The sequence below is a fragment of the Lithobates pipiens genome, unplaced genomic scaffold, assembly GCF_037356315.1.
Source record: "Lithobates pipiens isolate NorthernLeopardFrog02 unplaced genomic scaffold, aLitPip1_a1.2 Scaffold_18, whole genome shotgun sequence".
Classification (NCBI taxonomy): Eukaryota; Metazoa; Chordata; class Amphibia; order Anura; family Ranidae; genus Lithobates; species Lithobates pipiens.
The window spans coordinates 407,913,863-407,985,951 of NW_027507758.1; positions in this window are offsets into that span (position 1 = coordinate 407,913,863).

A 72,089-nucleotide genomic window follows, 5' to 3' on the forward strand; every position below is an offset into this window, starting at 1 on the left:
ACTATTACAGCACAAGGCACTCTGGATACATGATTTATCTGCTCTTCGGTATCCAGGTTTAAATGATGCTTTTAGTTTTAAACCCTTTCTTAAATGATTTATTCTATTATTTTTCTTTCTCTTTTTTTCTTTTCTTCTTCTTTGTCAATCTTTATTCCATTTATTTATTTATTATTTTCTGTACTCTAAATGTATTTAATTTTTGGAAATGTTAAAACGACTGATGTAAACTTTTTGGACACTTTTTGTGCCATACCTATATGTTTTCCTTTTTCATTTACCGTATATACTCGAGTATAGGCCGACCCGAATATAAGCCGAGGCCCCCAATTTACCCCAAAAAAACTGGGAAACTTATTGACTCGTGTATAAGCCGAGGGTGAGACATGCCTGTCCATCCCTGTGTGTCAGTCCATCCCTGTGTGTCAGTCCATCCCTGTGTGTCCGTCCATCCCTGTGTGTGTGTCCATCCATCCCTGTGTGTGTGTCCATCCATCCCTGTGTGTGTGTCCATCCATCCCTGTGTGTGTGTCCATCCATGCCTGTGTGTGTGTCCATCCATGCCTGTGTGTGTGTCCATCCATGCCTGTGTGTGTGTCCATCCATGCCTGTGTGTGTGTCCATCCATGCCTGTGTGTGTGTGTGTCCATCCATGCCTGTGTGTGTGTCCATCCATGCCTGTGTGTGTGTCCATCCATGCCTGTGTGTGTGTCCATCCATGCCTGTGTGTGTGTCCATCCATGCCTGTGTGTGTGTCCATCCATGCCTGTGTGTGTGTCCTTTCATGCCTGTGTGTGTGTCCATCCATGCCTGTGTGTGTGTGTGTGTGTCCATCCATGCCTGTGTGTGTGTCCATCCATGCCTGTGTGTGTGTCCATCCATGCCTGTGTGTGTGTCCATCCATGCCTGTGTGTGTGTGTATCCATCCATGCCTGTGTGTGTGTCCGTGCAGCCTTGTGTGTCCAGCCTACCTGTGTCCCGAGCCTCCGTCCCGTCCCGAGCCTCCGTCCCGTCCCGAGCCTCCGTCCTTCTGCCATGCCAGGATCGCCGCTCTTCGTCGGCGCCTCGGCGGCCATTCCACTGTTCAAAAGCCTCCGTCTGTGATAGGCGGAACACTCAATTTCCCAGCAGTCTGTGTTCCGCCTATCACGGACATCCTCTCATCCTCGTCCGTAGTATGAGGATGAGCGGATGTCCGTGATAGGCGGACCACTGACTGCTGGGAAATTGAGTGTTCCGCCTATCACAGATGGAGGCGCGGCTTTTGAATAGTAGAATGGCCGCCGTCTGTCTGCTCGACATGCTGATCGGGCAGGCAGACGGCGATGACTCGAGTATAAGCCGAGGGGGGCACTTTCAGCCTCAAAAAAGAGGCTGAAAATCTCGGCTTATACTCGAGTATATACGGTATGTGGGCATTCCTGAACCTTCTCTGGGCTGCAAACCTAATTATTTAACTATTTTCCATTATTATTGTACTTTAGACTTTATTTATATTCACAGTGTTTAAACATGTGAATAGGTCCCTTATGTATTATTTCCTTGGTTGCACCCTCCTTTTTCTTTTGGTTTTGTTTTTCTAGTGGCCATATGGACGTCCTGGGCACCAATCGAGGTGTATGTACAATTAATCATCCAGCTGATTGGAGCCCTAGAAGTGTTAGTCCCTGTGCTAGCTCATCCAGTCCAATTTTTAACAACAATATTTTTTCATACATGGCAATATGTGATCGGGGCTTTTTAGCCGCTACTCCTATTACTTGCATGATTCCACCCCCATTGGCTAATCCATCCCAGTAGGGCTTTCCATTGACTAAAATGGTGTACTTTATTTGCGATGCTGACTGCGCCACATCCTGTACGCCACCTGTGAGATCTGGCGCACGCACGCGGACACCCTCTTTGTACGTCGGCGTCCCAGTGGTGATGTCAGCCGCGATGGGAGGATTATATGAATGCGGCTATCCGCCGCAACAATCTGCCAAAGGTGCTTTGCGACTGGGAGAGCTAACATCTCTCCCACTTCTTTGTATGCACTCGAGTTTTCAAACTTAGGTAAGTTACTGCTTGGCAACAAATATCAGATTCAGATATTTATTTATCTTGATACTTAGTGTAGTCTCTTTGTCTTTATGATTTTTCAGATTCTCCCAGCTACGTACACATCTGAATAGTGTTATCTAGACCCAAGTGGGTCCAGCTGCATATGTTTTTCTCCATATTCTAGCTGGACATTCTCTCGATGTACCCTCCATGCTGGATTTGATTATTAATCAGCAGAACATTAATATTGATTCAATCCTTTCAATATTTATTTGAGGTAACTCATACGTTATTATTTTTAGTTTCATTTCTGTGTTTGTTTTTTGATACCCCTCTGAATATCAATAATCGATACTCAATTCCTTTCCCATATATCTCCCTACAAATTTTCCATTTCAAATCAAGCTTTTTATGTAGCTCTGTGCAGTCCAGGTAACGTTCATCTCTTCCCACATTAACATATTTTTTGTATCATTGTTTCATTTTGACTATTATTGTACTTCTTGATTACCTGCATACTTATGCTATGCCAATATTCATAGTATTGATGTATTTGTTTTTTTCTTCTTTTGATCAAAACAACCAACATAATGTCTCATTCCTGTCTCTTTTGTTATCCGTAGCATATTATACATTCCACTTAAATCTTTTGAAGAAGCATCAAAAAGCGAAATATGTTCAGTGGTAGTGTCTATATATGTGCTTTTCAATAGAACATACAATTTGTGATATGGTTGTTTGCCGCCCCCCCCCCCCAAATAAAACACCAGCTGCCACTATTTGTCAGGCTCTGGGGCGGTGATGGGGAGTCTGTTTAGAACAGAGTTCAAGATTCCAAATGCAGTGTCCCACAGATCAGTCCTCGATTGTGGCTTCAGGGATGCCCCAATGTTTAATATTGTTTCTACACTTGTAGTTCCCTAGGTCATCTAGATGTAGTTGCTTGACATTAACCAGTTTGGCTCTAGAGCCAAACTGTTTTTGCATACATTTAAAAATCTTAATTTTTGACAATATAACTACTTAAAGCGGTTCTTCACCCTAAAGGGGAACTTCCGCTAATCTGATCCCTCCCCCCCTCCGGTGCCACAATCGGCACCTTTCAGGGGGGAGGGGGTGCAGTTACCTGGATAATCCAGGTATCTGCACCCACTTCCGGGCAGACCGCCGCAGACGCCCCGCCCCCCCGTTGTGTTCTGGGAAACACACAGTTCCCAGAGACACAGCGGGGGACCATAAGAGACGCGCATCGCGACTCGTGCATGCGCAGTATGGAACCGGGCAGTGAAGCTGTAATGCTTCACTTCCCGATTCCGTGACAGAGGATGGCGGCGGGGGCAGCAGCGAGACGAGCGATCGCTCGTCATCTGCCGCCGACATTGCTGGACCCTGGGACAGGTAAGTGTGATTTTATTAAAAGTCAGCAGCTGCAATATTAGTAGCTGCTGGCTTTTACTATTTTTTTTTTAGGTGCAGAACCGCTTTAAAGTGGTTGTAAACCCTTATAAACCACTTTGACCTACAGGTAAGCCTAGATTAAGGCTAACCTGTAGGTCCAAGAAATATCTCCTAAACCTATGCGGTTTAGGAGATATTTACAAAAAGACAGCCACCGCTGTCTACGGCGCATGCGCGCAGGCGGCAGGCCGCAGACCGCGGCGATATGCCAGTCGTGTCGGCTCCCATGTGCATGTGAGTGCATGCGCATGGGAGTGACGTCATCGCGGCTCCAGCGAATCACAGCGCCGGAGTAGCAAGACCCGGAAGTCACTCCGGGATGCATGGCAGTGGCGAACATGAATTAAGGACAGAGCCTCGTTTTGAGATTTGGTGTTAACAAGTTTAAAACAGTTTTTTTTGCTAAAAAATTACTTAGAACCCCCAAACATTATATATATTTTTTCTAACACCCTAGAGAATAAAATGGTGGTCATTGCAATACTTTCTGTCACCCCGTATTTGAGCAGCGGTCTTACAAGCGCACTTTGTTTGGAAAAAATAAAACATTTTATTTAAAAAATAAGACAACAGTAAAGTTATCCCATTTTTTTTTATATTGTGAAAGATGATGTTATGTCAAGTAAATTGATACCCAACATGTCATGCTTCAAAATTGCACCCGCTCGTGCAATGGAGACAAACTTTTACCCTTAAAATCTCCATAGGCGATATTTAAATAATTCTAGTGGTTGCATGTTTTGAGTTATAGCGGAGGTCTAGGGCTAGAATTATTGCTCTCACTCTAATGATCATGGTGACACCTTACATGTGTGGTTTTAACGGCGTTTACATATGAGGGCACCACTCACGTATGCGTTTGCTTCTGCACGCAAGCTTGTAATAGCATGACAGGAGCTCTTAAATATGAGATCTGGGGTCAAAAAGACCTCAGATCTCATATTTACACTAAAATGCAATAAAAAATGTTGTCCTGCAATGGTATGGAGCCAGGTGGGGGCCATCTTCCTCTCACTCAGCTCCATACCATACAGGGAGAAGGAACCAATCGGCTCCGTCGATGCCGGCGGCTCTGGTAAGCGTTGAAGGGCACTGGAGAGTGCCGGGTGGGGGGCCCTCTCCCACCACCGATAAAAGTGATCTTACACCGAATCCGCCACTGAGACCACTTTTATCTGAAAGCCGACCGCCCATTGAAGAAGTGAATACCGGGGTTATGGCAGATAGCTGCTGCCATAACAACGATATTCCCCTTCAAACAGCCAACGTATAACGAACGGTTAGCAAGTGGTTAAATGCAAATTTTCAGGAAAAAATATAATAAAATAAATTTTAGTGCAAGCACACAATATAATACCTGTTTTGGTTGAAACATAAAAGATGACATTGCGTCGAGTAAATACAGTGCCTTGCGAAAGTATTCGCCCCCCTTGAACTTTTCAACCTTTTGCCACATTTCAGGCTTCAAACATAAAGATATAAAAATTTTATTTTTTGTGAAGAATTACCAACAAGTGGGACACAATTGTGAAGTGGAACGAAATCTATTGGATTTTTGAAACTTTTTTCACTAATAAAAAAATGAAAAGTGGGGCATGCAAAATTATTCGGCCCCCTTGCGTTAATACTTTGTAGAGCCACCTTTTGCTGCGATTACAGCTTCAAGTCGCTTGGCGTATGTCTCTATCAGTTTTGCACATCGAGAGACTGAAATTCTTGCCCATTCTTCCTTGCAAAACAGCTCAAGCTCAGTGAGGTTGGATGGAGAGCGTTTGTGAACAGCAGTTTTCAGCTCTTTCCACAGATTCTCGATTGGATTCATGTCTGGCCTTTGACTTGGCCATTCTAACACCTGGATACGTTTATTTGTGAACCATTCCTTTGTAGATTTTGCTGTATGTTTGGGATCATTGTCTTGTTGGAAGATAAATCTCTGTCCCAGTTTCAGGTCTTTTGCAGACTCCAACAGGTTTTCATCCAGAATGGTCCTGTATTTGGCTGCATCCATCTTCCTCTCAATTTTAACCATCTTCCCTGTCCCTGCTGAAGAAAAGCAGGCCCAAACCATGATGCTGCCACCACCATGTTTGACAGTGGGGATGGTGTGTTGAGGGTGATGAGCTGTATTGCTTTTACGCCAAACATATCGTTTTGCATTGTGGGCAAAAAGTTCGATTTTGGTTTCATCTGACCAGAGCACCTTCTTCCACATGTTTGGTGTGTCTCCCAGGTGGCTTGTGGCAAACTTTAGACAAGACTTTTTATGGATATCTTTGAGAAATGGCTTTCTTCTTGCCACTCTTCCATAAAGGCCAGATTTGTGCAGTGTACGACTGATTGTTGTCCTATGGACAGACTCTCCCACCTCAGCTGTAGTTCTCTGCAGTTCATCCAGAGTGATCATGGGCCTCTTGGCTGCATCTCTGATCAGTCTTCTCCTTGTCTGAGCTGAAAGTTTAGAGGGACGGCCAGGTCTTGGTAGATTTGCAGTGGTCTAATACTCCTTCCATTTCAAAATGATCGCTTGCACAGTGCTCCTTGGGATGTTTAAAGCTTGGGAAATCTTTTTGTATCCAAATCCGGCTTTAAACTTCTCCACAACAGTATTACGGACCTGCCTGGTGTGTTCCTTGGTCTTCATGATGCTCTCTGCGCTTTCAACAGAACCCTGAGACTATCACAGAGCAGGTGCATTTATACAGAGACTTGATTACACACAGGTGGATTCTATTTATCACCATCAGGACAACATTGGATCATTCAGAGATCCTCGCTGAACTTCTGGAGTGAGTTTGCTGCACTGAAAGTAAAGGGGCCGAATAATTTTGCACGCACCACTTTTCAGTTTTTTATTTGCTAAAAAAGTTTAAATTATCCAATAGATTTTGTTCCACTTCACAATTGTGTCCCACTTGTTGGGGATTCTTCACAAAAAATTAAAATTTTATATCTTTATGTTTGAAGCCTGAAATGTGGCAAAAGGTTGAAAAGTTCAAGGGGGCCGAATACTTTCGCAAGGCACTGTAGATATCAAACATGTGATGTCTTAAAATTGTGTGTGCCTGTGATATCGAAAAAAACAATGATGCCCAAAAATTACCATAAGTGATGCTTTAAAAGCCTTTACAGCTCATCAGATTACAGTTAATTAGTAGATCTTGTGCTAGAATTATTGTTCTCACTCTGACACACATGACACACATGTGGTGCAACCACGGTTTACATATGTGTGCGCACTCTGGGCTTGAGTTTGCACATGTGTGGGGCAAAGGGGGTAATTTTTTTTTTTCAGTTTTAGTACATTTTGCTATAATTTTATTTTTTTAATTCACGAGGGGTTAATAAACCCCCATGTGATAGCATTGGGTAGGTGATAGGTACTCTTTATGGAGATATTAGGGGTCTAATAGACCCCAATGTCTCCCCTGACATTCATAGCATCTAATCCACTGAGATCTGATCCGCTCAGTTAGATGTGTCCCCTGGCTGTACTGGCCAGTAAATGGTGGATCTGAAGCAGAAATGACTAAATCATCGTTGTTTACATGTGAGATCGAGGCGTTGATTTGCCTTCGTCTCACATTGCTCTCCCTTCTCTAGCCAGTGGTTGTGTTCACAGGCTTGCAGTAAGAGCAGGAGAGCCCAAGAACCAAGGGAGGAGGGGAGGTCGTCGGCGGGGGGGAGGGCACTACATGCCGGATCTGTGAAAGTAATCAGTAGCTATGGAGCTGCCACATAACTTTCGAGCCAGTAGATGGCTAAACAAAACCGGTACAAACTGATGGCTACTGCAGCCATCAGCTTGTGAATAAAGGTTCACTCATTGGATGTATGTAGTGCATCCATAGAGCTGAACTAGTAAAACTGGTTCGGCTAATCAGAGTTAGTGTTCTCTAGAATAGATATTATCTGCTCTAGGGCTTCATATTTTGTATCCTGGTCTGTCACTTTGTCATAAAGTTGTCAGGGCTGGCTTAGCCCTTCCTCCTCTGGGCTGGCCGCTCAGCTGTCAGCTAATTGCCAGTTCTCTTCTCTTTCCACAGTTACCAGCTGTTCCAGATTGATGCTCCTCTGAACTGCCTATTTAAAGCCTTCCAGCTCACTCTTTCCTTTGCCTTCGCGTTGGTCACATCACAAGGAACCATCTCCTGCTGTTTGTTTCAAGACTGGCTTGCTGACATCCCTCCTGGCTTCTTATCCTGCTTGCAGTTGCTCTCCTTGGATCCCTGACTTCTGGACTGGCTGATTACCCAATCTGGTTTATGAACTTTGGACTGGCTGACTACCCGATCTGGCTACTGGACTCTGGCTATGCTTGACTACGCTTTTTTCTATTTACCTTTTTATTTTTTATTAATAAACAAGTGTGATTTGATTGTACTTCTGTCTCAGTCTGTTTCATGGTTCCTGACAAAAGTGTCTGCATGTTCTGGTAAATCCCAGAGAGATCGTTCCTCCAAGCAGGTTCATTTTTTTCAGAAAGATTTGCTAAGAGCTACAAATAGGGAGGAATTGCAGGACCCTCATGGACTCCAGAGTTGTTAAGACTTGTTGGGGTCCTCAGCAATGGCGCCTTCCCATCAAAATGTTTAAGTGGAATGGTGGTAGCTATCAACCCCAGAGATTTTGTATAGAAGAATAAATACCCAGGGGTCCAGATTATGTTAGTCTGGGGGTGCCATCTGACACTGATGGGGAAGAGGTGCTATCATGTGAATTTGTAAGCACCTCATTTTTTGAGTGGGCAACATGTGTTTGGTCCCTGTCTGGAACACCTGGAGTGTTTGGGAATCTCTGTGATCAGAAATAGTGATTATTTGCAGAGCTGAAGTGGCCCTGATCATGCTTGAAGGGTGCCCTGTGTTCAGGCAAAGTGAGATAGAGGATTAGAAGTATTAAAGTTGTTTGTAAAGCCTTAAGGTTTTTTTTTACCTGTAGAGTGGTGAGCCAGTGCCACTGCTTATTTTTGCAGTTTACTCCAGATTTTTGGAGAGGCAGGCATGCTCAGGCGTGGGCTGGATTTATAATAAACCCAGGGGTTAGAGCTCAAGGCCCCTACCCAACAGACAGGAGGTCTGTGTATTGGAGTCAGGAGGACTCCCATCCTCTTTAGAAGTCAGAGAGGCTGCATGGGGCCGCCAGAGTGTGCATGTCAGCAGGAGGCATGTTTGCTCTTTGACAGAGCAGCAGGGAGCAGATCATGAATAAGCTATGAGAAAGCTTGACTTGAATGAAATCTTTGTATTGGTCAGTGGAGCAGACCTAAGGCCTAGGCTTGAGGCCTGAAGCAGCCATGTGGCAAGAAAGTAAGCCAGGAGGTAGAAGTTTTGTGCGAGTTACAGTAATGGTGAAACCCCTGCATGGGAAATTGCTGTTTTTGTGAATTTTTCCATTCTTTGAAATAAAAGTGTTCAGCCATACCCTTAAAAATTCAGTTTTGGACTGGCCCAACTTCTTGAAAACGCACGTACCCCTTGAGTTTAATCACCCCAATCTCGCATACCTTAAAGCAGAGCTCCAACCAAAAGGGGAAATTCCTCTTTAAGGCCTTGTATCCCACTCCTCTTGAACAATTGACACTTTTGAGGAGCGGGGGGGGCAGGTACCCAGATTTTGACAGGTACCTGCTTCCTACTTCCATTCTGAGCGCCGCGGCACTTGGGAAAGGAAGTTTTCCTCCCTCCCTCCCCCCCTGCAGTCTTCTGAGACACTGACTGGTCCCAGAAGACTGCATCCACCAATCATGATGTGCAAAGTGACTCGCGCATGCACAATGGGCACCCAGCTGTGAATCGGCAAGCCGTCACAGCCGGGTGCCCATGGTGAAGATGCCAGTGCCAGGGCCCGAAAACAGTGGGTAAGACCGACTGGGGTTAGCACACCGTTGGATCCTGGGATAGATGAGTGGCTGTTTTTTAAGTCAGCGGCTACAGTTTTTAAAGGTTCTGTCTTTTATTTTTAAATAGGTGACTGAAACTCCTCTTTAATGCATTCTATGCATTAAGGTAAAATGCCTTCTGTGCTGCATGTGTCCCCCCAGCCCCCGCTCCCCCCTTATACTTTCCTGAGCTCGATCCAGTGATGTGCATGAGAGCAGTGGTTCTCCCAGCTCTGCCCCTCCTCACTGCACAGATTGATAGCTGTGGGAGCCATTTGCTTTCGCTGCTATTACATTATGTGATGAGCGAGCGGGAGAGGGAGCAGGGAAAGTCGCCCTGTCTTTTCAATGGACGCAGACAAGGCAGCTCGGGAGCCAAAGAGGAGGAGCCAGGAGCACCGGCAGGGGGACCACAGAAGATGAGGATCAGTGCTGCTCTGTGCAATACCATTTCACAGAGCAGGTAAGTAATGTTTTGTTTAATGTTACTTTAAGGTAGAGTGATAGCAGTCAGGACGTACAGAGCTCACTGAGTATGCTATCACACACTGCCATTGCCAAGCTACACCCCCTTATTCATTTTTTGTTTTTACATTGTATTTATTTTAATCACATGTCAGATTTAAAAAATTATGTACTGAATGCATATCACCATCATATCTGCACCTGCATTATAGCATAGCCTATAAATGTCTGAGTTTGCATATCATTACTTCAGTGCACTGACCCTTTTTTTGCTGATAATCAGATCCTGCCACATGAATTCTTGAGATTCAGTGAATGTGGAAGGCTTAAAGCAGAACTTAAAGAGGAAGTAAACCCTGATGAGTTTACTTCCTCTTTCATTCCCTGCAAAGGCAAAGCATAATGGACTACTATGCATCTCATAGTAGCCCATTATGTGTCACTTACCTGACACAGGAGCCAGCGAAGTCGCCACTGTCCCCTGTAGTCCGCCGCATCCATCTTGTTGGTGGGGTCTCGCAGCTCCGCCGCTGTCATTCGGCGAAGCCACGATGATGTCACTCCCGCGCATGCACGGGAGCTGACACGCACGGCAGCTCCGTCGCTGAGAATGCCGCGCTCAGTGCGCCTGCGCGCCGCTGTCTACGGCGTTTTCGGGCAAATATCTCCTAAACCATATAGGTTTAGGAGATATTGCTTGGACCTACAGGTAAGCCTTAATCTAGGCTTACCTGTAGGTCAAAGTGGTTTGTAAGGGTTTACAACCACTTTAAAGGGTAACTCCACTATCGTGGGGAAAAAAATAGCAAATAAGAAAAAAGATAATATACGGCTACAATTGCAACAAAAGTCATAATGTAATTGAATGTTAATAAGATTTACCTTTCCTTTTCAATCTGTAGCTCTGTAATTTTCTGTAAATTTAATGCAATATGGCTATGTACCAAGTTCATCGATCGATCAACTTGGGTAGAACCAGCGTGCCAGATTCTCACGCATTTATCACTAGTGGCTGCTATCTTATGAAATGACATCCGCATTTGACCAACTTTAGTCATTGCGAAATAAGTGGTCTCAATAGACTTCTTCTTTTTACACCCCTTATGGGGAAAAGAGGTGAATAAAATTCCATAAACACACCCACTAAGTCGAAACAGGTTAATGAAATAAAACCTGATCTGGAGACCACAAGGATGGAATTACGTAATGTGATATTTGTGGGTCAGGACTACTAACCTTTTGTCTAGTCTTTTGTAAAACAAACAGTCTTTATTTCTCCAAGAAGGGCAAACAAAACAGCTGATCTTAAGCAAAACCAACACAATAGTCCCTGCACTTTGGTACAACACAAAGCTTTGGCTCATCAGCAGCATAAATTTGTCTCACAACAGGGTTTTGAAATTCCCGCCTGCTCCAGAGGTACAAAGGGTCACAGAGGTCTAGAATTATCTCATCAGCCCTCTCCTGCTGACCCCTTGCTGACCTTTTAGAGCTCTCTCACAGGCAGGTTAATCCTTTCAGATCCCCTTTAAATGGACCACAACCCAAATAATGGTGACATCTATCAACCATTCAGGACCCTTTCCTGGCATCCTGTAAAATAAATACACAATGGCAATGTAATTAAGATTAATATGAATCATTGATAACCAATGATAACTACATAAAAAGGTATTTACCTGTCTATAGGTGCATAAAAAAAGATAAAAAATTATTTTCTGAAGCAAAAAGCACTTTATTTAAACCATATTATATAACAAAAGCCTATATAGTATGTCCCAGTTCTCCTCTTTAATTAATAATAAATTAATAATGTAGGTTCCATCCCTGCACTGAATCATTAATTTTCTTTTTATCATGAAATTAAAAGAAATTTATATTGCCCTTATGTATATTCCAAAAACATTTAGCCTCATTAGATTGTGTAGTCATAACAGGGCTTTGACCTGCACAATAATGTTCAACTATCTTGACCCCTAACAGTCTCCTTGTGCAATCAGCATATTTCAGTTTGCATTCTAAACAAGTAATAAGATAAATTACATTTTTTGAATTACAATGTAATATTGGTGACAAATGAAAAAAAACATGTTTGTTTTTGTATGCATTTTACAATACCAACATGTATTTACACCACATGTATATCATCCTTAAAGTGGTTTTAAACCCTTACAACACACTTTGACCTACAGGTAAGTATAGATTAAGGCTTACCTGTAGGTCCAAGAAATATCTCCTAAACCTACACGGTTTAGGAGATATTTGCCGAAAGACAGACACCGCTGTCTACGGCGCATGCGCCGTAGACAGCGGCGCGCAGTCGCACTGAGTGCGACACCCATCAACGGCGATATGCTGCGCGTGGCGGCTCCCATGCACATGCACGGGAGTGACGTATTCGCGGCTTCGCCGAATGACAGCGGCGGAGCAGCGAGGCCCACCGAGAAGATGGATGTGCCGGACTACAGGGGACAGTGGTGACATCGCTGGATCCTGTGTCATGTAAGTGACACATAATGGACTACTATGCAATGCATAGTAGTCCATTATGCTTTACCTTTGCAGGGAATGAAAGAGGAAGTAAACTCATCAGGGTTTACTTCCTCTTTAAAATATTTGTGAAGAAGGCAAGATTTGAACAATAGGGCTAAAAGGGTAGGTCAGAGTGGTACTGAAAGCCATGTAAGGTTCAACTTACCAAATGAGGGGGTATAGGTAAAGAGTAAAAAGGGTTCAAGGATAGACCCTTGAGGGACCCCTATGTAAAGAGGAAGAGAAGAGGAGGAGGTAGAGTTGTAGGTGACACTGAAGGAGTGCTTAGAAATGTAGGAGAGTCTTTTAAGCCAAAATTGATATTGATATTGATATTTTTTAAGCAGGAGTCGGTGGTTAACTTTGTCAAATGTCTGAGATAACTGAGTAATGGCCATTGATTTTAGCCCTTATTAAGTCCTTATGAAGTTTTTTTGAGGGCATATTCTGTAGAGTGTTTTGGACAAAAGCCAGATGGTAAAGGGTGGAGAAGGTTGCTTTCATTCAGGTGGCAGTTCAGACTTCTAGAGGTTTGGAGGTAAATGGGAGCAAGCCAAGGAGATGTGTTGTTCAGACTGGTGAAGTCCAATGAGGGCTTTTTAGGTATGGTAGTGACCAGTGAATATTTTAGAGGGAATAAGAAATGTAGTAATTGTACAGGTGAAGAGTTGTGATAAATAATCAAAAAAACAGCTGGCAATCACAAAACAGAACATTTTGTGTAAAACATAAAAAAACAAAAGATTGCCATGCTAATAACTGTGAACAATATAATATTTAAATAATGGTGATTAGTCCATAAAGTGTCCAAACATGAAGAAGTCCTTGAAATGGTGTCTCTTGGGGTGATAGATGACAGAAATACCTGAAGGGTACCTTCCACTGTGAAAATAAAAGATGTGTCCTTACCAGATAGCTACACTCCACGTTATAGGAGCCTAGTAAGACATTTATTCACATATCATTGAAGATCTATCCATTAGAAACAAACAAAAATGGCGTCGAAGCCAACCTCGCTGGTTTCTACCTTTCCATTTAGCATCTTGTATGCTCATGCACTTGATAAAAAAGGGGAGACCTACATAAGGTTGTTTGTCCCCAGGTAAGCCAGACAGGTCAGATGGAACAGATGACTGCCCCTAAAGCAAGAGATAACCCTATGGAGGTCCATCTCAGAGAGGGCCACAGATAAGAACATCACATATAGTCTGACCTGGATCCCTGTGTATGGTCTCATGGCTTTGACCTTGGCTTGGATGAACCAATATCAGCTTCTGAAAGATTCCCTACTCGGCTTTTCCCATTCAGGTCTGTGTCTCTCTCTTAAATTGGTTCTGCACCTAAAAAAAAAATATTAAAAGCCAGTAGCTACTAATATTGCAGCTGCTGACTTTTCATAAAATCACACTTACCTGTCCCAGGGTCCAGTGATGTCGGCGGCAGATGACGAGCGATCACTCGTCTCGCTGCTGCCCCCGCCGCCATCCTCTGTCAGGGAATCGGGAAGTGAAACATTGCGGCTTCACTGCCCGGTTCCCTACTGTTTACCGCACTCAGTGCCCATCTTTGGCCCCTTTCACACGGGGCGGATCAGTAATGATCTGCCCCGTGATGATCCGCTCGCTCAGCGGGATTGCTCCGTTGTCCCCGCTGAGCCGGCTGCGGACAGGGCGGTCTCCGCACACTGTGCAGGGACCGCCCTGTCAGCTCTCCGCTCTCCTCTATGGTGATCGGACGAGCACGGACCGTCTGTCCGTGTCCATCCGATCCGCTCTGCAGACGGATAGAATAGGATTTTACTCCGTCTGCAGAATCGGACTGTTGCGGAGGGGGACGATATCGGGTGCCACCGCAATTGTCCGATTCTGTAGACGGAGGGAAATCCAATTTTTCTAGCCGTCTGCAGAGCGGATTGGATGAACACGGACAGATGGTCCGTGCTCTTCCGATCCCCATAGAAGAGAACAGAGAGCTCACAGGGCACAGTGTGCCGGGACAGCCCTGTCTGCCACCGGCTCAGTGGGGACAATGGACAATGGAACAATCCCTGCCGACCGAGCGGATCATCACGGGACGGATCATTACTGATCTGCCCTGTGTGAAAGGGGCCTTACAGCACTTCAGGAATACTGTAACCTTTTTTTTTTTTTTTTAGGGGGGTAGTGGGGGATATTTTGTGGACTCGTTATCTGTTGCACTTGAAATTCAATACTTGAAACTAAAAGGAGATTTTATATATATATATATATATTCCAAAGGAATTAAAAAACATTTTTCTATACTTGCAAGCATTCAATGTTTTTGTAAGGTTTTTCTATTTTTTATACACCCTGTGCATTGCAAAAGATAGAAATAAAAACAATTTAAATTGTTGAAAATTGTTGACTAATTTATTTAAGGCAAACGTGAAAACTGACACAAAAACTTGAAAACTGTGATGAAAAAACTTTGACATGTAAGGTCCATGCAACACCGGTTAAAAATGTACACATAGTCCAATTGCCATGGCAGCTGTCCATCTTCACTCAAAAAGTAATCAGTGAAATGTTCACGAACTTGTAGGGCCTGATTACTTGGACGAGTGCCAGTAACATGACCTATGGGTTCCTCAGAAACAGGGGTTTCGGTGGCCACGATCTCCTTACCCCTCAAAAAATTGTGGAGAACACAACATGCTAGAACCACATTGATGGCATGATCAACTTCTAGATGCATGGCTGTCATCAAAACACGCCATTTGGCAGTGCAAATGCCAAATGCGCACTCAACCATTCTTCTAGCTCTGCTGAGTCGATAGTTAAAAATTTGCCTCCTGGCAGTGAGACCATGCCTGGTATAGGGCCTTAGCAGGTGAGTAGATAAGGCAAATGCCTCATCTCCCAGCACTACAAATGGAAGATCTGGTCCAGTAGTACCAGGGAGAGGCCTTGACTGTGGCACCTGAAATTCGCCATATTGAAACCGCCGCCCCATTACGGAATTTCTGAAAATTCTAGAATCTCCAGAACTCCCATACGCTCCAACATCCACAGCGATGAACTTCATATTTGCATCGCTGAGTCCCAGAAGCACAATGGAAAAGTATTTCTTATAGTTGAAAAAGCGGGAACCGGATTTTGGAGGCTTGATGAGCCGGATGTGTTTCCCATCTAATGCCCCAATGCAGTTTGGGAAGTTGGTCTTCTCCCAAAATTCCTCCGCTATTTCCTCCCACCGACTGGATGTTGGCTCCGGCATGACTGATGTTCTCAGTTCTTCCCAGATAATATGACAGGTATCGTGCACAATGGTGGATACGGTGGAAATTCCCATCAGAAATTGATGATGGAGGGAGGTGAAACTGGCACCAGTGGCAAGGTATCTGCAATACAAAATTGATAACAATTCAGAAAATATATAGTAAAATAAATAAAATTTAAAAAAAAAATCAATATACATATGGAGTTCTACATGGTAACAAATAAACATCAGCATCTATATAAGCTGATGACTTTTAACACATTGCAGCCCAAAGATAAAACATCCCTTGGCTCTGGTAGTAGGTGCTGGCATCCAAACAGGAAGCCTGGTGGTGGGTTGGTCTAGTACAAAATATTATTTGGTGGTACCTTGCTTGTTAATGCAAAATTCTGCCTTTGTGTTCAGAGCTCACCTACATAATGAGAAACTACTGAAATTTGATGACGTTTCCTATTTGCAAAAAATAAAACTGACTGTGCAAGGCACGATAGATAGTTTTCAAGGATAAAAAATAATGGTAATGGTAGTAATGTGCGAAAAATCACTGTTGTGATATAGATTAGGTCATAGATTCATCTATATATATATATATATATATATATATATATATATATACACATACATACATACATACATACACACATACACACTATTGCCAATATTGCCTAAGCCTGCATGTACATGAATTTAAGCATTTGTTCAACATATGGAAAACCTACCTTAAAGTAAGTAACAGCCGTTCTTCTGGACTAATGCTTCTTCGCATATTGGTCGTGGTTCTGGTCAGGTGTCCTCTAACAAGTACCAACAGCTCATCGAAGCACGCCACCGACATCCTTGTGTAATTATGGAACTTGTCCCCATGAGTCCTCAGCTCACCGAACATGAGGGCAAAGTAGCCGATCGATAGGCGCTGAGACGTTAAGGGATGGACCCAGTAACGACGAGGACGTCGCCTACTCTGGATCGCTCTTCTTGTCTTCATCCTCATCATCAGCAAAATGAGCATTGCAAGCAAACTACCCATATTTGCATTCATTTTTCAAAAAACTCTGGCACAAAACTGAGCACTCCTCTCCACTCCTGCAAAACTCCAACACACACTCAGCCAGAGAACAAAGAAACAGGTTTAAATACAGAGGACCGCAATGCATCATGGGTACATTCCAGGGAACAAAAACAAAAATAAATAAAAGGGTTGCTATGGGAATAAAAACTGCAGTTAAACGCAACCGCATAAAAACGCATGTAAACGCTGGTAAGCGCACTGTGCAAACGCAGCTGATCGCTGTGCCTGGAGCCTTGAATTTTGTAGAAAAAAATAAACATGATAAACTGCGGCAGAACAGCCGCCCGTGTGAAAGGGGCCTTAATATACTGTAACTTAAAAAGTTGTAGGTTAAGTCGGTGTTACAGAGGACTGCAGGAAGAGTTTCACACAAACAGACAGTAAAGCATAGATTAATTAATTGTACTATAACTCTAAAGTAGCTGGCAAGAGACAAGAAGATGAATTCATAATCTGATGCTGTGCTAAATGCCATGACACTGGCATCAAAACAGACACTTTAACCACTTGCCTACTGGGCACTTTCACCCACTTTGAATGAATTGCGTGGTCATGCAACACTCTACCCAAACAACATTTTTATCTTTTTTTTTTGTAGTTACTAGCCACTGGGTTTTTTATTTTTTGCTAAACAAAAGAAAAAAGACAGAAATTATTGAAGAAAAAAAAAAGTTTCTCTTAGTTTCTGTAATTTTTCTCCTTGACTGATGTGCTCTGAGATGAGGCTGCACTGATAGGCTGCACTGAAGGGCACTGATGAGGTGGCACTAAAGGACACTAATGAGGAGAAGCCCAGACACAGGGCGCAACACATATAGGAGGAGGAGCCAAGTCTGTGATGTCACGCCATTCGCTGGCCAAGGTGGTGAGTTGGTGGAGGACAAGTATTATATCTCATGCTGTGTTAATTTTTGAACTCTGTGTTACCATGCGCCCGGGGGGCTAATAAAATCTATATGCAGAAGTACACTATGTTTTGGTTTTGTTTGCATGTGACTCTGCATGAGAGCGGGAGCCAGAGAGGAGGAGCTGTTTTTGGTTGACAAACAGCTGCAATTATTAACCACTTCAGCCCCGGACCAATTGTCAGCCTAAGGACCAGAGGTCTTTTTACAATTTCGCACTGCACTGATTTAACTGGTAATTGCGCGGTCATGCAATGTTGTACCAAAACTAAATTTGCGTCCTTTTATTCCCACAAATAGAGCTTTCTTTTGATGGTATTTGATTGCCTCTGTGATTTTTTTTTTTTGCAATATAAATGGAAAAAGACCGAAAATTTCGAGAAAAATATATATTTTCTACTTTTTGTTATAAGAAAAATCTAATAAACTCAATTTTAGTCATACATTTAGGGTAAAATTTATTCAGCCACGTCTTTAGTAAAAAAAATGTCAATCAGCGTATATTTATTGGTTTGCGCAAAAGTTATAGCGTCTACAAACTAGAGTACATTTTCTGGAATTTTCACAGCTTTTAATTTATTACTGCCTATCTCATTTCTTGGGGTGCTAAAATGGCAGGGCAGTACAAGACCCCCCCCAAATGACCCCATTTTGGAAAGTAGACACCCCAAGGAAATTGCTGAGGGGCATGTTGAGCCCATTGAATATTTTTTTTTGTCCCAAGTGATTGAATAATGACACAAAAAAAAAAAGTTTACAAAAAGTTGTCACTAAATGATATATTGCTCACACATGCCATAGTTATATGTGGAATTGCACCCCAAAATATATTCTGCTGCTTTTCCTGAGTACGGGGATACCACATATGTGGGCCTTTTTTGGAGTCTAGCCGCGTACAGGACCCCGAAAACCAATCACTGCCTTCAGGATTTCTAAGGGTACAAATTTTTGATTTCACTCCTCACTACCTATCAGTTTCGAAGACCATAAAATGCCAAAATAACACAAACCCCCCCCCCCCCCAAATGACCCCATTTTGGAAAGTAGACACCCCAAGCTATTTACTGATTTACTGAGAGGCATGTTGAGTCCATGAAATATTTTATATTTTGCCACAAGTTGCAGGAATATTACAATTTTTTTTTTTTTTGCACAAAGTTGTCACTAAATGATATATTGCTCACACATGCTATGGGCATAAGTGAAATTACACCCTAAAATAAATTCTGCTGCTTCTCCCAAGTACGGGGATACCACATTTTTGGGAGCCTAGCCACGTACGGGACCCCGAAAACCAAGCACTGCCTTCAGGATTTAAATATAAAACGCTACCAAAAAAAACTGTTAGCGATCACAGGGATCAGGCCTGACTCTGCGAACGCTGCAGTTATGTGTTTAGTGTTTTGTAAGTGACAGTGATCGATCGATACTGCACTTGGGTGGGCTGGGTGGAGGGGCAAAACGCAGGTGCTAGCAGGTATCTGGGCTGATCCCGCTAACAATGCGTTTTTTTGGAACCCTAAACTGCTGGGGACGCTAGTATAGATCTGATCAGATCAGATATTGATCTGTTCAGATTCTATACCACTACGGGAGGTGTATGCTTTGCGCGTGGGTGTTAGCGGTACTGGCACTAGCCTAACGCTGCCTGGGGTGACGCAGACCCTGACCCTAAAACCGAATTGATATCACCCGCCGGGTGATCAGGGGGTTAAACCTTTATTGGGTAATAAATGGTGGGTGCCCTGATGCTATAAAAAGCAAACTAACTAACCAGAGTCACCCGTAACACTTATACGGTGATCACTGGTGAAAGGGTTAACTAGGGGCAATCAGGGGGTTAAAACCTTTATTAGGTAGTATATGGGGGTCCCTGGCACTATATAAAAACCTGACGGGGAACCTAAATAACTAACTGGCTAACCAGCGTCACCAGTGGCACTTATACGGTGATCGCTGGTGAAAGGGTTAGCTAGGGGCAATCAGGGGGTTAAAACCATTATTGGGTAGTATATGGGGGTACCTAGCGCTATAAAAACCTGGCGGTGAACCTAAAAATATAACTAGCTACCCAGCTGCACTAGTGACACTAATGCAGCGATCATAAAAATGATTCCTTAGTGACACTGGCAAAAGGGGGTGAAAGGGTCAACTCTAGGGGCAATCAGGGGGTTAAACCTTTATTGGGGGGTAGGGGGCTACCCTGGACCTAACACTAACTGCCCTGACAGTTTTTACTGTCAAAACTGACACTAAATGCAGTGATCAGTAAATAAATGATCACTGCAATCAGTGCCACTGTGACTGGGAGGGGGGGGATCGGGGGCGATTGGCGGGGTGATCGGGGGGGGGGGGATTTGTGTGCCTATGTGTACCTACATGTCAGTGTAGTGTTTGGTGCACTTACTTTCTGTGTTCTCCTCGCAGTCCGGTCAAAAAGACCGCGCTGAGGAGAATGACATCACTTCCTCCCTGCCTGTGTTTACACTACACAGCAGGGGAAGCTTCTCATTCGCCAGGAGCGATCGAGAAGGGATGGCCAGAAACCAATGGCCATCCCCTCATCCCGGATCGCTCCTGCAGCGAAACGGACCGCTCATCCGCTGAAAGGCGAGCACGTACATGTACGTGCTTGTGCCGGTCGGTGCCATTGCACCGACGTACATTGCCATGCGGCGGTCCTTAAGTGGTTAAAGAGGTAAGCAAGTTACCTTTTGTTGGGAGGTGAGCATTTAATTCACCTGGTGATGGAAGAGCACTGAAGTACTTGTTTTAGACACAGTGGTACTGAAGAATTTCTGGAGAAGTTCGTTTTTTTATTTATAGTTATATATATCTTTTGGATGTAATTAGTTGTTTATGGACTTTTTTGGTTTGCACATGCTTTTTAAGATATTATAATTTAAAATATTAGTGTGTTGTGCTGTACTTTATTGTTGTATTAATGAGGAGCCATTGATGGGCACTGATGAGGATGTACTGATATGCAGCACTGATGGGCACTAATAGCTGGCACTGATGGGCACTGATAGGCTGCAATGATAGGCAGCACTGATGGGCACTGACAGGCAGCACTAATGGGTGCTGATGGGCACTGACAGGCAGCACTGATGGGCACTGACAGGCAGCACTAATGGGCGCTGATGGGCACTGACAGGCAGTACTGATGGGTGCTGATGGCCATCGACAGGCGGCACTGATGGGCACTGACAGGCAGCACTGATGGGCACTGACAGGCAGCACTGATGGGCATTTACATGCAGCAGTTGACCAATAATATTTGTAGCAAATTTTTATGTTTTATGTGTTTTGTTAATTTTCATGCAGCAGATTTCCCAGCTGCTGCTTAACTAGGCTGATTGGCATGGCAAAACAAAAAAGGTTTGATTTGTCTAAAAGCTACTTTCCTGGTTCCTTCGTGGTAGCATATGCATGCATATGCTGCCATGGATAGTCACCAGGAAAGGAAATTTACAGAGCGGTAAGTATTCAATTTTCCATTTTAGCTCAGTGGTTCTCAGCCTCAGTCTTCAAGTACCCATTACAAGATATGTTTTGGGAATTTATCTTAGCTAAAATAGCTATCCAAAATATCAAGCCATTGACTGTGATTTCAAGCACCTGTGCAAGATGAAGGAATACCTGCAACCATGGCCTGTTGGGGATTCTTGAGGACAGGGTTGACAACCACTGATTTAGAGCATTGAGCTAAAATTCTATTCTAATTGTGGGTATTTGAGGGAAACCAAGTGAGTGTTAGAACCCCTGCTTGTCTTTGTTAGGTTGGGTTTTGTGTCCCTTTTCTTAAAATTGGCTTCACTTCCTGTCACATAGCCAAACAAGTGAGGGTAAAACCCTACCAATGTCTTTCCTTGGACACACAGGTCAATCGAACTAGTGTCCCTATTAGGCAAATTGCACTCTAGCACTTTGTTGTGTACACCACACATTATTAGTTATTTTGGGGTTTATTAAAGGCAAATCCACTCTGCAATACAAGTGTACTTGCTGTAAATCTGAGGGAAAGCACTGGTGATTTTATCATCCAATCATGTAGAAGCAAAGATGCTATTTTCTTTATTTTCCTTGCATGTCCCCCTCGGATCTCCAGCAACTGCACTTGTAGTGCAAAGCGGATTTGCCTTTAGTAAATTAACCCCAAAGTCCAAGATACCTAATAATTTGGGGTGTAAAGAGCAAAGTGCTAGAGTGCAATTTACCTAATGGGGAAACTATTTAGATTGACCTGCGTGTCCCCAAGGAAAGGCATTGGTAGGGTCATACCCTCACTTCCTGTTTAGTTATGTGATAGGAAGTTAATAAATTTGAAGGAGAAAGTGTCAAAATTTGTGCAGACATCCCCAAAAACTGACAAGACGTCTAATATCTCTGCACTCTATCCCCAAGCAAAAATAAGAAAGGATTTAATTTAGCTTAACTTTGTAAAGACACATTCCTTCAACTGTGACGCATGTCAATGGCCCATTTAGACCTTGTTTAATAGAAAACATCAGTTGCCTTTCACTAGAAACATTTGTTAGTCCAGTCCTGGAAATCTGTACATGCTTTACTATTAATTTCCCTAAAAATTGGGTTCCTGCAGCTAGATGCACAACTGCTTTGTGCATAGATGTATGTGCCCGTGGCGCATTTTTGGTTCCCGGAAGCAGTGGCCAGCACATAGGAATGACATCATGACCCTACAGTAAGGTGCTTGTACTGCTGCTAACTTCTTCCCACCACCATGCCCCACTGTTCTCTAAGGAAGTGATGATCCTCATTTGCAAATCATACATATTAGGGCCAATTTACCTACCAGCATGTTTTTAGAGTGTGGGAGAAAATCCATGCAGGCACAGGGAGAACATGCAAACATCAGGCAGATGGTGTTGCAGGCGAGATTCAAACCAGCGACCCTTTTTGCTGCTAGGTGAAAGTACTAACCACTACACTGCCCAAATATATATCTATAGATGTAGGTTATTGTGTCCACCAGCAGAGAGAAGTTGGGTAGATGGCACACTCACAATTCTGGAGGCATAACAATGGTCTAGCACAGGGGTCTTCAAACTACGGCCCTCCAGTTGTTCAGGAACTACAATTCCCATCATGCCTAATCATGTCTGTGAATATCAGAGTTTTACAATGCCTCATAGGATGTGTACTTCCACAACAGCTGGAGAGCCTTAGTTTGACAATTCCTGATCACTCTAGCATGTCTTGAAAAAAGGTGTTTGTTCATGTGTCTTGTATAATTCCCAAGAAATATCTTTAGGAAAATACAAGTGGGTCATGGCACATCTACATTCCAAATTTGGCACTTAAGATAGTTTTGCACTATGCAATCTGATTGGCCAACTCGATTTTTCGGGAAAATAGGTAATAGGAAGACGCACTTGAACAATTAATGCAAATTATAAGAAATCAAACAGGCTCTTGCACTAAATCTATTTTATTTTTAAGATCTAAGTGATTGCAGTGTATGGTCACCTTTAAAGATCATTATCTGAAAATATGAATTTATTGGATTTAGAAACACTTCTCGGTTCTTTGTAATGTATTGAAAGATTTGGGTAAAAATAGAAAAAACAAATTTTAAAGATATATTTGAAGTGATAAGAATGAGATTAGCATCAAAAGGCTTATTTAACTGAGAACACCTACTAGTTGCCCAACAAGACATATCCAATGTGATGAAATTAACCAATTGTATTGAGCATGCGCTATTATCAATGAGAAAACCAGAGTTATACTAGCACCAGTTGCAGTTTACATATTTATTATCGTTTTGAACTTCAAAGTGCGCCAGTTCGCACATTCGGTTAATGACTTTTCCAGCGCACCAGTTAAGATATGAACTGGCGCAACGCATTCTTCTTAGTAAATCAGCCCCAGTGTAGTCTAAAGATAATTCAAAATGCAGTATGTAATAAAGTGTAATGAGCTAACATGCCACTTTATAGTTTAGTGTCACTAGTGACAGATTAGACTCCCACTACAGCAAGCATTTGGTACCTCGATGTGTGAGTGTACAAATTTGCTGAGATCATCTAAAAAGCTAACATGTGGAATACCAGAGAATTTGTTCAAGTGACTTGCTCCTCTACAAAAAGTACTTTGCCACTTGCTCCAATAAGTATACAAATTAAAACACCTATGTGAGAGATATGGATCATTCTTCTATACATATTTGGCAAATCTAAAGTTGTATTTACGCGTATCTTTATGAATACAGAATTGAACAAGCGTTATGTTCATAACAGCAAAAAAAAAAGCTTGATATTAAATTGTAGTATTCTTCTGGTTTCAAATTCAGTGAAATTTTCAAGCTACTTATATTCACTAATTTGCTAAATAAAAGCAGACCATGCTTGAAAATGTGTACTTTATGTATCGTCCCCACTGTCTTCCAAGGAATGCAAATTGAAATAAAAAAAATGAAAAGAAAGACTGCACAATCATATCTGCCTTCACACATTCCCAAGTGATTGGATTAGGATGATAGCTATCTGCTTGGCTATAAATGGTGGAATATGTTCCTGAAAACCATTAGAGCTGAGGAAGCTACTTGAAAGAGCAGAGAAAATTCTTCAGCCTTACAGAAGATTTCAAGTTGAATGTGGCTAACTACTCATAGGTATACACTGGAATATATAAGAATCTTCTCTGGATGGCCCTGCATATCACTGTTTAGCAAGCGCAGCGCACAATGATGGCATGCAGTGACATGAAAGACACTTCACATAAAGTGCACACAAAAAAAGGTAGCTGTGTAATGTGATAAAACATGCATCACACTGCCCCTGGCCATGCAAAAGTGCTGCCCAAAATGGCAGCTAAACCGCGTTGTTTTATTGCACAGGCAAGTATGAATGGGACCTCACAGGCATTATAAAACAAATTTTATAGTCACTTCCTGTAGGCAAGGTTTACATCACTTATTTTTCTTTTTGATCTAAGGTTTACATCGCTAGGCCTCCGATAAGGGGGTACCACCGGTCCTACTGTATGGGGCCCAGGCAGCAGGGGGAATCTGATGTGAGCAGGGAGGGTGATCAGTGTGGCGGGATGTGCAATTACTGGTACTGATCCCCTATATGGCTCTTTCTGCAGCAGCTGATATCCAGCTTCTCCTCCTCTCCTTCCAGCCGGATTTCAGCTGCTGCAGAAAGAGCCATACAGAGGATCGGTTCCAGAAAATGTTCCCCCCATTTCACTGATCACCCACCCTGTATAAGATCCCTTTCCCCCTGTTGCTCAGGCTCCCTTGTGTGCTCCCCCCCTCCCCCCCAGCACTGCCAGCTTCCACTCCTCTCCCTCTCATTGGTTGTTGCAGGCACACAGGGCAATGTTAAGGAGAGAAAGGGGTCGGTAATATGTAATATTTATTAGCCTCTTCTTTTCACGAATGAACACATAAAAGTGATTGGTACCAATCACTCACTGTGTTCATTCATAACTGAAGCATAATAAACAGTGTTTACTATACTTCAATTTGTATATGAACAGGAGGCCCTGTACAGACTGCTTTCTGTTCATTCACTTTCTAGTGCATCTGAGGCACTAGTGCAAACAATGGGACTGAGTATTTATGTTCTTAGTACTTTTCTCTGTCTCACCGGCTGAAGACTGTAGCTGCAGGCATCATTCAGATATTCCCACTGAAAGTCAAGGACGTCATATGATGTTCTAGGGCAGGAAGTGGTTAAAAAGTGTAAACATTTTAAAACGTGTACAAAAAATTATTAAAAAATGTAATAAATAATACAAAAAAAGTAAGGGCTCATTCACAAGGGTTCTTTGGCCCATACAGTGTGAGTGAGTGGTCTGTGTTTGGGGTCATACACCTGCATCCAGATGCCTGTCAAATTAGGACCTTCAGTTGTGTTTGTACAGCTGCTGCGTTCCCATAGCGCAACATAGCCTACCTATGTACAGCTCCAACCACACAAAAAAGAACGCTAAAGCCGCGTACACACGATCAAACAATCCGGTGGAAAAGTCTGGTGGACTCAAGTCCACCGGACAATCCGCCCGTATGTGGGCTCCGGCTGACTTTTTTTACCCAAAAGTCCGGCGGACTAAGAAAGTAGTTTTGCACATCAATCTGTTTCGGCTGACAATATGGGCGTGTGTGTGCTAGTCCGGCGGACAATACGGCCGTGTGTGTGCTAGTCCGCCGTACTTTTGAAATGAACAGACTTTTCCCACCCGGAGAAAGGTCCGCTCATTTTGAGCGCGGCTCCAGGTAGCCGGGACCAGCGAAGGAAGCATCGCTGGCCCCGTCACCTGGTATGGAGTTAAAGGGGAATCCCTACGCCGAAAAAACAGCGTGGGGGTCCCCCCCAGGTCTATATCAGACCCTTATCCGAGCACGATACCCGGCCGGTCAGAAAAGGGGATGGGGATGAGCGAGCGCCCCCCCTCCTGACCCATACCAGACCGCGTGCCCTCAACATGGGGGGTGCTTTGGGGAAGGGGGGCCACGCAGCTCCCCCACCCCAAAGCACCTTGTCCCCATGTTGATGAGAACAAGGGCCTCTTCCCAACAACCCTGGCCATTGGTTGTCGAGGTCTGCGGGCGGGGGGCTTATCAGAATCCGTGAGCCCCCTTTAATAAGGGGCCCCCGGATACCAGCCCCCCACCCTATGTGAATGAGTATGGGGTACAATGTACCCCTACCCATTCATCTGTGAAAAAAATGTAAAAAAAAAAAAACACAACACACAAGGGTTAAAATAGTTTATTGCACAGCTCCCGGGGGTCTTCTTCCGTCCTCGGGGGTCTTCTCACCGGACTCCTCTTCTGTCGTCGCCGCCACCGCCTTCTGTTCTTCTCTTCTCTTCTTCTTTTCTTGAGCTGTTGCCTCGTCGATGTCTCTGACAATGACAGGCACGCGGCGTGCGGCAACTTATATAGGGACATCGCCCATTATGATGCTGTATGGAACCCCATGATTTTTAACAGCAGCCATTTGCAAAATCTAATTCCTGTAAGAATTTGGTCTCCTAAGCTTTGGGGAGGAAGTGAGGCGGTGATAAAAGTAACTGACCTTGCATTTTTATACAAGGTCTGCTTTAACCAGGTTGTTCACTGGTGTCTATTTTTCTTTTAGCAGTTCAATGCCACACACATTTATCATGGTCAGGCTTGCCAAACCAGTCAAATCTTTTGTCTCATGTCACCTGATCTATGGCAGATTTGTATATACAGTCATGTCTGAAATTGGCTGGGGGACAATAGAAATGGTGCTATGATGGTCACGTTTTATGTTCTACAAAATATTGATGAAGAAATTATGCATACTGAAAACACAGACTAATTGATGGTAGATCAGACCACAGAAACACTAGTATTAAAAGTAATGTGGCAAATTCAAACATCATCCTCAACTACTGGTCCATAAAAGGGGTTCAGTTGATTTATAATAAGCCATCATGAATGTTGTAAAGGTTCAATATAGTGGAACATTTCTGGGATCATGTAGTGATCCTTCGCTTTTCGCCACTGTGAGTGTACTTTACCTGTACACTTGTTATACTGAGGAGAGAAAACTAAATATATTGTGATCATGTCTCGACTTGTTGCTCTCATTAAGATTTTGATAGCCAGTCTTGATCTTTCATTTATCGTTTCAGTTAGTAGGGCAGACCTCTAATAATGTATTAGCCAACAAACACTAACGAGTGGTCCAATGTGCAGGCATGAGCTGACCAACTTCAGACATTGATCCAGACTAGCTCTTTATTGAACACAAATGGTCACATTAGGAAGTAGTTTGGGAATAGGCCTATGGAGCAGGCTAATCAATGTGTTGTGCAGACCGCCTTTGGCATCAACTTATCAGGATATAAAACAATAGCACTTGGTTCACAGCCAGATCAACATTCCACTAACTAATGTGTTTTGGCACCCTATGGGCTAAGTAAGACATTTATAATGCCCAGTGAGAAACCAGTACCAAAAGGGTCTGGCTCGATGTATGCACTCTTTTACCATGCAATGGTGAGGAATGGTTCATACAGTCAGTCTTCCAAATACAAGGCATCTGCTTGAAAGAGCAATAAGCAAGAGAGAATTAAAATATAAGCATGGTTGCGCATTACACACATTCTGCTCATGTCTATTTACCTTAAACCAAAAGAATAATTAACCAAACACTAGAGGCTGCAACATCTTAAAAGTTAAAGTATATATTATCCTAGCAGTTCAGTAGTGACGTGATACATCCTCCCACGACTCTATGATATCAGCATAACATCTTTTATTGTTATATTTGGAATAGGTTTCATAAAACCTTGTATGCCTGCAGGAAAGGGTAAAAAATAAAAAATAAAATCTCTTAATGCTTTACAAATATTTGTGATAGTCTCAGTTGTACGACAAGAAATGAATTATTCAGATTTATAAATTGATTTTATTATCCATCCATTCTTGTTAGGAAATGTAATACTGTTAAATTTAAACAGCACATTTCATGTGTTATCCCTTTGTCAAACAAGAAATAGCTCAAGTCACCTTAATATAATATAATATAACATGTGGACATGAGGATCTCAAATAACTTCACATTGTAGTTTATAAATGTGCTAGTTCTTTTAGACAGATCTTTTTCAAAGTTTGGTAGTCACTGCTCAACTTTTAACTTTAAATGAGGTGTAGACTCTAATGGGCTTATTTATTATCTGCAATATGCAAAGAGTATCTGTGTGCAGTAATCTAAATCAAGCCTTCCCACATTAGAGTGAAGAGTACATACTACAAATAGCACACTTCTGATTTAGGCTTACCACTTAGACCTGAGCTGGTTAATGGAATCTGATCAAATAATAAGTACACATTTATAGGTTACCGTTGTGCATTTTTTACAAAGCATACTTGCATATTTATGAGCAAAATGTTCTTTAATAACAACTTACTATCTGTAGCTGGTTCGTTCATGCTTGTTCATTCTAGAACCAATTTGGCATATATATGAAAAAAGATGGGCCCAGGAAAGCATTTATTTTCTTCTGCTAGGGTAAATGAAGGTTGAGCCATTATGTTATTTGACCACTGCGATATCTGTACAGTTACATTGCTTCCCAAGACAGGTCAAATTCTGGTGCTGAAAACTCACTTTTGCACAATTTTCTCATGTATATGCACATCCATTCCTCATGTTAACTTAACCTAACTCTGTCATACATACTGATGTCTGGAAAGCTTTAACACCCAATTAGAAGGACATCGATGATGATCACAAACAGACGTGCATGGTATGGAGATTTGTAGCAACAGTATACAAGCATTAGAACACTTCTCCTCTACCCTGTTAAATAAAATAGTTATTTTAGGGTCGTTTTGTAGAAAATACAAAAATAACTCTGCAATGTTAGATATGGAAGTGTCACATAGTTACTCAGGGTGAAAAAAAAGTCCATATAGTTCAACCAAAAAAAAAAAAACACAATCCCATATACACAATCCTATACTCACTGTTGATCCAGAGGATGGTGAAAACCCCAGCAAAGCATGCTCCAATTTGCTACAGCAGGGAAAAAATTCCTTCCTCATCCCACAAGAGGCAATCAGATTTTCCCTGGATCAACTTTACCTATAAAGGTTAGTATCCAGTTATATTATGTACATTTAGAAAATATTTGTACAGAAACACAAAATAATATCTTGCTCTCTGGAGTCCATACCTCTCTTAATACAAGAAAGGACTTTGCTTTTTTTGGAAACCGCAGCTTGGCATTGCATGCTATTATTGAGCTTGTGATCTACCAAAACCCCCAGATCCTTCACCACTATGGATTTCCCCAGTTGTACTCCCCTTAGTATGTATGATAAATGCATATTCTTAGCCCCACAGTGCATAACTTTACATTTATCAACATTAAACCTCATTTACCACTTAGTTGCCCAATTAGACAGAGCATTGAGGTTGGCTTGTAAATTGGAGACATCCTGTAAGGACGTTATTCCACTGCATAGCTTAGTGTCATTCTTTAGCTTCCAGCAAATCTGGTGTTCATTTTACTTACAGTTTCCTATATCTAACCAGTGGCGACACATCAAGATATCATGCAGACATGAGCCAGTGGCGTATCATCCATGTGTGTAAGGTGTTCACTGCACACGGGCCCCCTGGGGGGGGCACTATTACCCACCCTGCATACATGGATGGTCCCCTGGTTCACAGCCAGGGATGATCGGTGCGGCAGGAGGGACAGCTGTGAGGACCGATCTCTCTGCATGGCTTTTTAGCTCACAGCTGCTTCTCCTCCTCTTCCTCCTGTGGCTGTGAGCTAAAAAGCCATGCAGAGACATCGGTGCCTCAGCTTTAGTGGTTTGCTGCTGCCCGAGTCTCTAGTCATTGATCCTGTTCTTGCCCTGTTCCTGTAACTGCTCTCCCTTATTTCTGATCCCAGTCTCCTTCCCATCTGCTCCCTGTACCTTCAGTTTTCCCTGCTTTTGTGTGTTCCTCATTTTGTATATATTGTATATACAGTAAATAGCTGTTAGTTAGGTTTCCTGTTTGTTAAGTTTATTATTCAAGTATTCTGTCACCGGGGATTTTTGTTCACATTAATTATGTTTGCTGTGTGCTGTTGTTGGGATGGTTTTTGTCTCACTGTAAATAAATCTTAGTTAAGGATATAAAGTCTAGCCTCAGTTTCCTAGTGTAGCTACGCAGATCTGGTCACCTCTGGGTACTTGGTGACAGCAGGGGACTGGGCGGCAGCAGGGGACTGGGTGACAGCAGAAGACTGGTTGAGAGCAGAGCAGAGGACTGGGTGACAGCAGGGCAGAGGACTAGGTGAACACAGGGTAGAGGACTAGGTCAACGCAGGGCAGAGGACTGGGTGACAGCAGGGCAGAGAACTGGGTGACAGCAGGCAGAGGACTGGGTGAATACAGGGCAGAGGACTGGGTTAAAGAAGGGCAGAGGACTGGGTTAAAGCAGGGCAGAGGGCAGAGGACTGGGTGAACACAGGGCAAAGGACTGGGTGACAGCAGGGCAGAGGACTGGGTGAATGCAGGGCAGAGGACTGGGTGAATGCAGGGCAGAGGACTGGGTGACAGCAGGGCAGAGGACTGTGTGACTGCAGGGCAGAGGACTGGGTGAACGCAGGGTAGAGAACTGGGAGAAATTGGGTTGAAAACTGCTCAGTCAGGACAGTGCTACAGGAGAAACCAGATATCATCTTAATTTTTATCAGCTAACAGCACTTTCTACTTCTCTGTAAAAGCCTAAAGATAGAAGTAAGAAGTTGACAAAGATCAAGATGGTATCTGTTTTTTCCTGTAGCACTGTCCCGTCTGTGAGATATTGGGCAGAGCAAATTTTCAACCCAATTTCTCCCAGTCCAGTGGCTGCATAAAAAACAAATCAGGAGTTTTAGAGACTTTTTTTACCTCCATGCTCCTCTGCCCAGAAGGACCTGCGATCATCCCTGAGGCCGACGGCTCTACCCCCCACCCCCCAGTGACAGGTGGGACCGCCCCTTGGCTTGCCACACCCCCTCACAAGTCCTGACCAGTGACAATGAAGGAGGCAGGCCAGCTTGTCAGCATCAATCGGAGCCCTGAGCCGCTAAACAGCTCTGCAGCTGAGGGAGCCGGGGGAGTGATCTGTCGGTGTACTGCATGCGATAGTTCCCTCCCCGTGCCCCTGCACGATCCCTGGCAGCAGACATTACTCTCCTCCTCCAGGCTTCCAGTACACACTCCTGCAGACCCGCCACACAGGGACAGCGGCTCCAGAGGTTACATCCAGCGCCTAGTCTGCTTAGTGGTAGCGCTGACCCTGTTCCCAAGGACCAGAAAGCATCCATGGTAGCCAAAGTATTGGTGGAGAAGTTATTTTTTTCTTATGGCCTCAACATATTCATGTATTCAAGGGAGATACTTTAAGAGTGGACTTTTAAAGAGACTGCTAGACCTCTTAAGCATTCTGAAATTAAGAACAACACCCTACCAATCTCAAAGGAAACCTCAGGCAGAATGATTTAATCACACTTTCCTAGATATGCTTGTGACTCTGCTGAAAAGAAACAACATTGGAGCAGGCACATTGCAGCTATCGTGCATGCCTAAATTAGAATGGAAAATTATACCATAGGCTATTCACTATACATTTTAATGTTCAGAAGGGAGGCTTGACTGCCAGTTGATCTAGCACTAGGCACATCCTTAGATCATACCATGATCCATGATGTTTCACAAAGGTTATGTGGATCATGTGAGGAAGAGTCTGAGGACAGCATACGGGAAACCTCAGGATACCTCAGATACCTGGGTGCACCAGAACAAAGGAAACTTTGATCTGAAAGTGAGGGTGCATGACCTACAACCCAGTAATAGAGTGCTGCTTAGGAGTCTGGGCATCCTCAGAAACACAAATCAGCTGATCGCTGGAAGTCCCAGCTCTATATCATCTGTAAGCAGTATTGCCAGTATACAAAATCCTACAAGAAGAAAGCACAGGCCCACTAAAGACTTGGCACCATAATCACCTACAGCTCCTATCAGAAGCAGTTTGTGTGCCTCAACAACTAGATCCACTGCCTATTCAAACCACCTCCCAAAGATCACACCCAGTAACCAGGTCTCGATCTTTGTCACTGAATACAGGGGAAGAGGACAGTGAAGAAGAGATGGGCATGGACTGACTGTGGCCATCTACGCTGTCAGAGACTGCCCCTCCTCCTCTTAATAGAGAGATGGGTGCTGTAATCCTCAGGCCTGAGGCTCCAGAATTTATACCTCAGAGTCAATCCCTGCCAAGTCAAGAAGATTCTCCAATCCCTCTTCCCCTCCTCCCCCCCCCCCCGACTGCAGAGGACACAGAAGCTCCACAATTGCTTATGGAACCAGAGAAGAGCCAGTACTATCAGAACCACCAGAGCCCAAAGAACAAAGAGAAAAGTGAACAATTCGGCCCCCTAAAAAACTTACTTATGATATCTTAGGTAAAATTTCTAAGGGATTCATTTTCACCTCTAAAAGACCTCACGAAACGCTGACTTTTCCCACTACTGGTTCAGTGGAGGGCACCTCCAACTCACCCCCTAGCACATCTAAGTGGACCAACCCAATATCGCTGGCTTTTAGACAGGAAAACCTTGCCCCTTATGACAACTAGTGGGAGGTTCCCAATGTCAAGCTCATATGTCTATGAGAAGTATCTGGGTTCATGTGAATGTTAACTTAAGTTGGTTCTATTTGCTCATTTAAGTTGATCTAAAGTTATGGACACTATATGACAATTAACTATATCCCTCCTTTGGGGACCAAAGGTTCTTTGGTGGAGGAAGTGTGTAGCCAACTGTCTCCACCATGCCCCCCCCATGCACACACACACTCTCTCTGCTCCCCCCCCCCCCAACAGCCACGAGAGAGCTGAGCGGCTATCAGTATGTGTACCAGATGCGCTATGACAAGGCAGAATGTGCAGCTGTGGGCTCTGTGAAATTCTCCATTTGCTGCCTGCAATCCCCTCTCTCCTGGCAAGCAGTGGCAAGGGATCAATCAACAGGCTGGAGGAGGACTTGTTGGAGTTGTCTCCAAGGGTCCCTGTGCAATAGAAACTAACAGGGAGCAAACTACATCCCCCTTAGCCCGACTTTAAGAGAAGGCGAAAGCAGAGTTCCAGAGCAAGAGTTCCCGGGCAAATGTTGCAAGAAAAAAAATGGAGTGCATCTGAGGAGAGAACCTAACAAAGACCATGCTGTGGGGACTTCCCTAGAGAGAGAGCCTGAGCAACAGGAAGGCCATTAAGCACATGTGTTAGGGAATCACAAAGTGCCGAACTGTGACCTGAGTGTGGGGGGACAGAGCCATGCTAGGATACAGAACTTGTGGTCCTGCTTATCGAAAGTCACACGGGCAAAACAGAGTGAACTGATACCCAATCAAATGGATCACTGCTGTTGTATTGCTGGATTTGATGAGAGGGCCTTGTGGCCAATACTTACTATTTCTACTTGAGACTGCACCATCTGGGACTATCTAATCAGACACCCACACACAATAGCTTTAATGTGGAATGCCTTAAGGTGTGCCAATGGTAAGGTGGTTGAAGAGCCAGGACTAAGGACTACCCATAACAGTTGCGACCCTGAGGCCCATGCCCTTTATTTAGCTAAAGAGGTACCTCCTAGAAGATGCTGTACCATACCCCAGCGAATCCCTTAAAGTGCACTCTAAACCAGTGTAGCATCAGTATAACTTATTTTGCAGTTAATGTTTATCTACATTGTTGGTTGTGGATCTGTTAATTCACCTGTTGATCCCAGTTTAGTGGTATAGAACCAAATATTTCGCTTCTTTGGTAATTATTACTCTGATTATTACTCTGTCAAGCAGACTGTGTCCGACGTTACATGCTCTGTACCCACTTATACCATGGGTACAGTGCCATTTATTGTAATCCATATCAATAGATTAAGTGCATTTACCACTTAACGGGTGTGTTTCTATTTTCTGGTAGTAAACTGCAGCCATGCTGAAGGTATTTATTCTTGTGTCATTATATATGCTTGCAGTGACTTTGATTCAACCAAGTGTGTCACAGGGGCTGAGGTTGTTCTTGGAGTTGAGGCGCAGAACAAATAACCCAAGATTACCAAGCGCCTCCTTTGATAGGAGAAACACTGGTTAAAGTGGACTTTGCATTATGATCACAGTTTTAAAAAATGTAATTACAGTATTTCAGCTTGGAACCGTTACATACCACAGTACCTAGGACAACGTTTTAGTTTGTTGTGTTGCCATAACATATCTAAGGGAAATCTTAGACAGAATACTCATAAAACATCACATACCACAGTCATCAGTGTGTAACCAGAGCTGGGAAAGAAGAAGATTGCTGACATAACATGAACAGCATTCTAGGAAGAATGCATGAGTAGTTTTGTGGCAATGCCAAGATGAATAACAATATGACAAGATGAATAACAATATGCAATGGACAGAATTGGGCTATTTACACCAGAATCATAAAGCCAGTAATAGTTAAAGACCTTCTAACTTACTTTACATAGCTGAAAATGCAAAGCAGAAAAAAAGTGTTTGGCTAAATGCCAAGTGTGCATTGGGCTCTAGTGTTAGGCCCCTTTCACACATGCGGACATACATGCATTCCTATGGGATAGCGGGTGTCTGCGGATAAACATCCGCAGACATCCGCTATCGTCCGCCTCTGCAATTGTCCGATTCTGCAGACGGAGGAAACTCCTATTTTTCTATCCGTCTGCAGAGCGGATCGGATGAACACGGACAGACGGTCCGCGCTCATCCGATCCCCCATAGAGGAGAGCGGAGATCTGACAGGGCGGTCCCTGCACAGTGTGCAGAGACCGCCCTGTCCACCACTGGCTCAGCAGGGACAACGGAGCAATCCCCGCTGAGCAAGCGGATCATCACGGGGCGGATCATTACTGATCCGTCCCGTGTGAAAGGGGCCTTTAGCTGCGGGTAGTGAGCACGACTTTATATAGCTTTATCGTTTTTTATCACCTTCCATACTAATGTTATTCTTTTCATGGAACTTAATAAAATATAACAAAGTATTATAACATTTATATGAACTAATATGCGTTTTTTTAAAGAACACAGTTGCAAATCACTGTTTAGACTAATGTCTGTTTACCTGTTTTTTGGTTTTGCAAGTCTCCAGTCAGTTTATTAAGGCTGGTTTCACACAGGCTTTCCGATCAGGTTCACCTGTCAGTTTTTCTATGTGTCCGCTGACTCCCGCTGGCATCTGATCCGATCCTGTCCACCAAAAACAGTGAATCCGTTTCCATCTGGCAGCCCCATAGAGAATAGCGGGGCTGTGTCCACTCTGCATAGTGGACCAGACACAGACCTGTCATCTGCCTGCTTAGAGGGTAAATCCCCTGCTGAGTGGACTATGATTAAAAGCTCCTGTGAAACCAGCCTAACTCAGACTATAGGTATTTATGGAGTTTAGCTTGTGCTCTAATGATCTTGTTTTCAACTAATACTTTTCAAATTATAAAACAGTGAAGGAATGCTTGCACTGGCCAAACATGCACGTCTAAAGTTTTAATATGAGTCTCAGATTTGTTGCTACCATGCTTTCAAGGTAAATTCTGTTGGTTGGAAACTTGCAATCCAGGCAAATTTATGTACAAATTCGCCAGTGAGAATTTTTTAACACCCTAATGCATTACATGGCATGAACTATGACCAGCAGGCTAAAGTTGGCCATACCTCAACCTCCGCACCCCCCCCCCCCCCCCACAACACTCCAGTCAGCACGCTCAGCCATTGCCGGAGTACACAGTAAACAGCTGCAGTACACATGGGCCGAATGTCGTCAGTTTCTATTGAACCAGCAGATGTCACCAGAAATTCGGCCCATGTGTACTAGGCATTAGGAACTGGGATTTTCCATTATATACTAATGAGAACTGGACAGATCATGCTGAGTTAGCTAAAAAATTATTGTCGTTAGCCATGATACCTGGTCCTCAAAACATCGAAAAGGTAAGAAATTTTTTTTTTTTTTTTCAAGTATTCTGTGTGAATAGGAAAACGTACCAAACATATAGTGGGAGTTTCCCAAATTTGTCTGCAAAAGAGGAACACAAAACCCTTCCATGCTAAATAAAAAATCACCCGGGGGTCATGGCCAAGAGCGACATGTGGACGTGTCTCACAGAGCTCCCTGCAATTACCCTGCAATAATCCTTCTCACGGCCAATCCAACGGCTCGATCCGGCACCGGAACCACCCGATCCCTTACCGAACACTGCGGGACCCTCCTGGACCCCATGCCAGCCCTGCATGCTGACCCGCAAGCAGCAGAAAGGGGACGAGATGCCTCATGACCTCCAAAAATGGTGCCGCCGCAGCACAGCCCACACGTGGGGACAAGAAAGAACCGGGTAAGCCATCGCCCAAAACACCCAGAGCCCAGGGGAAAGATATGCCCATATATATATGGTTTATTACACCAAGAGACTGAATGGCATTGAACAGCACCCCTGGGATGAGGAGCTGGATGCTACCTTGGATATCTTTTATGCCATGCAGGCAGGTGAGCCATCCACACAGGCCCTCCAGGCTGTCTCAGATCAGGTCTACCCTGAGATAGCAGAGGAGGAGGATGGGGAAGGCACTGAACAGCCTACTCTGGCTGAAATATTGAGAGCTGTACATAAGTGCACAGACTCAGTACAGACATTAGGGAGTGCACCACAGCAGTAGAGGGCCATGTCAGTGAGGTGGAGGATAAAATGGCCCCCCTTCTCAGAGAGGTACAGATCACAGCTAGAACTGCAACAGCCAACGCACTTAAAAATGAGGACATTTAGAACCGCCTTAGGAGGAACAATATCTGCATTGTGGAGCACCCAGAAAAGATGGAAGGCAGAGACTCCACAGAGTTTGTGGAAAACTGGCTGATTGAGGTGTTTGGCAGGGAGGCATTTACACCTTTTCTCTCAGTGGAGAGAGCGCACAGGGTCCCACTTTGACCCCTTCCACCGGGCCACCCACCTCGCACCCTCCTGGCCAAACTCCTTAACTTTAACCATAAAGAGATTATACTCTGCCTAGCCAGAGAGAGGCACAATATACAGTTCAACAGTGTGAGAATGTCCTTCTATCCCGACTTCTCAGCGGAAGTACAAAGGCACGGAGCCAAATTTGGGGAGGTGAAGAAAAGGCTCCAATGCCTCCGGGCCAACTATGCCATGCTATACCCAGCCAGGCTCCAAGTGATAGAGGGGGGCAAGGCACAATTCTTTGAATCGGCAGCAGAGGTCTCTGCATGGCTGGATGCAAATGACCACCTGTTCTGCCAAGCCTGAAGCCCAGAGGCAGAAGAGAACTGAGTTTCGGTTCAGCAAATAGCTATCAATCTATTGATGTGAATCCTTGGATCTCACTTTCCCTTGTTTTTTTTCTCTTTATTAATGGTGACTCTGAACCAGTCGAGAGAGGAGAGGCACCAACCCTGTTCAACAAGCCCTTAGGGGTGACACTATCTGCCAGGCATACCTCACACTGTGCACATTGGACAGCACCTACAAGGAACCCCCCCCCCCTTTGCAAGTTATTCCAGTTCCAGTTATTACCTATTGTACCAACAACATCTTATATGTCCTTACGCACCTTCACGGAAAAGTTGTGAGACTGTCCTTTGCAGCCGAGACCTGGCTGATTTTCCAGGACCTGATGGTCCCGTTAAACATCACAGTTGTGGTAGGCCACCGCAGACCACGATAAAGTGGAGGGTGGCCTGGACCGAGAAATTACGGTACTGTTATTATTGTTGTAGAATAACATGATGACCTGCACTTCGATTGTTTCATGGAACGTGAGAGGCCTGAATTATCCCCTTAAGCATACCATGGTGTCCACCTCTATCAGAAAACACCTCCCAGCTATATGTGTTTTACAGGAAACACATTTAATGTTGGATACTTTGTCATGTGTGGGCTTTGCATGGGTAGGATGGGCGTATCACTCTACCCACAACTCCTATTCTGGGGGGTGAGTGTACTGATACATCGATCCCTAGATTTTCAATTACTTGACTCAGTGGTTTATCGGGGGGGGGGAGATATATGTTTTTGCTATGCAGAATTTCTCAGTTGACATTTATCCTATCTGCTGTATATATACCTCCTCCATTTAATTCCATAGTCTTACGTGCCCTGCTGTCGTACCAACTGGGCACCCCGGGTACTCCTTTAATATTAATGGGGGACCTTAACGTCATATTCGATCTAAAACTGGATAGACACCCCCCACCGGTATGGGGACTCCTAAATGCAAGACCTGCCTTGGCAAAATTCATAAAGGAAGTGGGGGTGGATTGATCCCTGGAGGTTAATGCTATTAAACATAACACCTCTGCCCAAAGGGAGCAGGCTGACCAGCTGGTGAGATGCCTGGAGGCAGAGTACATTGCCAATTCGGGGGAGGGTGCCCGGAAGGCATGGATAGTGGCTCAAGATACAATCAATCGGATTTACTCCTCCAAAGCAGATAGGAAAAGGTTTTTCAATAAAATGGCCTTTTATGAGGAAGGGGAACAGACAGGAAAGCAGCTGGCCAAAATAGTACATTCACAACAGTTATCCTCTTCTATTGGGACCCTACATAATAAAATAGGAAAGATTGTAAATACCCCGGAATTGATTATGCAGGAATTGGTAGACTTTTACTCGGACTTCTATCAATCCAAGCAGATACATTCATCAAGGGAGGTGCGGGAGTTCCTACAAGTGATTGAGCTACCATGATTAACGGAGTCCCAGATCGATTCTCTTGAAACTCCCATCACTCTAAGATACCCGGGGATGATGGCATCCCGATTGAGGTGTACAAACAATATGGGATATCATACTACCACAACTGTTTCGGACCCTCAACTCAGCTAGGGATTCCCAACACCTCCCAGACTCTATGACACAGGCCAGAATAGTTCTACTGCTTAAACCAGGGAAGGACTCTCTGGAACCGGGATCATAAAAGCCGATCTCACTTCTGCAGAATGACATAAAAATCCTTGCAAAAGTACTGGCCCTGAGACTCAATAAGGTAATCTCTTCCATTATACACCCAGACCAGTCCGGCTTTATACCAGAAAGGTCCACAGCCATTAACCTATGCTGGCTATTCCTTAACATACAATCCCAAGTGGACAACACGGGAGATAGGGCGTTGCTGTCGTTAGATGCCCACAAGCCATTTGACAGCATCAAGTGGCAATATCTTTGGGCCACTCTAACCAAATTTGGGTTTGGACCCGTGCTCCTCACCTGGGTACAACTCCTATATAGTTCTCTCTCTGCGGTAATTAGAGAAGCAGGTCAAGTGTCTTCCCCTTTCCAACTACATAGAGGGACTCGACAGGGCTGCCCCCTGTCCCCCTTACTCTTTGCCATTGCCATAGAGCCTATGGCTGCCCGAATATGCTCCAACCCTTTAATAACTGGCTTTAAATATGGACAGGTACACAAAAAACATATGCTCTACGCTGACGATGTTATGTTGCTACTGGGAAATACGTCAGGGTCCCTGGGGGAAGCCATGTCATATTAAGAAATTTGGGTCAACTGGTGATCAATTGGAGCAAATCCGGGATCATGATGTTGGACTCTGCTCCTATGCCCCACACTGCATGATATCCCAGTATTATTAAAATTTAAATACTTGGGAGTTTGGGTCACGCCACAGCCTTACGATTACGTATCTCTACCTTTCCCAATTATTAGGCCAGATCAGAGATACATCTAAAATATGGTGAAAACTAAAAATATCATTGGTAGGCAGAGTAAACCTCACCAAAATGATTTTCATGCCGCAAATTTTATACATTCTGCATAACACCCCTATGGTAGTCCCACTGAAAATATTTGGGGTCATTAACTCCCTATTTCGGGCCTTTCTCTGGCTTAATAAACCCCCTAGGATTAGATTGGAACAGCTTCAGAAACCTAAAGATGCAGGAGGATTGGCCCTTCCCAACCCATGGCTATGTTATTTGGCTGTCCAGCTGCAACATATTGCCCGAGCTATACCTAGTGGGCCTGGTACAGGGGGAGGAGGTGAAGATCCAACTACAGCTCTTTTACAGCATACCACCACAGGCTCCCACAGTGTGGTCATGGGGCTTGATGCTCTATCCTTTGCCAAGTCAAACAGGCTCTTCCCCACATATACGCTGATCCAAAAAATTTGAAATAAAACCCAACAACTACAGGATATCAATGGTTTTACAGGTATTAGCCCTATATGGAATAATAAGTATTACGGGGAGTTGCTTCTTCTGACTTGCGCAGAGTGATGGAAATCGCATGGTGTTACACATTTGGTTCACATTTTCTCTAATGGCAGTCTGCTCCCTTTCGCAGAGCTGCAGGAAAAATTTGGGTTACCCCAATCAATGTACTTCCCTTTTTTACAGCTTGGACATGCAGTCAAGGCCCAAGCAGGAAATAATCGTTGGACACAATCCTCCGCCCCTATCTTCCATTATATGACAGAGGTGTCCCACTTTAAGGGTTTCATATATAGATCATATGCTATGCTACTATCTATATTCTTACCTGGCTTTCCCACTAAAGTGAGATCCCCATGGGAGAGAGACATAGGTACTTTCAAAGAGGACCAATGGGCAGAGGCTCTACATTCAACACAGGGGTGCTCGCTTAACTCAGCACAACGACTGTCACAGTTATACATTGTGTTGAGGGTTCAACTTACACCTGCTAGGCTGCATAGGATGGGTTTCAGTGGAAAGGGTGTTCTAGAGACCATGGGGACTTCATTCATTTATTGTGGCAGTGCCTCAAACTGCACCTATACTGGAGGGGAGTTCTCACAACCATTAATAAAGTATTCCTATTCAAGGTCTCACAGGACCCGAAGTATGTATCCTTGGTATTCTTGATGATCTCCCAATTGAAGACAACACAGAAAAAGCCATTGGTAGAGCTCTTTACCAAGCCCGTAAGCTTATCCTCCAACATTGAAAGGCAACCGATCTTCCTAAGTTACGGGATTGGATAGCTCAGATGGGAGCCACTTTAAGATTAGAGAAGTAGAGAAGTATATATTCCAACACAGGGGCCGACCAGGAAAATTCAACCTGTTGTGGGCTCCTTGGTTGAATACCCCAGGATTATCCCTGTTAGAATTGGTAATGGACAGATTGCTGCTTTAAATCATATGGTAATGGGTTACAAGAGAACCGTATTCATGTATAGAGACTGTTAACTGTACATGATTGTTTAGGTGAAAACTGTTGAGACCTGGCTGACAATATACCTATTTAATGTCATGATGCTGTATATAAGAAAACTCAGCCCATTTATTCTTTAACATTATGCTCCACTATCTATCTTCTTTGGACTTGTATGTTCCATTTTATGGCAATAAAAATAATTTTTTGAGAAAAAATCTATAAATAAAAAATCACCCCAATGTAAAAGTGTCGAAAACAATAATAATCAGCAGCTTTATATAAATCAAATCTCCCAGGCCCTATCTGACACTCCCACACAATAAGTGCTCGGACTGTATACCACTGCTGAACGTGAAGTGTTCCCTTATCTGCATAAACCACCATCCCCCCAGACCATCTTTACTGATTATCACCTGTCGTCCAGGTCCCTGTACTCTGAGCCTCAGACACCTCTTTCCACAGTCAGGTGTGTTTGGACCAGAGCACCAAGGAAAGCCCTTATACCACTTCGGCCTCCACCAAGGTATATGACAATTGTAATCTTTCTATTTTAAAGTGCTTTTTTATTAAAGTGAACTGTCAGCAATTTTTAATATTGTAAACTACAAGTGCTGCCAACTAATACATGTATTAATCAGAAAAGCTTCTATTTTGGGACTCTGTCCAGTTTCATTTTGTTACTGGGGCCTTACTTTTCAGATTTCTGGATTGTTCAGATGTAACCCCCAGTCCACAGAGGGTTTATCAGTGGCCATTAAGAGCACTTTTACTAGACATGGACAGTTGAGCAGGGCTTATGCCAGATGACAAGGAAGTTACACCTCTAGCAACAAAGTGAAAAATTAGTAAATCAGAGAGGCTCACAGTGGAGGTATTTCTCTATATTAAAGCACAGGTGGCTTTTAAGCTGACCATTTTTGGTTAAAACAATTCAGATACATGACTCCTGCATTATAAAAACGTTTGTGCTCATATCTCTTGAGGCCTGTTTCTCCTACCTTCCCCCTTTTCAACTGTAGCCTCTCTAAGACATTTTAACATTCTTTAGGTTTGTGTGTGTTGGATACCATTATTCCCCACCATGTGCCTTAGGTCTGTCTTTCAACTCCTACTTCACGGCTGTGTCCAAGAGTAAGTCATCAGACGAGAGAACCTCATGGTGTAGCAGAGTATACCTGCGACCTGATAATGGTTTAAAGGCAATAAAAAAACTGTTTTAAAAGTGTGGAGAAGGGTTAAAATCTCTGTAAAGTGTTTCAGGTGGAATTTCTCTAATTTCTTGTCTGATTGACCACATAGAAAGTGAAGACCAGGTTACAGACAGCAATAAAGGAATGAGAAAAGATCTAATCCGTTCCCATTCTAAAAAATGGCATAATTGCTTTTCATGTCTTTGTTAGAGAAACACCCATGAGTTCCTGCCTGATTACCCAACAGCAAATGAGAAGAAATTCATCCAATGGGGTTACACACAACAATAGAATCCTGATGGTGGTTTTAGCACCTCTATATTCTAATCCAAACTGAAAAAAATGACCTCAAAATGGGCTTTCCTGGTTTTTTTACATATCACATTTTTACAACAGAGTTGCTTTCAGATGGCATTTTAAATCTTACTGCTTGTAATTTTACGTGCAAATAAGTAGTACAGTCGATAAATAAAAATAATACATTAATAAAATAAATAATAAATAAAACAGTAGCTCGAAACCAATTCAAACTTTCCAAAACTAAACCAACCTTTTTTTTTTCACTGGCTCAGATTTAAGAGTTTATTTTAAAACCACAAAGATTAAAGTGGTAGTAAAGTCTTTTTTTGAACTTGTACCTACAGGTAAACCTATAATAAGGCTTACCTGTAGGTACAGTGAATATCTCCTAAACTTGTACTGTTCTGATGGAGATATTCACACTGCCTGCAGCCGGTGACGTCACCAACGCATGCACTTTGAAGAGACGGCATACCCCTGCCATCTCTTCAGAGTTCTGTGCCACAGCCATGACTCCCGCATACATGCATGGGAGTGACATAATTGTGTCTCGGCCAATTAGACGGCCGGAGCACGCAAACATGGAGTGAAGATGGAAGCCCTCTCTGTGGTGACAGCGCGCCACTGGAGGGCTTTGTTCTAAGGCAAGCATTTCATAATGTGCTAGTATGTGGGGGGCATTGATAGTTTCAAAAAAATTTTAGATAAGCACCTGAACGACCGCAACATACAGGGATATACAATGTAATACTGACATATAACCACACACATAGGTTGGACTTGATGGACTTGTGTCTTTTTTCAACCTCACCTGCTAGGTAATTATGTAGCTATGTAACATTATGTCATTGTCTTGCAGGTTTTATTTAGTTATTTATTTTAAAGGCTGCAGTTTACTACCGCTTTAAGTGGTTAAGAGCAAATATAAGATAGCAGATGGATATTTTACCTTGGAAAAAGATACATATCCTCCCTAGATTTTAAATTATTTAGCTAGTATAGATAGCTGGTATACAGTGCTTTGAAAAGGTAATCATACCCCTTGAAATTTTCCACATTTTGTCATGTTACAACCAAAAATTTACATTTTATTGGGATTTTATGTGATAGACCAACACAAAGTGGAACATAATTGTGAAGTGGAAGGAAAATGATGAATGATTTTCAATTTTTTTTTACAAACAAATATGTGAAAAGTGTGCCGTGCATTTTTTATTCAGCCCCCCTGAGTCAATGCTTTGTAGAACCACCTTTCACTGCAATTACAGCTGCAAGCCTTTTTGGGTATGTCTCTTTTTGCTATTCTTCTCAAAATATCTCAAGCTCTGTCAGATTGTAGGAGAGCGTCTGTGAACGGCAATTTTCAAGTCTTGCCAAAGATTCTCAATTGGATTTAGGTCTGGACTTTGACTGGGCCCATGGCCATCTTTACCGCACGGCAACCGGGGCAGCTGCCCAGAGCCCTTTTACTGTTTGGGGCCCAAAGCAGAGCTGCCCCCTTAAGCTCATGCGCTGCCTGCAAATAGGCACATCGGCGCTGAAAATCCCCACACACTGTCTGTCACAGAGAGTCAATAGTCGGCATCAGCACACAAGTGCTGCAGCAGTGCCAGTGCTGCTTTTTTTTTGTGATCAAGGAGTGGGCCGTGGGTGGGGCCTTGAGCTCCACCTCGTGCACAGTCAGTCACTGCTGCCTGCAAGCAAGTGATCAGACTCGGAGGAGCGGAGGCCTCGGTAGGAGGCATCAGACCGCGGTGTGGAGTGCTGTTAATGGTGCCTGGTGGTCAAGTGAAACTAGCAGTAGCAGTAGTGTAGAGGAATTGATCGGATTCTGAGCTGAGCTGACCAGGAGGAAAAGGTAGGTCTTCTTTCTCCTACCCTGGCTCCTGCACCCCATGTGCAGAACAGTAGAACGTTTAAAAAATCTGACTGCTGCAGACTCAATGGCGGTGCGTCCATAAGGGTGCACGGGCGCCGCACCCTCTCTCCTGCCACTCCTCTAGCACCAATAGATAGATTCATGCAATGCATGAATCTATCTATGGCTACCACTGCCACCTCCTATTCAGAGGCCCAGCCCCTTTTCGGGCACCAGGCACCTGAATTACAGCAGCAGAGGGGGTGTTTTTAAAGCACCTGATTAGAGGCATAGGCTCTAATAGGCGTCAAAAAAAGTGACCTGCGAGCGCCATGCTCGGCATTCACAGGTCACTCAGCTGTGTTAGAAAAGCAAATGAATATTCACTTTCCTAACACTAAACCGCCTCTCCGCCAATCAGGTGCTCAGGTGGGGGGTCACACTGGGGGCATTCAAGGGCACACTGGCAGCATTTTATGGGCACACTGGCATCATTTGATGGGTGCACTGGCAGCATATGATGGGCACACTAGCAGCATTTGATGGGCACACTGGCAATGTTTGATGGCACAGTGGCAGCATTTAATGGGGAAAGTGGCAGCTTTTGGCACAGTGGCTGCAATTGATGGTACAGGGGCATCGTTTTATGGCACAGTGGCATTGTTTGAGGATAGAGTGGCAGCATTTGAGGGCACAGTGGCAGCATTTGAGGGCACATTGGCGGTGTTTGATGGGCATATTGGCGGCATTTGATGGGCACAGTGGCTGCAATTGATATTTTTTTTTCAAATAATTTTGTTTGGATACCTTCTTCCACATGTTTGCTGTGTCCCCCACATGGCTTCTCGCAAACTGCAAACAGTACTTGATATACATAAAGGGCATGGGAAAAGAGGGGGAAAAAATTGGGGATTTTTATACGGTGCTAGATGTAACAAAGGATCCTATCATGACATAATTAAAATTTCATAGAAAATATTTATTAGTATACATTAAAAGAACATGATATCAGCACATACAGTGTATGAAATTAAAAAAAAAGGAAAAACACTATACACAATGTTTACTGAGCGGATGAGATCCCAAGGATACTGGTTAACAGGCTGTCAGCACTTATTCCCAACATGTTTCGCGGTGTGCTTCATCAGGGGTATTATGCAGCTAGCAATAAACAATAATGATAATCAATATTTGACCAGAAAATAACATTCAATAAATAGTTAACATATCATTGATAAATTACAAAAGGCACCTCCATAGAGAATCAGACCTTAGAGGGTACCAATGAGTTCAAAAAGTGTGATCTAAATGGGATGGCGCTTACCCACTGTCTGCCAGAAACCGCCTGCCGTAGAGAGACAACAAGGTGTAAAGCCGGGTAAACACCTGACCTACTCACATCAACAACCGCCCCATCCTAAAGGAGAACATAGATGGGGGTAAGAGCAATGCTAAGATCAAGGAAAAAGAAAGAACTAGTAGAAAGGACAAAAGACTAAGTAATTAAAATGAAAAAAATGAAGAATTATAGTATAATTAAATGACAACCTCAGCATTCTGAGGAGAACGGGCAACAGCCTCAATAGTAAAAAAAAAAAAGGGGGAAAATGACAAGATTAAGAAGAAAAGAAACTTAGATGAAAGAATTAATGTACTTTGTGCCCAAGATAAATAATCAATTAAAAAGAACTTACTAATTAATGTAAAACTTAATAATAAAGTTAGTGCGAGTATCCATTAAAAGGTTGCGTACGCAGATGATTATTGAGGGCTCACAAAAGTGCCCAGCTGAACTGATGAAAAATTATAGAGTTGAGGTTGCTGATCAATGAGGGATTAGCCTAAGAAACAACCAAGCATAGAACCATAAGAGAAGAAACAATTAAACACCCAAGAAGGATAGAATGTAGCCATATTAAATAGATACAGTTACCTTAAATAAATAGGATGGCGCTCTAGCATGCAGGAATAGCATGTATCCCGCAGGTAGAGCAGAGGGAGAAAGCCTGCCTTATATCTCCCCCACCCAACGAGCTGGCGTCTTACGTCACCGGCTCGAAGTGGACAAGGTGGGGAGGGAACTGAGCATGTGCGGGAACAGCATGGTTGAAGACGGGGACTACACTACCCAGAATTCCGCCGTGCTGGGAAAGAAAACAATCACAGCAGAGCGGACGCCAGCGAAAGGTGGGAACCGAATGACTGGTCAGTCCTCTCATTCGACAAAGCGAAGAGAGGGGGCGGGTGCAGTCCCCCCGAGCCAATGCACGATCCCGCACCGAGACAGTTATGCCCTCGAGCCCTCCCAGAGCGGGTGTCCCCAGAAGTGGTGAACCCACGGAGACACCCTGAGTGTCCATATGCCCCCCAACAACAGTGGAAGAGGCGGTATAGTGAAAATCAGCCAAGGAAACCCAGAAATAGTTGAAGTGTCTTTTGTCCTTTCTACTAGTTCTTTCTTTTTCCTTGATCTTAGCATTGCTCTTACCCCCATCTATGTCCTCCTTTAGGATGGGGCGGTTGTTGATGTGAGTAGGTCAGGTGTTTACCCGGCTTTACACCTTGCTGTCTCTCTACGGCAGGCAGTTTCTGGCAGACAGTGGGTAAGCGCCATCCCATTTAGATCACACTTTTTGAACTCATTGGTACCCTCTAAGGTCTGATTCTCTATGGAGGTGCCTTTTGTAATTTATCAATGATATGTTAACTATTTAGTGAATGTTATTTTCTGGTCAAATATTAATTATCATTATTGTTTATTGCTAGCTGCATAATTCCCCTGATGAAGCACACCGCGAAACATGTTGGGAATAAGTGCTGACAGCCTGTTAACCGGTATCCTTGGGATCTCATCCGCTCAGTAAACATTGTGTATAGTGATTTTCCTTTTTTTTTTATTTCATACACTGTATGTGCTGATATCATGTTCTTTTAATGTATATTAATAAATATTTTCTATGAAATTTTAATTATGTCATGATAGGATCCTTTGTTACATCTAGCACCGCATAAAAATCCCCAATTTTTTCCCCCTCTTTTCCCATGCCCTTTATGTATATCATATAACTTTTTGCGGGGATGAGGTGCCTTTTTTGTAGGTGTCACTAGGCAGTTTGGACCATACCTTTATCATGCAAACAGTACTTATTATAGCTTTCCTTCAAGAATGGCTTTCTTCTTGTCACTCTTCCATAAAGGCAAGATTTGTGGAGTGCATGACTAACCTGTCCTGTGGACAGATTCTCCCACCTAAGCTGTGGATCTCTCCAGCTCCTCCAGAGTTCCCATGGGCCTCTTGGCTGCTTCTCCGATTAATGTTCTCTTTGCCAGTTATGGTGGACAGCCATGTCTTGATAGGTTTGCTGTTCTGCCATACTCTTTCCATTTTTAAATGATGGATTGAACAGTGCTCCCTGAGATGTTAAATTTTTTTTTATAACCTAACCCTAATTTAAACATCTCCATAACTTTATCCCTGATCTGTCTGGTGTGTTCCTAGGCCTTCATGATGCGTTTTGTTCACTAAGGTTCTCTAAAAAACCTCTGAGGGCTTCAAAGAACAGCTGTATTTATACTGAGATTAAATTGCACACAGGGGGAAACTATTTACTAATCAGGTGACTTCTGAAGGCAATTGGTTCAACTAGATTTTAGTTAGGGGTATCAGAGTAAAGGGGGCTGAATACAAATGCACGCCACACTTTTCACATATTTATTTGTAAAAAAAAATTGAAAACAATTTATCATTTTCCTTCCACTTCACAATTATGTGCCACTTTGTGTTGATCTATTACATAAAATCCCAATAAAATGCATTTTTGTTTTCGGTTGTAACATGACAAAGTGTGGAACATTTCAAGCGGTATGAATACTTTTTCAAGGCACCGTATTTAGCAGAACATCAGGAAAAAATTGGTGAATGTTAATTCATATTGTGTAACCTTGAAGCATCTGAAATTGACACACTTTATTTATCACAAACTATAACACATCATACAGACAGATTTCAGACTGATAACTGTCTATAAAGGGTGCAATCAGCCAACAGATTTCTGAGAAGCCAAGCGGTAAGGCTTTATAGGCCATACATGGTTCAATAATAGCAGGTGATTTCAGCATTGCTTGTAATGACTGAGCAATTATGGAGATGTGAAGTTAAATAGAGTGTGATAAAAAGTGCCTTCAAGCATCAGTCTAAAGCAATATGTTGGCAAACCTTTGTGCAGCCAGATGATAATTGTTCCCTTTAGTTTGATAAAGAATGATTTGAGACTTTCATCATATATCATACACTTATGGGCTAAGTCATGGGGAAGATTTCAACAGGTCCAATTGCCACAAGGCCCTGAGACAGAATGCATTGTCTGCTGCTCTTGGTGAGATATCTGTTCACGTGTGTGTGTGTGTGTGTGTGTGTGTGCGTGTGTGTGTGTGACAGCACTGGACCAGTATGCAGTCTGGTAGCCCTTGTGGTAATCTGTGGTGTGTTGTCTTTATTGTAGGTAAGATGTGGGTAAACCTTGCTAAGTTCTCAGCTGCTGCCTCTCTGGTAGCGATGGAAAGACACTCAGCAAGATTGATATTTGGATATGTGTAGAGGCATGCCCGGTATCGAAGGTGGCCACACTTGAAGTTGTTTCTTTAAAAAAAGTTTACTGAAGTTGTTTCTTTTAAAATTGAAATTCCCAGTTCATAGGTGAGAGTGGAGCCAACGCATTTTGGGGGAAGTGCCTCGCGTTCATCAGGGCTTTGATGATGGGTGTGGTTAGAATTATCCTGGAACAAGCCAACACTTCACAGCACCTAAAGGGCTCCTGTCCTGTTTGACCTACAGTTCCATGATAAGCCTAACCACAAACACCATCAAAGCCCTGACGAAGGGGGAGGCGCTTCCCCCAGAACGTAATGGCTCTACTCTTACCTGTAAACTGTGACTTTCAATAAGCTTTTTTTTTCTTCCATACCTATCTACACCTATCCAAATATATGTTTGCCCATGGGTGCCACTAAGTACCTGCCTTTCCCTGAACTAGTCCTGTACCATTGGAACCCATTGACATTTTTAAACATGTAGGGAAAAATCTGTGATAACTAATGTGTTTGAGGATTTGAATTGCTAGTCACTCAAATGTGTAAATAATTTAACTATGACAAGTGATGCCAGCCTATTTCATGTATTTTCTTAATAATTAAAAAAATGTAAAAACATTTTTGCCCCCGGTCTTTGTAATATATGGGCTTATAGGCTATACTAAGTGCAACTCTATATTTACAGTACTACAGTTACCACAATTGCTAAATTATTTAGCAAAATGGCTGAAAGAGTAGAAAAGAAGTTAGATCAGCATCACCACAAGGCATAAACCCTGATATTTATAACTTTCCGTTATAAACAGAAAAGCTGGTATACAATCAACACTGCAATGGATAACACATTTCAACCACACTGGTCTTTGTCAAATAGAGATAAGGAACCACTGATTTCCTAATGCTGTAAAGTAAATCAGTATGGAACTGAAAGTAGGGCTTGAGCTATGTTTGACTTCCTGGATGAACCAGCAAAAAAGCCTTTTAACACTATTTGCCTAGAAGAAATACACATGCTTTATTTTATGAACTCCCCAAACATGTAAAAATTCACACAAGGATGAGTGAACATTTATATCCTCTCCCACTTTTAATTTACATGCATATGCTGGGTTGGATCCTGGTCTTTCGAGACCAGTTTAGTCATCTTTAGTGCAAAAAAGACCATACCGTGCACAATTGTGGGGCAGGCATGTCAAGCTTAATAAAAAAACAAAAAAAACTAAAGAACAGTGGTCTGCATTAACTGGAAGAAAAACTGCAAGAGACCGCATTATGTCTACTAAGGTTGGCATATGTAAACCCAAAAATAGGTGACAACACTTTCATATTTAACATTATAGTAACAACTGCAACTTACAACATATTATCTCTGAAGCTGGCCATACACTTATAGATTATCTATGGTTAGATGGAAAAAGTGCAACAGATTTCTTCATGTATGCTAAACTGTGTGGATGGAGGAATCTCCCTCTGGGCCAAGCTTCAGTATCTTGCTAGTTGGCCCCGCTGGCTCTCAACCTAAACAAAGCCTGCACCCAATCAGAATATTCAGGTATTGTGAGAGCTAGCGGAGGCAACTGGCAAGATGTGGAAGCTTGGGCCAGTGGGAGATTCTTCCATCCACGCAGTTCAGCGTAGATGGAGGAATCTGTTCTCAATCTTAGATCTGTCTAAGAATGGGTACAGAAACATTTTATAAAGTGTTCCCCTGAAAAATTCCAAAAGGAAGTGTACCCATTAGAAACAGTTTGGGGCCTCACATCTTTTACATTTTTAAACTGACAGAGGGCCCCAAAGAAAATTGGAAAGTTTCATGTAGTCTCCCCCAAAATAAAAAAACGTTTAACATGCCTGCCCTTCAGACACTAATTAGCATGGTTAACATATTCTTGGGGCTTGCACCAGGGCTGGTGCATGGATTTTTGACACCCTAGGCAAAATATAATTTTGCAGCAACCCCCCCTCCCCGACTCTACCCCCTTTGCCTTGTTCATGTATCAGTGAACATACTAATAATCCCCAGCATTGAGGTCAGTGGACGCATTAATAACCACCAGCATTGATGTCAGTGGACACATTAACCGGTTCCCGACCAGCGCACGCCGATGTACGTTGGCATATTGGCGTACAGGTACGTCCAATCTTCAATGCCGCCCCAGCGGTCCCAAAAATGTGTCAAAAATGTCCGATGTGTCCGCCATAATCTCGCAGTCACAATAAAAATCGCTGATCGCCGCCATTACTAGTAAAAAAAAAAAAAAATTATTAATAAAAATGCCATAAAACTATCCCTATTTTGTAAACGCTATAACTTTTGCGCTAACCAATCAATAATCGCTTATTGCGATTTTTTTTACCAAAAATATGTAGAAGAATACGTATCGGCCTAAACTGAGGGAAAAAAAGATTTTTTTTATATATTTTTGGTGGATATTTATTATAACAAAAAGAAAAAAATAATGCGTTTTTTTCAAAATTGTCGCTCTATTTTTGTTTAACCACTTGCCGACCGCCGCACGACGATATACGTCGGCAGAATGGCACGGGCAGGCATATGGGCGTATATATAAGTCCCTGCCTGCCCGCGGGTGGGGGGCCCGATCGGGCCCCCCCCCGGTGCCTGCGGCGGTCGGCATTCCTTCGAGAGCGATCCGGGATGAGGGGGCGGCCATTCATTCATGGCCACCCCCTCGCGATCGCTCCCGACGAATAGGAATCCCCCGTGACATCACTTCCTCTCCTGTAATGTAAACACAGGAGAGGAAGTGATGTATTCTCTCCTCCGTGTCGGTATTTTTCGTTCCGACACGGAGGAGAGCGGATCGGTGAGTTGCACCAACACTCTACACACACAGTAGAACATGCCAGGCACACTCACACCCCCCCTTTACCCCCCGATCACCCCCCCAATTACCCCTGCCCCCCAGTCACAGTGACACCAATGTCATTTTTTTTATTTTATTTTATTTTTTTGCATTGGTGTCATTTGTGACTGTAATAACTGTTAGGGCAGTTAGAGTTAGCCCCCTTTAGTTCTAATGTACCCCCCTAACCCCCCCAATAAAGGTTTAACCCCGTGATCACCCCCCGTCGCCAGTGTCACTAAGGCTGGGTTCACATTGCAGCGGTTTATGAGAACGAATGTGATTCGCACCGCACTGCAGTGCAAATCACATCCGATCTCTGTGCGATTCGAGTTCAGCCATTCGCCGCACCCGCCACACCCGCCGCACCCGCCGCAAATTCGCACGGGACCCTTTTTTTGGCCCGCAGCAGAATCGGATCGCATGGGTGTTCACACCATGCGATCCGAGTTTGCAGATCGCACTGCGATATGCGAACTGATCTGGGGGTGTCAGTAACATTTCACTGACACTCCCAGCAGTTCGCATAGGGCAGTGTGAACTGCCGCCGGGAGGCATGCGATGCGGGAACCCGCCACGGATTCGCGGCGTTTCCGCATCGCTCCAGTGTGAACCCAGCCTAATAAGCGATCATTTTTCTGATCGCCGTATTAGTGTCACAGGTGACGCTAGTTAGGCAGGTAGGTATTTAGGTTCGCCGCAGCTTTTTATAGCGCCAGGGACCCCCATATACTACCGCATAAAGCCCCCTGATTGCCCCCTAGTTAACCCTTTCACCTGTGATCACCATATAACTGTTACAGGTGACGCTGGTTGGTTAGTTATTTTTTTATAGTTTCAGGGCACCCGCCATTTATTACCTAATAAAGGTTTAACCCCCTGATCACCCGGCGGGTGTCATTTGTGACTAATAACTGTTAGGGCAGTTAGGGTTAGCCCCCTTTAGTTCTAAGGTACCCCCCTAACCCCCCCAATAAAGGTTTAACCCCGTGATCACCCCCCGTCGCCAGTGTCACTAAGGCTGGGTTCACATTGCAGCGGTTTATGAGAACGGATGTGATTCGCACCGCACTGCAGTGCAAATCACATCCGATCTCTGTGCGATTAGAGTTAAGCCATTCGCCGCACCCGCCGCACCCGCCACACCCGCCGCACCCGCCGCAAATTCGCACGGGACCCTTTTTTTGGCCCGCAGCAGAATCAGATCGCATGGGTGTTCACACCATGCGATCCGAGTTTGCAGATCGCACTGCGATATGCGAACTGATCTGGGGGTGTCAGTAACATTTCACTGACACTCCCAGCAGTTCGCATAGGGCAGTGTGAACTGCCGCCGGGAGGCAAGCGATGCGGGAACCCGCCGCGCATTCGTGGCGTTCCCGCATCGCTCCAGTGTGAACCCAGCCTAATAAGCGATCGTTTTTCTGATCGCTGTATTAGTGTCACAGGTGACGCTAGTTAGGCAGGTAGGTATTTAGGTTCGCCGCAGCTTTTTATAGCGCCAGGGACCCCCATATACTACCGCATAAAGCCCCCTGATTGCCCCCTAGTTAACCCTTTCACCAGTGATCACCATATAACTGTTACAGGTGACGCTGGTTGGTTAGTTATTTTTTTATAGTTTCAGGGCACCCGCCATTTATTACCTAGTCTCACTAGTGTACCCCTAAATTTAGGGGTGTCTACTTTCCAAAATGGGGTCATTTGGGGGGGGTTTGTGCCATCTTGGCATTTTATGGCCTTCAAAACTGTAACGCCCTTAGAAAGCCTGAAGGCGGTGCTTGGTTTTCGGGGCCCCGTACGCGGCTAGGCTCCCAAAAAGTCCCACATATGTGGTATCCCCGTACTCAGGAGAAGCAGCAGAATTTATTTTGGGGTGTCATTTCACATATGCCCATGGCATGCGTGAGCAATATATCATTTAGTGACAACTTTGTGAAAAAAAAAAAAAAAAAAAAGTTTGTAATTTTCCCGCAACTTGTGGCAAAATATAAAATATTCCATGGACTCAACATGCCTCTCAGCAAATAGCTTGGGGTGTCTACTTTCTAAAATGGGGTCATTTGTGGGGGTTTTGTGCCATCTTGGCATTTAATGGCCTTCAAAACTGTAATAGGTAGTGAGAAGTGAACTCAAAAATTTACGCCCTTAGAAAGCCTGAAGGCGGTGCTTGGTTTTCGGGGCCCCGTACGCGGCTAGGCTCCCAAAAAGTCCCACATATGTGGTATCCCCGTACTCAGGAGAAGCAGCAGAATTTATTTTGGGGTGTCATTTCACATATGCCCATGGCATGCATGAGCAATATATCATTTAGTGACAACTTTGTGAAAAAAAAAAAAAAAAAAAAAAGTTTGTAATTTTCCCGCAACTTGTGGCAAAATATAAAATATTCCATGAACTCAACATGCCTCTCAGCAAATAGCTTGGGGTGTCTACTTTCTAAAATGGGGTCATTTGTGGGGGTTTTGTGCCATCTTGGCATTTTATGGCCTTCAAAACTGTAATAGGTAGTGAGAAGTGAACTCAAAAATTTACGCCCTTAGAAAGCCTGAAGGCGGTGCTTGGTTTTCGGGGCCCCGTACGCGGCTAGGCTCCCAAAAAGTCCCACATATGTGGTATCCCCGTACTCAGGAGAAGCAGCAGAATTTATTTTGGGGTGTCATTTCACATACGCCCATAGCATGTGTGAGCAATATATCATTTAGTGACAACTGTGTGTAAAAAAAAAAATATATATTTTTTTTTGTCATTATTCAATCGCTTGAGGCAAAAAAATAAAATATTCAATGGGCTCAACATGCCTCTTATCAATTTCCTTAGGGGGTCTACTTTCCAAAATGGGGTCATTTGGGGGGGTTTTGTACTGCCCTGCCATTTTAGCACCTCAAGAAATGAGATAGGCAGTTGTAAACTAAAAGCTGCGTAAATTCCAGAAAACGTACCTTAGTTTGTAGATGTGACAACTTTTGCGCAAACCAATAAATATACAATTATTGACTTTTTTTTTACCAAAGACATGTGGCTGAATACATTTTGGCCTAAATGTATGACTAAAATTGAGTTTATTGGATTTTTCTAATAACAAAAAGTAGAAAATATCATTTTTATGTATGTATATATGTTCGTGATAATAATTTGTGGTTTGGAAAGTCATTTGTTTATTGAATCTATTAACCCACACAATGACAATATCTCTTCTCATCTGCTCAAATACAATACAACACACTTCTCAGTCAGCTGATTGGACTGTAAGATTTACTTTGAGTTGACCTTTTGTTTCATTAGATCTTTCATGAACTACCGAATCATGTTGAATTCATTCACTATATCAGCTATAATATCTTTCATATTAGTTGAAATTCAATATTTATGTATGTATATTGATTTGAGATAACGATTCGTCGTTTGGAAAGTCGTTTGTTTATTGAATCTATTAACACACACAATGACAATATCTCTTCTCCTCTGCTCAAATACAATACAACACCCTTCTCACTCAGTTCTCAGAAATACATTTTGCCAGTAATCCAACCTCCAGCACAAAATTAATCAGCAGATTGAACTGTAAGATTTACTTTGAGTTGATGTTTTGTTTCATTATATCTTTAACCAATTACCGAATCATGTTGAATTAATTTGTTATATTCACTATAATTTCTTTCATATTAGTTGAAATTCGTTATTTTTTTATTCGGACATTCGGATGCATCTGAATATCAGAAACATGCAAAATTCGGCCGAATTTCAATTCATTACGAAACTAATTGCACATGTCTAGTGGACGCATTAAATACACCCAGCATTGATGTCAGTGGATGCAATAAAACTACCAGCATTGATGTCAGTGGACGCATTAAAGACCCCCAGCATTCCACGCACAAGATACCACATTGCAATCTACTTGGTCGATGCAGAGAAGGCATTCGACCAATTAGATTAGCAATGCCTTCTGCTGTCTTTACAACAAATAAGATTGGGAGCCCACATGATTTCAAGGATATTGTCCCTCTACTCCTCTCCATCTGCTAGGATAAGACTGAAAATCTCTCTGTTGCCACCATTCTCTATCTATAATGAGACACAACAAGGGTGCCCTCTGTCTCCCCTCATATATGTTCTCACCACAATCCCTCTGTGCACAGAATAATGGTCGACCCACTCAAACTAAACTTGCTCTATTCGTAGATGACCTGCTCCTATTTGTGACACATCCACACTCATCTCTGCCCTCAGTGTTGCAGGAGTTCCAGAGATTCTGTCAGTAATTTTAAAGTAAACTACAGCAAATCAGAAATTCTCAATATTTCTCTGCCAAAGTCGGACCTACACAGACTCTCGACTGTCTTTTCCTTTAAAAAACAGGGTCCACCTCCATATGATACCTTGGTATTCAAATAGTGAAGGATGTATCCCAACTCTTTTCCAATAATTTTACCCCCTTACTTCTTAGCACTTAAGCCGATCTGTCTACCTACATGTTTAAACGGCTCTCCTGGCTTGGTAGGGTGAACACCTTGAAAATGGATGTCCTTCCCCGGTTTTTGTACCTATTCCAGACAATCCCTTTATACATACCTAACTCCTATTTCCAGAAATTGCGCCAGCTGTTCTCTAAATTCATTTGGAATTCTGCCCATCCTAGAATTATATACAGAACGTTATATCTTCAGAAAGCAAGAGGGGTAGCTGGAGCCCCAGTCGCTTCATTGTACCATAAGGCAGTGATACTTACTCGCATACTGGACTGGTTCCATAACATATTCCATAATATGATCAAGCTCTGGGTTAACTTGGCAAGCCATATGAGCTCAATTGAACTCTCAGGTCTCCCATGGACCACACCCACAAATTGTAGGGGCTTATACCCCCTCTGTGACCTCACTTGTCAAATGATCCAAATTTGGGATCACTTAATCTCTAGCAGGAACATATAAAATCCTTTGGGGCCTATGCACCCCCTATTTGGGACTCTGGCCTTCCCACTGGCTATGCATGTGATAAGCTTTGGACCATAGGAGGCTTTCCCAGGTTCTCCAAGCAGACTCTAAAGCCAGATACCCCTCCCAAATCGCTTTCTCGATACCCTATGCAGTGGCTCCAGAAACAATTAACTTCCTATATCCGAACCTTCCCATCAATATCAGATAGTCTAGCTGAACTGACAGGATTTGAGGATATGCTCCTCCAAACTGATCCTCCAACACACGTGGTATCACAGCTTTATTCCCTCTTACTGAATGCTTCTTACCCTGATCTCCCATTATTCACATTTATTCTAACACACAAACTCTCTCTAGCCCCTAAAACTCAAGAAATGGGGTTCAGACTGGTGACGATGTGGTATAGATGCCCTTTGACTATGCATCACATCAACTCGACAACGCTGGATACCTGTTGGTGATGTCAAAGATCCAGGGGTACCATGCTCCACGTTTGGGACTGCCCCCCCCATACAAATTCTGGCAACAGATCTTCCTACTATACTGCAAACTGATGGCGACCTCTCTTTCTCCTACACCTGAGATAGTTCTCTTATTCATGCTCCCAGGTACATTCAAGTCCATTAAAAAAGATGTATTATGTCAGTTTTTGGCTGCGGCCAGAATGGTGATTCCACATTATTGGAAGTCGAGGACTGTACCTTCCCTGGGGGAGTGGGCTATTGAAGTGGACCGCATTAGAGACCTTGACCGTCTGTTGGCTGAGGAATCTAAGACAATCAGTTCTCTCTTACTTGGACTTCATGGTCAGCTACTCATCAGACTTCATCTCCTGGTCAGAGGGCAACCTAGGCAGCACCACCTCATGATCATGTTGGAGCGACTCCTGTTCCTAATTTTTCTGCTTCCCCTACTTTCCCTCAAATCGTTCTCCTCTTTGCATAAATGTACTCCTCAGAATCCATTAAACACTTATTCCAGATGCAAAATATGACCCTCACAGGCAAATCCTCTACGGCATAACAGGTTTTTAGAATAAGTTTGATTGTAGTAATACATGATGTTTACACGTAATCCCCTCCCTTGCAGTGAGAGGGCCCTTTAGTTATCCATGTTATGTTTCAACATGTTGTTCTAAATGTTTTTTCTTTGTTATCGACACACATAACGAACTTGGTGCAATACTACATTGTGTAACCTTCAGATACATTTGCTTTATTGTCATCACTTACTACTGTTATTGATGTCTATGTGGAATGCATTTCCCTTTTTGTTCTATTCAATAAAATAAGATTGAACTAAAGACCCCCAGCATTGATGTCAGTGGATGCATTAAAGACCCCCATCATTGATGTCAGTAGATACAATAAACCCCCCCAGCATTGATGTCAGTGGACGCAATAAAACCCCCAGCATTGATGTCACTGGATGCAAAAAAAAAAACAGCATTGATGTCAGTGAACGCATTTAAGCCCCCCAGCATTGATGTCATTGGACGCATTTAAGACCCCCAGCATTGATGTCAGTGGGCACAATAAAACCCACAGCATTGATGTCAGGGGACGCAATAAAAAACCCCAGCATTGATGTCAGTGGAAGCAATAATTCCTCTGGCATTGATGTCAGTGGACGAAAATAAAAACCCCCAGGATTGATGACAGTATTATTAACCCCCACACAGGTGGTCAGTGGCATTGAAATTTAACCCCTTCCATGACCACCAATGTGGGGGGGGTTAATAATACTAACATTACCACAAATGCAGAAGGGGGAGGTGGGTTAAAATGTCACTGCCATGAGGGCAATGCAAGGTGGTGGATGGGCAGGTAACTTTCACTGCCACTGACTCCCCTCACCGTGTAGGTTTAGGAGATATTTCTTGGACCTACAGGCAAGCCTTAATCTAGGCTTACCTGTAGGTTAAAGTGGTTTGTAAGGGTTTACAACCACTTTAAGTAATCTCTTCCTAAAACATGACTCCATCCCAGTCCCTATCAGGGAACACAAAATTAACCTGTGCACTTCAAGCCAGCTCTGCTGATCAATAGTGTTTGTTTAGCTGGGAACAAAAAGGCTATACAATAGTATGAGCAAGAAATAGCTGCACCCCCCAATGAAAGCATATGAAGTATGGAAATTTCCCTAGGGGGTTTTGTGTTGCAGCAAAATGAGTCCATAGAATTTTATTTTAAAAAATTATTACAAAAGATAATAAATACAAACACAGCTGTCCATCAAGACAAGAGCTCTAAAACCAAATGCTAGAAGGCATAAAAAAATGCATAATTATACAATGGTACATCAGACATATGAATGGAATAATAACTGTAAAAGTCATACAGAAAGAGTCCAACTCGTTTCGGCCATATTAGTAGCGATCTTCTTCAGGGGTAAAGATATGGACTTCTAAGGGATACAATATATCAATCAGTATGTTGAAAACAGAAACAATGACATTGATTGATTAACAAAAATTACAAAATAGGTAATAAGATTTATATTTACCAAAGAACAGCTTTATTTTTGGCCTTCCAGCAATTCTGTTTCAGACTGTTTCCCAAAGATCCAGACAGCACAGCGGAACCAAAACATGCCCACCCCTCAGACGAGCAAAACATCCACCAGGCCACAGAGAGAACCTACAGGAGGTCGCACTTGCTGTATGAGAGGGGGGTGGGAGCAAGGATGGCATGACGAGGAGGGGGAGGGGGAAAGCAGGAGATGACACAGGAGGAGGGGCCTAATAGGCCTCACGAGGTCACCAAGCACCAAGGAGGATCCCAAATCACTGTAAAAAACTATATAAATAAATGTCTAATTAGTAATTACAGACGTAAGCCCACAAATTGAAACAGCTGTGTGCAGGTGAAGATAAATGTGAAAAAGTGCAAAAGAATGGATGTGAATGGTGGACTCCAGGAAGACAACAAACATAAGTGCTGTTGATCAGATGAAAACAAGGGTGCCAGAGCACCAGATAAGGGGTGGAAAGTGAGTAATAGTGGAGGTGAAAAGTGAGGAAGAGAGGCAGTGGAAGGATATATAAACAGCACGAACCAACACAACGTGATAGGGAGAAAACTCATAACATGGCCTCTAACAAGAGAACCGTAAGGGAAAGTGTCCAAACAAAAGTGAACTAACGAAAAAAAGAAAAAAGAGAAAATAACAGAATCGTGAAGATGTGGAAATGCTCAATCTAGGAAATACCTTCAATGTATTAGCAAAAGAGGGTGTCAACAGATGAATATAGGCAATCTATAAGTTAGACATTTAGCTAGTTGAAAAAGGAAAATCCTAATAATTAGACATGTGAAAAGTGGTCACTACTGGTGGCCTAAACTCCGCTTCGATGTCAAAGACTACGTTAAGGCTTGTCATGTCTATTCTTAGTCTAAGCCCTTGTACACAGGTTCGGAGATTCCGACAACCAAATCCGTCTGATTTTGTCCGTCGGATTTTGTCCGAAACTGTTGCATACACACGGTCGGACAAAGTTGTCGGAAAATCCGACGTGATTACGTTATTTCGTTACGACGGGACTACGTTCACGCTAGTAGCCAATAGCTTTGGTGTAGGAATTTGATCTGAGCATGCGTGGCACTTTGTCCGATCGGAATTCTCTACACATGATCGGAGTATGTCTGATCGGAGCATTTTGTCGGAAAATTTTACCAACAAGTTGGAAAACTTGGTCCGTCGGATACTCCAATGGAAACAGTCTGATGTAGACCACACACAGTCGGAATATCCGACAAAACGGTCCGATCGGACACATTCCGTCGGAATCTCCGACCGTGTGTACAAGGGCTAAGTCCTCCACACAAGCCCCTGCTGGTCTTCTCACACCTTTGCCCATTCCTAAGGAACCCTGGTCTCACATTGCCATGGATTTTATCACCAATCTCCCACTGTCAGAGAATAACATGGTCATTTGGGTATTGATCGATCGGTTCTCCAAGATGGCTCATTTTGTTCCTCTTCCTGGTTCCTTCTGTTCCTGCCTTGGTTCCCATTTTTGTTTGAGAAATTTTCCGCCTCCATGGGGTTCCTTCTCATATTGTTTCTGACAGGGACGTTCAATTTACGTCTCGTTTTTGGAGAGCCTTTTTCAAACCCCTTAATATTGTCTTGGATTTTTCCTCTTCTGTTAGAGAAATTATATTCTTATTTTATAATAATTTAATGAATGCTTGCATGAGATTGCTTAGAAGTAGAATAATGTCAAGTTACACAGAAGTTGTTTTGAGTCCTTGAAATGCATATAAATCACAGAGATAAGATAGTTCATTTTTAGTTCACTAATTAGACTGACAGCATTTGAACTACAGCTGGATAAGATAATTACACCTTATACAGGTGGTTTAGAAATAATTATGTGGAATAAGGGACAGGGTCAAACAAAGGTCTACTTGTGCCCTCATTAAAACTGTTAAAATACATTGAATAAAGTAGTTATCTATGTGTGTGTGTGTGTGTGTGTGTATATATATATATATATATATATATATATATATATATATATATATATATATATATATATATATATATATATATATATATATATTATTATTATTATTTCTTTTTTTATGTAGATAATACAGTACTTTTTTGTAAAGCCAATGTATGTATACATACACATAGGATTGTATAGTGAAAAACAATAAGACATTATTGAAAGTTCATTCTCCCAAAGTCGGAAATCTGTTATCCTTGAGTTGGTAAAGTCTTATCAGGACAAGGAGGGTTTAATTTGACACAGCTGGGAGCCATACTGTCTCTACTGTTTTTAATTGGACAAAACCAGCTATAAATCACTTTAATGAACATATAGGAATTCTGGTAATAAATAAGTTTGTCTGGTTATAAAGCAGGTGTTAGATTTATGGTTAGTTACATTGACGTAGATCTTAGCAACCAATCATATCTAGGAGAGATGGCTAAGATAAGGTTTGTAAAAAGTATATAAAGGCAAGTTTTACAATTGTTAGACAGACAAGTCAGATAGGAGCTCATAAGGCTGAACTCTATGTATGCTGCCCTATTGCATGGGTCATAGAGATCAGAACCAATGAGCAAATATCTGTCCTTTTGTTGTAACTTGTCTCCTCGAGTCAAATAAAGAAAACTTCTTAACCTGATCCAGAGTGTGATCTCAGGTGACTTTCCCTCACATCTTCTTACCACTCTCAATCCAATGGACAGACTAAGAGGGTTAATCAGGAGTTAGAGGTCTTTCTTCGCACCTTAGTCTCTGCTCATCATGATAATTGGTCCTCTCTACTCCCATGGCCAGAATTCTCTCACAACAATCATGTAAATACCAGTTCCCAGAAAACACCCTTTTTCGCAGTTTATGGAAAACACTCTCAACTCCCTCTTCCCATGACCTGTTCTCCAGATATTCCAGCTTTGGCTATGGCTTATTAGCTTACCTCAGCACATTCTTGCTCCTGGTCAGCTAATATTTCCCTCTGAGTGCTGGTGGGTGGCCAGGCAGACAGACAGGCGGAGGCAGCCAGCAGGGGTTCAGACATGTAAGCAGGCGAAAGAGGGGCAGGAAGCTCAGAAATTAGAACCGCGATGGGGGTTCAGGCGGATTGTTCAGATAATGTTGCAAGTTGGATTTTTATGGCCAGTTATTTAGAGTATCTTAAGCAAAAAATACCTTTATAGTGTGGAAGGGTTAGAATTTATTTCAAGTTGGTATTGCTTTGTGTCTGTTAGGGAGATTAATTCCTCTTTGTTTGTCACGGTGACCATTGGTATGGGCATTTAAAGTGATGGGAAATTCAAAATTCTGTTATTATTAGAAAAGCAATAGAGTGAAAATTATGGAAGATCCTTGTTCTAATGACAACTGCCATTTCCTCTTGCTTCCTGTTGTGGCTAGAGTACAGGAAGTAAGGGAAATCTACCTAGGACCCTGGTGTCCAACACATGGCCCATGGGCTGCTTGAAGCCCATCAGACTGTGTAGAGCCTACTGAGTGTCAGGCACCAAGTAAACAAAAGCTAAGATCTGATCCCAGCTTCTGATCCCCAACACAACACTGCTCCATGTAAAAACTAGCAAGTGTTTTTAAAGCTTTAACTGACTATACAGCACCAACTCTATTTTTTTTATAAGAATAATATGAAGTTGATAAACTCCTCTCCATGGCCCACCTCACTGCCTGTCCCCTGGACCCTGTCCCCTCTCAATCACTGCGACCACCTTCCCACTCTATCCTAAACTCCCTAACCCACATCTTCTACCTCTCCCTCTCCTGCGGCACTTTTCCTTCCCTGCTCAAACATGCACTGGTTATCCCCATACTCAAAAAACCCTCACTAGACCCCACTTGTTTGACTAACTTAAGACCCATCTCCCTGCTCCCGTTTGCCTCCAAGCTCATCAAACGTGTCCATGACCAATTGAGTCACCACCTCACGGACAACAACCTTCTCGACCCCCTACAGTCTGGCTTCTGCCCACAACATTCTACTGAAACTGCCCTACTAAAACTCGCCAATGACCTACTAACTGCTAAAACCAATGGGCGCTACTCCATACTTATACTTTTAGACCTCTCTGCTGCCTTTGACATAGTTGACCACCTGCTCCTCCTCAGCAAATGACACTCCCTTGGCCTCCCTGATTCTGCTTTATCCTGGTTCTCTTCCTACCTATCTCAGCGCACTTTCTGTGTCACTTACAACTCCATCACCTCCACTTCCTCTTTCTGTCGGGGTACTCCAAGGCTCTGTCCTTGGGCCTTTCCTAGTCTCACTCTATACCTCTTCCCTGGGCCAGCTGATAATCTCCCATGGCTTCCAATACCACCTCTATGCCGACCACATCCAGATCTATCTCTTCACTCCTCCACTCACCCCCTCGATCTCCTCACGGATCTCAAACTTAATTAATGATATATAGATATGGATGTCACACCACTTCCTCAACCTCAAGCTTTAAAACTGAGGTTGTTCTATTTCCTCCTTCACAGCCCCCCCCCCCCCCCGTGACTTCACCATTAATGTCAACAACACAACTATTGGTCCCTCCACACATGCCAAGGTCCTGGGTGTAATCCTTGACTCTGACCTCTCCATATCCATTCACTAGCTAGATCCTGCAGCCTTAACCTCCGCAACATCTCCAGAATTTGTCCCTTTCTGACTAATGACACCACAAAGCAACTTATTCACTCCTTGATTATTTCCCGCCTTGACTACTGCAACTCTCTCCTTAATGGCCTACCCTTAAACAGGCTATCCCCCTTCAGTCTATTATGAATTCTGAGGCTAGACTAATACACCTCACTAACAGATCCGTGACTGTTGCACCTCTCTGCCAATCCCTTCACTGGCTCCTCCTACCCCACCGTGTAAAATTCGAAATGCTAACCATAACATACAAGGCTATTCACAACATCGCCCCCATCTACATCACTAACCTCATCTGCAGAAATCGCCCAAATCGCCCCCTCCGCTCCTCCCAGGACCTCCTGCTCTCTAGCTCCCTTGTTATGACTGGGATTCCAGGCTTATCCTTTATAAACTTCAGCAGTTCATGTAATTTTTCTGCATTAAATGGTGGTGGGATATACACAGTTGCAATCACACATACTCTATCTTCTATACCACAAAAAAGGAACACATATCTCCCTTTAACATCTACGATGCTCTGCCTGCAGGTTAGGCCCGACCCAGGATCTATTAAGACACTCACTCCCCTTGAGTAGGAAGTGTATGTAGAATGATATTGTATCCTATATTTTCTGTGTCTTAGCACACTGATTGTATCCTGGTCCAGGTGGGTCTCCTGCAAACAGAGCATCCCATAATTACCCATATTCCCCATGGAAAATAACGCACGTCTCTTCAGCTGTTCCTTCACCCCCCGTATATTCCAAGAACAAATTTTAACCTTTTTAGTGAAGTTCCCTACCTTACTACTTACTCCCATATTTAAAACCTACACCACAATATCATACTTTTATTCTCCATTCTACGTGCTTTCTCTGTGTTTTCACACGTGATCTCCCCCTTGCTTTTTTCTTTTTTCCCTGTGCTCCAAAATTTTAATCCCACACATATTTTGTATCTCATATTTACCATATTTCTTATGCACATTTTACACACATTTTATATAAATAGAGCAATATTCTTTCCTTGTGCCTCTCTTAATTTCATTTTCTTGTGCCCTTTTTCCCTGACCACCGTATTCAATGCAATTTCACCCACCAACTTTATACTTAAATATATTTTTTTTTGTGCAATTAATAATCCTTTACCATGCCTACCTGTATCCTTTCCTATCCTTTCAACCTCCTTTCTCTCGCTATCATTCATCCATTCATACTCCCCATCCCTTTTTTCTTTCCCCTCCCCAACCCTCCCATGCCCCACTTGGGGCCCTTCTAAGGGGCTTCCAACATGACCGTTTTTACCTCCCAGGGTGATATATCCTCCCCACCTACTCGCCCTACCCACCCACTCCCATAACTCTTATTTCTATAACAAAAAATAGTCCACATTACTGCCAAGAAAAAAAAAAAAAAAAAAAAAAGGGGAGAAGGGGGGAAGAAGAGAGGGAGGGAGACAAACAAAGCAATATGGGGGCATTCCCTCTTAGTCCAGAAAAAAAAAAAAAAAGGCCATTTTCTTTCTGTTTTCATATTACAGCATTCCCCTCTGTTGCAGCAGACATTTATTTTCCTCCAACCACAACTTAACTTCTTCTGGACTATTAAAAAATGTGATTTCCCCAAATGCTGATACCCTCAACTTTGCCGGATAAAGCAATGCATAGTTCACTTTAAGACTCTGCAATTTCTTTTTGCACTCTATAAACTTGGCTCTCTGTCCTTGCAGCTCTGGGGAAAAATCCGGGTACAATGAAATCTTTACCCCATTATATTCAAGGTTACGCAGTTCTCTTGCTCTTTGAAGGATAACAACTTTATCTCTATAAGACAGCAATTGGATGATTATGGGTCTAGGATGACTTCTTCCTTCCACCATCCTAAACGGAATTCTATACGCCCTTTCAATTGCAAAAAATCTTGATAGCTTCTCACTCCCTACTTTATCCTTTATCCATATTTCCATAAATTCAGCAAGATTATTGCCTTCACTTTTCTCCGGGACACCTAAAACTCTGATATTTTTCCTGCGTATAATATTTTCCATTTATCCATTTTAGCCATACACAAATTTAACTGGCCCTTCATCATCTGCATCTCCTGTTTCAGCGGGAGTACATCATCCTCCACCTGGCTGACTCTCTCCTCCATATCTAATATACGGGCCGCAGTTTTCTGTACTTCATTTTTAAGATTTATCCCGTCTTCTCTTATCTGCTTTAATTGGTCTGATACATCATCCAATGATAATTTACATGTATTCACCGCAGAAAGAATTTCTTTTAGTGATGGTTCTTTACCTTTTGCCCAAATTTCTCCTTCTGTTCTTATCTCAGTGTCCCATCCAGTCCCCCTCTCCAAGGAGAGATTGCTCACGGACGCTTGTGCTTCCGATATTCCACCCATTACACCCGTAGTGTCCGACCGGACTGCCATACATATTGCTTTATTTAAACTTGTCGGCTCTATTTCGGACGTCAAGCCCTGGCTTTTCCTTCCGACCGTTTGCACGGCTGCAGTACTCTGCGGCCGCCCCTCTCCAACTTGCACGTTCTTTTTAGGTGTTTGGTTTGGGGTCTGATTAGGCGTATGGGCATATCGCTCCAGTTTAGAAGCGGCGGCAGCAGCAGCAACGCCTGTCAGCCCGGTCGAGTGGCCAGCCTTATCTTTGGAACTACGTAGTGTTTGTGATCCATTATGTGTGGTCGCCTCCTCCACCCCCCTTTTCCTAGTCATACCTTCGGGTCTTACGTCTCTTCCACCGGGGGGGGGGTATCGCTCAATCCCTCCCTTCGCTTGGATTCCCTCTCTCACAGGGTTTCTTACGTGGGGATCGGTGTTCCTCTATGGGAGAGCTTCCTGTGGCGACCTCCACATATCTCCACTATTGCGCCGTTCGGTCAACCGAGTGTACCGTTACTCTCGCTTTCGTGGTGTCACAGCTTCACAGCGTCCCCTCGTTTCGGCACCTCAACGCTCGGCTTCTCCTTCCCTCCTCCTCCTCCACACTACCTTGGCAGCATTAGTCTCTGGAGCGAGCGGTAGGTCTGAGCCCGCCGCGACCTCTCACCCTGACATCCGGTCACGCCCCAGCTTTCCTAGAGTTACTGCTTGTCCCTTGGGATCTCCTCTATGCTCTTGAGACTTGTGGTGGGAGACACCCTCTAGCTCCCTTGTTACCTCCTCCCATACTTTCCTGGAACTCCCTTCCCCAGTATATCTGATCAGCCCCTACCCTGTCCACCTTTAGGCGATCCCTGAAAACTCATTTATCCAGGGAAGCCTATCCCACACCCACCTAACTGTCCCTGAGCCACCCCCATCAAATCATTCTCTGCAGCTATTACCTTTTGTACCACTCCCTCCCTTTAAAATGTAAGCTCTACGAGCAGGGCCCTCCTGTACCTTTTGTGTTGAACTGTACTGTAATTGTGTTGTCCTCCCTATACATTGTAAATCGCTGTGTAAACTGTTGGCGCTATATAAATTGCGTATTATAATAATAATAATAATAATACACAAAAGTACACAGACAAAGAGATCCATACTATTTCAGTCACTATTCTCCAACAGGGTAGTGATGTTATATCATGGCTCCATTTATAAAAAGCTTCTTATTTAAAATAAATTGAATATTTAAAATAAGATAGAAATAGCAACCATAGATAATTAATAGCTTTTCCCTGTTGTAGGACAGTTATTTTTGAAAAATTGGAATTTGTAATTTATATTAATTAACTCCATCTGCAATAGAGATGTAATACTAACTCAGGTATTTTAGGAGTTACAAGAGACATTCTATCAATGTCACCCCTCGCTGAGTGTCCTGGAGGACTATTGGACAAGTGCTGTACACGTTTAAAAAATAGCAAATATGAATTTCAGTACAATGACTGTGCTTTAAATTAATAGTTGTCAATGAAAAATTAATTTGTGCTTTAAGGGCCCATTCACACCCTCATGTTTCATTAGCGCATTCGTGATGATGTTTTACATGCATTGTATTACGTTAAGGCAGCTCATTCAAAAGGCAACGCATCATTATCCACCGCAAGATGACACACATGTAGCTTTTCTTTATGTACCCACTGTCTTGATGTAATTTAAGTACAATTTATATTGTGCTGCCCTTTGAATATGTCTTGAGACCCTGTGTATTTTCCAGGTTGACCACCACTGTTTAAACAAATTGTTGCAGTTTAGTATTATGTTTGTGCCACATGTCCGTAAGTCTATGGTCAGCCTAAATCATTATAATTTAGGCATCAACATTTTCAGTTGATATTGAATGTTGTTTTAAAGCAAATAACCTATTTTTGTGTATGCTTTGCATTACATTCACATCATGTTACAATAAATACAGACCAAGGAGTTCAATTTTAGCCTCCTACAGGAGGCCTATTTAAATGTGGCTCAGTTTGTGAAGGCTGCATGCTTATCTAGCATACATGCTTGTGTAAGGAAAATATTAATAAGACAGGCCAAACACAAACAGAGAAATGCATAGTAAACACAGCAAAAAGCTATTTTATTGTACTGCTTTTTGCTTTCGGGTGCACTGTTTGGAAGAAAAAAATGACACCTGTTTCAGACTACACCCTGCTTCTCTGGATTATAGGCAACAAACTATCAACTACAGCAATGCAATTCTACTCAGCAGTAACACCTGCCCTGCTAACAAATCCAAACTTGTCATTAGCTCATCATCTAGGGAACTGATTTGAAAGTTGTAACCTTTGGAGCAATTATTTCTGCTGCTGCTGGCAGACAGCAAAAGAAAATGCACAGTCTGACACTACGGGGGAAATTAGCAAAGAGTGTTGTAGGTTTTGTGCCTGGACCACTCTTCTAAGCTGAAAAAACTGATTAACTAAAGGGGTACAAGTTTCTGACCTAGGAGTGATCTTCTCCATGTTCTATGCTGTGTCTGTGGCTGACACAGCACAGAGCAGTTCACAAGGAGCTACATGCTCCAATCCCCCTCTTCTTCCCACTCAGCTGGGTGTTAAATCTATATGCTCTGCTCGTGCAGTGTAATCAATGCACGAGTAGAGAGAAAAATGTGAGCTATCTGCAGACAGCTTATTTATTTGCAAAGGATTATTGGTGTTATTAAGAGGCAGATCATGGTGTAGAGGAATAAAGGTATAAGTAAGATGTGTGCTACAAAGCCTAAAGCAGGCCATAGGTGGTGTGCAGGAAAGAAATTCCCTTAATTCCCCCATTGACACAGTGCTGACAGGGAAATCCCTCCTGCCGACATATTGTGTCCCCCCCCCCCCCCCCGGAGAATACAGTGATTATTGCTAGCGACTATAACAGCCACTAGCAATAATCACAAGTAAAATCTGGAAGGCTGGTTGTACTCAAGTTGATCGATCAACTTGGTACATTCAGCCTACCAATTCACGTCTCAAATCAGCACGAACTGGCTGAGATTGAAATCGTCTTTGGCCGTCATAAGTGTTTTATTCTACTGAATTTTCTATATCACAATTTTTATTCAGCGACCTCACTGAATGACTGCTGAGATAAAAAAGGATAGGCTAAAGTTAGATTATATAAATAATACATGTAAAAGTTTGAAACTCTGAATGAGTAACAAATAAACACCAAAGCGGCGCTCCCTTCAGTATAGCAAAAGCTAAAAAATTGACTGGTAAATACATGAATGATGGTAGGTGAAAAAAGTCTCTAGTGGACACAGATGGTATATATAGTAGATAATCGATGAGTGCACCTTTCACCAAAACGTTCTTCCACCACGTGTTCCACACACCCTCAAGGGGTTCAAACTCACCAGAGCCCAGAGGTTAACAGGCCTCAAACAGCATCCAGCAGTATGTTCACTCCAAATATCTCTATAGGATGTCTTTATAGGCAACTCCAAAATCCAACAACATGGAAATAATAATAAATCAAATCCAATTTTCCATGTCACAATGCCAGTTCAGCGGTGCTCGTATAGCTCAAGGTCAGTTGTTAAAGAGCTTAGACTAACCGTTCTCCTCAAAGGCTGAAAGGACAGAGTGTATTCCTATGGAGATCGTAATGATTGGCATTCAACACTTCCACCTTCCGGTTCAGCACTCTGGGTCCTGGAACGCACAGCGTTGTGACGTAGTTTCTGGTCGCCGCAAGGTCACGCCCTGAAGCATTTCGTAATTACGACTTCATCAAAGGGGCATTGTCTTACGGTGCGGAATCCCGGTATTTATCTATGAGACATGCAATTGGAATTAACCAACTACACACCCACTGCTGTCATTTGCTTAAGGTGCACAGCAATAACAGTTTATCACATGACGTTACTATCAATATCATGCTAATAGAATACCAACAACATTGAGCTATAGATCATTACAAACTTAGCTTATATCCTATCATGGCTAGCATATATATAAAATAATTATGTAATCGCAATTATAAAAAACATTTAGATAATATTAAATCATGTATCTCAAATCACTTTTAATACATTCAATCATATAATATCAGAAATGAAATCATAAACACAATATATATATAAATACATGATCATCAAGTTTCCAAAATTCATATAAACAATATATATAAAACTGAATCAATACAACTCTAAAATCGGGAAATATAATCAAAATAAAACCCAGATTAAAATGCTTGTTACTAGGTGTGCTAATATGACTACGGTTGGGACTAACATCACCCCACTGGAAACCAAACAACTGTATATATGTAAATAAATGCATGAATACAGCTCAACAATATAGGGGAACCTGAGTTCTCTGCATAAAATTATTATATTTAAAAATTATACATTTAAAAAAAAAATATTAATTTCAAAAGCACAGAAAAAAATATTTTAATTTCAAAAGCACAGACCTGCAAAAACATTGATATGAAAGATATTTTTTCCTTTAACTCCATATTTCGTGTCGGGCCTAACTATGATGCTGTAAAAGGTAAAAAATCAACCGTTTTGGAAGAAAGTCCACCATTTGATACAAAAAATCACCACATACAAACTTGAATACACGCCTGCACAATTCCTATTACACTATCCTGCAAAACCAAAACGTACCTACCTACGATCCCTCACTATGCACATGATAGCCGCTGCAAACATGTGCATCCCCAGGAAATGGCGATCATCAGCCCCCCCCAACCGTGCGTGATTGGTTTGATAGACTCCACAAAACAGCCGAAATGGAAGACTTGATACATCAAGCCAAAGACACACCTTCCAAATTCATACAGACGTGGTCCTGTTGGCAACATTTCATCACCACACAGGAATATCGAGATCTGCTTACATGGTATGAAAACTCAACACAATGTTAATAACATCTATCACAAATAAATCTTGAATCACCTCATTTACATACCCCCTCTCCTTACTCAATTAGACCCCCCTTTTTTAGATTCTCTTTATCTTTTACTACTGTTTATATACAGGTTTGGTTAACATTCTCAGGAACCACTTGAATTTTCAAACCACAAAGGCCAGTGGAAGCATTTTACCCATTCTCCAATATCGGAACAGGCTGTATACAGAACACTCCTATTCCATTCAATGTTTTTACATTACTATTCTTCACCCCTACCTTGCCCCATTTTAGATTTACTACTCAAATACCACTTTAGTGTCGAATGTGCAATTGGAAGGCAGCTTTGACTGCATTTATTTCACACAATGTTATGGAATATGTTTTTAGTTATTTTTAATTTGTATTTCTCTGCAGTATCATTCCCCAACAAATTGTTCTATTCCTTAAGTATTCGTGAAAATTGACTCTAATCCCTTCTCCAATTCTCCAGTCACAGCCTGATCCCTATTGGGGTGACTGATCGACAAAGTGACTCAAACTGAACATTTGCTTCTCCACATTATGACATCAAACTTTTCTGAAGTGACACTAAATCCCTCCA